The sequence below is a fragment of the Malus domestica genome, chromosome 13, assembly GCF_042453785.1.
Source record: "Malus domestica chromosome 13, GDT2T_hap1".
NCBI classification, from domain to species: domain Eukaryota; kingdom Viridiplantae; phylum Streptophyta; class Magnoliopsida; order Rosales; family Rosaceae; genus Malus; species Malus domestica.
Window position 1 is genome coordinate 41,181,350 of NC_091673.1, and position 72,089 is coordinate 41,253,438.

The 72,089-nt window shown below is 38.6% G+C and overlaps 2 protein-coding genes and 1 long non-coding RNA gene across 4 annotated transcripts; 1 reads left to right on the top strand and 2 right to left on the bottom strand.

Annotated features, from left to right (window-relative positions):
- Positions 1-4,116: 4,116 nt before the first annotated feature.
- LOC103433231 (beta-galactosidase 9) lies at positions 4,117-30,899 on the top strand. Of its 2 annotated transcripts, none has more exons than XM_029091872.2 (19): positions 4,117-4,552; positions 5,055-5,150; positions 5,262-5,434; positions 5,509-5,575; positions 6,579-6,671; positions 7,219-7,362; positions 7,613-7,701; positions 8,505-8,610; positions 9,110-9,197; positions 9,446-9,567; positions 13,558-13,761; positions 14,764-14,996; positions 15,806-15,921; positions 25,936-26,033; positions 26,788-26,898; positions 27,659-27,769; positions 29,536-29,744; positions 29,967-30,315; positions 30,441-30,899. In XM_029091872.2, the coding sequence occupies exons 1-19, from the start codon at positions 4,268-4,270 to the stop codon at positions 30,579-30,581; spliced, it is 2,835 nt and encodes a 944-aa protein (XP_028947705.2). In that variant the 5' UTR covers positions 4,117-4,267; the 3' UTR covers positions 30,582-30,899. The 2 variants fall into 2 exon arrangements, with proteins under 2 accessions (XP_028947705.2, XP_028947706.2); XM_029091873.2 differs by having other exon boundaries at positions 5,262-5,374.
- Positions 30,900-31,745: 846 nt separating this feature from the next.
- Positions 31,746-34,297, bottom strand: LOC139190738 (uncharacterized). Its single transcript, XR_011575099.1, has 5 exons — positions 34,127-34,297; positions 33,885-34,044; positions 33,711-33,779; positions 33,097-33,155; positions 31,746-32,107 (listed from the first exon to the last, which is right to left on the bottom strand). It is a non-coding gene; the product is annotated as an uncharacterized lncRNA (long non-coding RNA).
- Positions 34,298-41,422: 7,125 nt separating this feature from the next.
- LOC103408322 (uncharacterized) lies at positions 41,423-46,785 on the bottom strand. The gene is made up of 8 exons (XM_070810823.1): positions 46,306-46,785; positions 46,057-46,206; positions 45,815-45,964; positions 45,563-45,724; positions 45,171-45,254; positions 43,638-43,739; positions 42,925-43,556; positions 41,423-42,331 (listed from the first exon to the last, which is right to left on the bottom strand). Exons 1-8 carry the CDS (start codon positions 46,751-46,753, stop codon positions 41,720-41,722), a joined length of 2,340 nt encoding a protein of 779 aa, XP_070666924.1. The 5' UTR covers positions 46,754-46,785; the 3' UTR covers positions 41,423-41,719.
- Between the last annotated feature and the right edge of the window lie 25,304 nt (positions 46,786-72,089).

Genomic DNA, 72,089 nt, shown 5'->3' on the forward strand with positions numbered 1-72,089 from the left:
AAAACACCTAAAAACGCTCCAACAATCCAACTTGAATGGCAAGCACGTCCAAGGGTCCTCCTTCTTCTCTTTGTTGCGGCACAAAGTGTGGTTTGATGGATGAGTGGTAAATTATGGTGGTGGATGGATATAGGTGAGTTATGGTGAAGGGTGGATGGGTGGATTGTCTTTTCCCCTTTGTTATGGTGAAGGGTGGATGTATTTATAGGCTAGGGAGAGGACCACCATCTAATTAAGGTGGTAGTGGTGTATGTTGTGGTAATGAGTGGATGTAATGGGTGTAGTGGGTGAGTGTTTGGTAATGGTGGATGTAATGGGTGTAGTGGATGGATGTTTGGTAATGAGTGAATGTAATGGGTGTAGTGGATGAGTGTTTGGTAATGAGTGGATGTAATAGGTGTAGTGGGTGAGTGTTTGGTAATGGTGGATGTAATGGGTGTAGTGGATGGATGTTTGGTAATGAGTGGATGTAATGGGTGTAGTGGGTGGATGTTTGGTAATAAGTGGATGTAATGGGTGTAGTGCATGGATATTTGGTAATGAGTGGATGTAATGGGTGTAGTGGATGGATTTTTGGAGTTATAGGTCAACACACTTGCACACACACATGCTGATTTCTAACCTTCAAATCTTCAAAAACGTCCATCCTCATGTCTCCATGCTTCCACTATCCAATCTTGGCCCAACAATGCTCCAAAATGCTCCAAATAGGACTTTGTTGCTAACTTTGTTATTTGAACCTACAAACACACGAAAATAGCTTAAAATACATAATTGACTAAGAAATAACAACATAAATGCACAAGAACAAGCTAACTAAGTCGCATAAATATGCTCTTATCACTGCAAGTCTACAACACATGCGTGTTGTACTCGTTTTACTTCAACTAGGATTTTTCCCATTGGGTTTTTCATAGCAAGGTTTTAACGAGGCAACAAAAGCGCACTCAACACTACAGTAATAATCCAAACAAAGTTGAATTCTTTTTCTTTCGACGAGGATTTTTCCTACTGGGTTTTTTTCTAGCAATGTTTTAATTAAGCAACTAATCAATAATGCATGGGCATCCAAGAAGGAGTGTTGTAAGAATTGATGTCATGTGAGTCTTTACGATTCATTGAAGACTTTTGCATAGGATGAGATGCTGCTTTGTAATTTTTCTAAATTTATAATTGCTCTTATTTGTTCTTGTTCACTTCTGTCATCTAACCTATTATGATCTAAAAATTCTTGTTTAACTAAAGTAAAAAAGGAATTACAAATAAACAAAAACCATGTGCACAATGCCGAAGCAATAGAGATAAAAGGAATTACGAATAAACAAAAACCAAATCAACTAGAGTACTAGCTAAGATAGAGTGCTAGTGCAAGATTAAGTGTGAAATACACAACCAGAGCATAAATATCCTCAAACAGGACAAGTACTGATTATACAATACCTAAAGGTGATCCTACATTAATGATGTTCTGCCAGAACCCCCGTTGAAATCCTCGTGATCCACCAAGCACTTCTACCTAAAACCTGGAGGGACGCAAAATAGAAAGTGTGAGTGGGCAAAAACAAAACCTTTCAAAATCATTTCATTTCTCAAAAGTTCTAACCCCTCGCCGTAAAACCTGTATAATTTTCCAGAAAATAATAGTAATAATAAGCTGTATCAGAAATCATACTCAAGATGAAAATCCATAGAAGTATACCATGCCAAAGTATCTCAATGCAATACCATAAGTAATCCAGACAAAATATATCAATGTCAGATATCACATCAGCCAAATCCCTCTAATTCAATCTGTACGGCTGAGTCTATAACTCATAATCAATCTCAATCATATCAAATCAAATCCTACACACGAGTCGGGACCACCTAAAGTGGTCTATACGACAAGACTAGGTGTAAAATAAATATGCTCTAGTGCTACGATCACGTGAAGACTGTATGAATGATCGCTGGTCACCTACAAGTCGGAACCACCTATAATGGTCTGTACGACAAGCCTGTGCATTTAACTTGGATCCAAGGTGAACATATGGTGCGGGAGGTGAACATCACGTGAAGGACTGTGCCCTAACTCTGGGCCGGAGCACTAACACCGGGGTGCAGGTTTATGAGCTCTCAATACATCACATCAAACTAAAACAATCTCATAACTTTAATTTATAAACTTACCTGTCACTTACCTGTGCATCCGCAGCACCAATCATAAATATATGCAACTACTAATGTATAATAAAATAGACAGATACAAACTTGAAACTTGCCAAACTCAACTTCCTGACATCTAATTCACTTTGTTTTTCTTCTCCAAGTTTCGTGAAGATGTCCTAAAGCTCACTAGCAGCTTAAAATCTCCTAAAAACTTCGAAATCACGAGTGCATGAACAGTAACCCAAAACTGGGTTCTTAGGAAAATGAGCTCTTCACGTTCTAAAAACGGTATAGATGTGTTTCTGAGCTCACAAAGAACACAAAGATGACTTCAAAAACCTCGATTAGTGAAGAAATTGCTTGGTTTGAGGTTTGTCTGTACATATTGTACGGAAGATGGAGAAAAACCGAGAGAGAAGAGAGAGAGAGAGGTCAAGGGGATTGGGTATGGGTGTGTGTTTGTGGTCCAGATTTTCTTACAACCAACCAAAACAATTAGAACGTTTAGTTCTAATTGGGTCCAAAAATTTAGAAACTTAACATATTCGACCACCTCTAAAAGTATGTCACACACAACACACCTCAATGTCCAAGGGCAAAATAGACATTTCACACTGACGATCAAATAATTCGGGATGAGCTGTGACAATTTGCTTGTCTCCTTTTGCATGTGATATCCCTAAAATGCTTTTTCCCTTAAAATGCTCTCTCCGTTGTCTCTTTTACATGCACATTTTGGGTATTATTGAATTGTTTTGTCCTTATGATTAAAATGAAAGTTTTTGGGGGGTTTTGGTTAGTTTTCCATTAGCTTAATGTATATTGGTAAAGTGTCTGATAAATACAATCATATGTTTAATTTAGAATTTCAAAATTTAGTTCAAACATTTGGTAGTATGATAGAAGCAAAACCCGTAGATAATAACTTTTTAGAAGAAACTTAGTGGACGTTACCTAATTTACAAGTAACAAGAAATAGACAACCAGATAAAATATAAATATATGAAACTAGTACAAGGCAAACAACAATTAGGTTTAGTAATTACAAGCAACTAGAAAAAAATAGAAGAGGATGAAAGTGAGATCGAAAATGAGAGTATACATATGACTTTTGATAATTTACATATTAATTTAGTTGATTTTTTTTATCATATTGTAGATAAGCTTATGGAAGATATTGACCATTTAAATGAAGAAGAGTACTTAGAAAAATATAGGACATATGATTTAGGACTACATAGAATTTCGGATGAAGGGATGAAAAAATTAATTTTAGAAATAGGAGTAAAAATATTTTAGGATCAAAAGAATATAATAATTTATTAGAATTGAAAGAAGAATGTAATCCAGCAGAAAAAAGTAGTACATTAGGAGTAGAAAATCCAGGACACGTAAGTAGGACTGATCAACATTTTCGTTAAAACTCCCTACTGCAGCACTCTTAGCGTATGGTTGTGCGAGTCTGTATATATTTTGTGGGTGAACTTTTTCTATGTAAAGGGGTAAGTTTGAGACCCCAAACGCAAAGCGAGAAGCCAACTCCACCTTTTCCCTTGTGAGCAGCAAAGCGCAAAGCACAGCTGAAGGAAATCACACAAGTTTTTTTCACTTATTTCCTTGTGTATTCACCTCTCCCATCCGTAACAAATAAAAAAAAGCCAATGAAAATAGTTTGAAAATTTTAAGTTTTTAGGATAAAATAAATAGTAAAGTGAATAGTACCAAGATTGACTTTTTAGTGTAAAAATATGATTTTTCGTTAAAGTGAACAATATCGAGAATTTTTTTATTAAAGTTCCCAATAAAAAATACATAACAGTTCCTAGTTTAGAGAAATTTTTAGTTATGACGGAAACTTGGTACACTACGTGTTTTTATGCAAATGGTGAAAAATTTTAATTTTTAAGTTATTAACCTTTTAACGTACATAATCAACGTTTATATAGAAATAGGTGATCTACCACCTAAGGGACGGTAACACAGACAAATCTCTCTGTAGTTGGCCCAATATTTTGGCGACTTGGTCCGAAATTTTCTGTTTCCCTTTTGTTGGAGCTGACACGTGTCAACATATTTTGCGGGCGACAAAGATGGTACAACCACTTCTTAGCTTCCTCCGATGATACAGTCAGTCTTCTTCCCCAACTCTCTCTCCTCTATCTCTTTTCCACGCACAGAGAGAAAGCACAGCGGAGGCAGTGAGTGGCAAATGGTTGCCCAAAGAGGCAGCCCATGGGGGCTCCGATGTTTCTTCCTCTGCCTGGCAGTTCAATTTGCTCTGGAGGCGGCCGCCGAGTACTTCAAGCCATTCAACGTCAGCTACGACCACCGAGCTCTGATCATCGACGGCAAGCGCCGCATGCTCGTCTCCGCCGGAATCCACTACCCCCGCGCCACTCCTGAGGTACTACGCTCTCTCGATTCCGCCATAGCTTCTCTGCTTCTGCATGCTAATGGTTTAACACCACTGACAATTTCAATGATTGTGAGGAAGTAGGGTTCTAAATGAATGATAATTCATTTTTTTAGATGATATTAGTAATGATAATTTCACTAATCTGTGATTAGTTACTAATTAATAGGAACAGAAAACTAATGATCGGCGACTTACTGCATTCAACAACCTTAAGTAAACTTCCAGAATATTCCTTACAAACACTGGAATGCTGGCGTGGTACTTTGACTAAGAGTAATTAACTGCTCTTGGGTCACTTTGAAGTGACAGAAAGAAGAAATCAACAAAAAAATTCTTATTGGTTTATTGCATCATTCGCATAACCATATGGGAATTTTGTAAAATGTGGCATCTGGCGAGCGGAAATCTTAATACGCCGCTGTAGAGCCAGACTAGAGTGCTGTGTAATTATTTGTTGTGAACAAATTTTAAGCCTGGGATTTGATGTCAGATGTGGCCTGATCTGATCGCAAAAAGCAAGGAAGGCGGGGTGGATGTGATCCAAACTTATGCATTTTGGAGCGGCCATGAGCCAGTGAGAGGACAGGTGCCATAACGTTTTCTACAGCTAGTTTGGGGTGATAGGCTTCTGGTTGGCTTAAATAAAATCATTTATTTTTTGCTGAAAACTAATATGTGTTCTGGATAAATTGCTCAGTACAACTTTGAAGGGAGATATGATATTGTCAAGTTTGCAAATTTAGTGGGAGCCAGTGGACTCTATCTCCATCTACGCATAGGGCCCTATGTCTGCGCTGAGTGGAACTTTGGGTCTCATTGTCTCAACTGTTCTTTTCTTCTGTTTTTACAAGTTCCCCTACTTTTAACATGGTGCCTTGTTTTTCTGTCTCTATTTATGCATTGCATATCATACAATAGTTATTATTCCACTGGTTACATTGCAGTGGCTTCCCCGTGTGGTTGCGTGACATCCCTGGAATAGAGTTTCGAACAAACAATGCGCTTTTTAAGGTTCAATGCCCCTAAGCTTCTACAATTGCACATATATATAAATTTTGGAATTTTGCAGGTTTTTTTTTTTACTTTATTTTTATTTTTAATTTCTGTTGTAATCATTTTATTTAAATATTTCAAACTGCCCTGTGTATCCAAAACTCCATCCAGCGACGTTATGCAACAAGGAATTAAATGTCTAGATTTCTTTTTCCGTCCCCTAATTGCTAAATCATTTGTACATATACAGGTGCATCCATATAAATACTAATCCACAGCATACTCCTGATTGTAACACAGATTTGGTTGCACCAGATAACCAATATTTTAATGTGGGCAGTTGTATGTAATGTTTCTTTAGAATTGTGGATTTTCCCATTGAATCTCTTAGAGGTAAAAGCAATCCTTCCACTTTCTCATATGCAGTCCTATTGCTCTTTTTGTAGTACATTTCCCACACTTACGATAACATGGGTGACAATGACAGTCATAAGTTTACTTCTGTAACACCATACTAGCTGCTGCCTACCCCTTTGAGGGATGCTAAACCCTTAGCACTTAAAAGTTTTTCTTTTTGTTCTTTTGATTTTCTCTTTCAGTGAAGCAAACAATTTTTGTAAACTCACTAAACTTTTTTCTTCTTGAGGAAGGTATCATATTCTTGAAGCTGATAACATAGTGCTTCGAATTTCCCGCCAGGTCTTTTTTTTTTTTTTTAACCTTTATACAAAGCAAAAATGTTCCATGATAACTTTTGAAGTCGAATTTCTATAGTGATTTTGGCGTGTAATTTTCTCTTCAGTATCTTTTGTGTGTTCTGTTTAATTTTAGTCTCTTAGATTTGGGTTTTCTACAGCTGAAGTTTCTTTGAGTTTCTCTAGTGTTGTAGGGGTTTATATAAATATAGCATTACAACTGGCCTTTCTTGACCAGTTAAATTTTCAAATTGAGTTAGCCAGTCTGTAAACTGCAGTTTAAAGTGGTGGCTTTGACATCTTTACGTTGCTTTGATTTTCGACAGGAGGAGATGCAGCGGTTTGTTAAAAAGATGGTGGATCTGATGCAAGAGGAAGAACTATTATCTTGGCAAGGTGGTCCAATTATCATGCTGCAGGTTGTAAGCAAATTTTTTAGTTGATTCGGAATATTTCATAGATTGGCCATTTGAGCTTGTTTGTAGATGAGATCTTAGGGCCCTGTTTGGATCATGAGAATTGAAAGTGAAAAGAAGCATCATAGAAATTATAGAATTGTTATAATTTGTGGGTATTGTATTCTGTCTATCATGCATTATTCTCAGAGTGTAACTGGGGTCATGCATATGTCTGGTCTGAGGGCCATTCTATAAGCATGACTTATATGCATGTACCTCTTAAAAAATTCCGGCAATATTTCCCACTTTTACACACTGCGTACACGCTTCCATTACCATTTCAGTTGTTTAATTATGTAATTTCTCGATTTCTGGTTACGCAGTATGACTGCAGGTTGAGTATTTGTTTAAGTTAGCTCATCGGTGATCAGACATTCAGCCTTAATAATGTGTTTATTTTCTTACCATTTCTGTGTCTTTACTAATATATTTTTTCAACAGGCTGTATTTTCCCTGATATATGTGCTCTTAGCCATGTATGCTGATGCTGCTATGAAATTTTTATCAGATTGAAAATGAATATGGAAATATTGAAGCGCAATTTGGTCAGAAAGGGAAAGAATATATTAAGTGGGCTGCTGAGATGGCTTTAGGTCTCGGTGCTGGGGTTCCATGGGTCATGTGCAAGCAAGTTGATGCTCCAGGAAGTATTGTAAGGCCCTTAGCTTGTCTTATGCCTCCGTTTGTCATGCATGCACATCTAAGTTTCTGAATTAGTTCTTATGAATATTATATTGCACTGGAAAATGCAAAATGGCAAGTAGTAAAAGTCAACAGGATGCAATGGCTAAGACGACATATTAAATGCAGTTCATTTCATGGGAAGGTCCTAACGTTTAAACATTTCAACATATCATTTCATTGCGGTCATGTATATATAAATAGCTTTTGGTTTTTTACAGATAGATGCATGCAACGGCTACTATTGTGATGGTTACAAGCCAAATTCCTATAACAAACCAACAATGTGGACAGAAGATTGGGATGGATGGTATGCTGAATCCCTTTGAATTTGTCGCCTTGACCCTCTGCACATCTATGTATCCTATTAACATTTTTTACGAGAGAGAGAAAAAAAATTCTATTAGTATGCTATAACTAAACTCTAAAGGTACTACAAACATAGTGGACAAGCTGTATTCAAAAACCAACCATCCATCTACTACTAAAGTCATACAATTGTCAGTATTAACCCAAGTAAAATTGCGAAACAGCTGAGGCTGAGCAAGAGAAAGCTTATGAATTTCCAGTTTACCACCTTCCAGTCCGCATGAATTACCAGTTTATCACCTTCCACCCATGCACAAGTAAGCCCTTTTCCAACTGTCCAATCCTTTAATAATTTCCTCAGCCACTAGATCCTATAAAACAGAGGTCGCACTTGGTGCGATGGCAAGTGCCTTCGCCCATGAGCGGTAGGTCTCGGGTTCGAGACTTGAGAGCAGCCTCTCCATAAATGGGGGTAAGGCTAGCCGACATTCACCTCTCCCAGACCCTGCGTAAAGCTGGAGCCTTGTGCACTGGGTACGACTAGATCCTATAAAACAGACATTCTGGGGTTCAAGAATTTTGAAAGCCTCTTCCACCCTAATTTTTTTGAGCTAGTTTTGATGTTCTAAGGGTTGAAGGAAGAATAAGTAGTTAAGAAAACCAGTAAAGTGTGAAAGAATCTTATGTAAAATTTTGTGGCTTTAGGATTTTATATTTTATTTTATTTAAAGGGCAGATTTACTTGTGGTTTTGCAAATTTTGCTTCTTGAAATTGTAGTCTAATCTTTTACACGACTTTCTGAGGTATGCATCATGGGGTGGAAGATTGCCTCACAGGCCTGTTGAAGATCTTGCATTTGCAGTAGCACGCTTTTACCAACGTGGAGGGAGCTTTCAGAATTATTATATGGTACAAAGACAACCCATATGTGCACTGCTGATTTAGTTCATAAATAGTATGGTATTGTGTGGTGTACACCAAATAAAAAAAAAATCATACATAGATTTGTTTGACATGTCTTCAGTGGTGTCATTATGTGCTAAAACGTTATTTTTCATTTCTTTGCTCTTTCTTCTAAAACAGAAATTTCTTTAATGTGACTACATTGTTCTGTTTCCCTTTGGGCCAAATTTGTTTCCATAATTCTCTTCAGTGCTTTTGATTTTGGCAAGAGAAATTCAAAATTTCGGTTTCTATAGCTTGATAAATGTGGAACAACTAATATCACCATGGGACAACAGCCAAAAGTTCCATTTTACAGTTTATTATTTTTTTGGCAATATAGGTAATATGTAAAGATAAAATATTACTCATTTCCCTGATTTGTTCACTGTCAGATAACATGTCAATGTGTTATGTCTTATTTATGTCCCTTATAAATCTTAACAAGCTTGCTGCTTGTGTGCAGTATTTTGGTGGAACAAACTTTGGGCGGACTTCTGGGGGCCCGTTTTATATTACTAGTTATGATTATGATGCTCCAATTGATGAATATGGTAGGTTAATGGGTCTAAATGATAACTTTGTTATATATATATATATATATATATATATTTTTTTTTTTTTTTTTGGTCGGAGATAACTTTATTATATGGCCGGTTCATTTTCTTGCTTTTTGTGTCCAAGTCCCTGTGATCGAGTTGTAATGAGTTAATGAGTTTCATATGGATATCTTCTATGGAAAAGTTAGCATGGGTGTTACATTACTGAATCCAATCAATAAAAGTACTGATTTATTAACTAGGTCTGCTGAGTGAGCCAAAATGGGGACATTTGAAGGATCTACATGCTGCTATAAAGCTCTGCGAACCTGCTCTTGTTGCTGCTGATTCTCCGAATTATATAAAGTTGGGACCAAAACAAGAGGTTTGAGCCAAACCTTGAGTTATGTTTGTTCACACTTTAATATGTGTGCTCACAAACAGGATTTTCTGGTCTTGATGATATTATATAATAAATGTTTTTTCTTCATTTGGGAATAACTATTAATATAACGATCCAGCTCTTAACCGCTTGTATTTGCAGTAGTGTCCCAAAACTTGCATGCACTTGTACGCAACAACAACAACAACAAAGCCTTTTCCCACTAAGTGGGGTCCGTTATGTGAATCCTAGAACGCCATTGCGCTCGATTTTGTGTCATGTCCTCCGTTAGATCCAAGTACTTCTTAGGGTCTCTTCCAAAGTTTTCCTAGGTCTTCCTCTACTCCTTCGGCCCTGAACCTCTGTCCCGTAGTCACATCTTCGAACTGGAGCATCAGTAGGCCTTTTTTGCACATGTCCAACCCACTCATTCCTAATCTTATCCTTTCTCGTGAGCCCACACCTCCAACGAAGCATCCTCATCTCCGCTACATCCATTTTGTCTACGTGTTGATGCTTCACCGCCCAACATTCTGTGCCATACAGCATCGCCGACCTTATTGCCGTCCTATAAAATTTTCCCTTGAGCTTCAGTGGCATACGACGGTCACACAATACGCCGGATGCACTCTTCCACTTCATCCATCCCGCTTGCATTCCATATATTCTGTCTTTGATCGGCTTAGGCGAAGATCTTTAGATTCCAACACTTCTCTCCAAAGGTTAAGCTTCGTATTTACTCCTTCCTGAGTTTCATTTATCAACCCTATATTGTCTTCGAAAAACATACACCAAGGAATAACATCTTGAATATGTCCTGTTAACTCATCCATTACCAATGCAATAAGGTAAGGACTTAAGGATTGTTGATGCACAAAATCAGTGAGGACTTTGGTACAACAAAAAATATTAAGTTTGTGACCTTCGCTAGATTGCTCCGGTCATTAGTGTGGATAAGTATGTAAAAGGATAGAGACAGGAGAGCAAACACAAGATGTACGTGGTTCACCTAGATTGGCTACGTCCACGGAGTAAAGGAGTTCTCATTAATTGTGAAGAGTTTACACAAGTACATAGGTTCAAGCTCTCCTTTAGTGGGTATAAGTGAATGATTTAGTACAAATAGCATTAGGAAATATTTTGGGAGAATGATCTCCTTTTATAGAAGAGAGTTTCTAGCCTTGTTCTGACATTGACACGTGTCGTGTTGTGATTGGCTTCTGATGTTGACATGTGTCGCGCTATGATTGGCTTCTGATGTCGACATGTGTCGCTTTGTGATTGGCCTCCTGGTTGGAGGGGAAGCTCCTCGGTTGGGGACTTGCAAGATCCAAGCCGCTGAGTAATCACGAAACTTCTAAGTACCGAAGTGTGGTATCGTCTTCACTTGCCTTATTTGTTTCATAGGTAGATGTGGCATCTTCTCTGAAAGTACTCTTCCTCCATCCAGGGGTGGTATCTTTAACTGTTGGAGATGCACAAGGTAATGTATCAATTTCACTTGAAGCTTACTTTTAGTTTCAGGCTTGGTCAAGCGCGATACAAATCATGTAGTGAGAGTCCCTTAAGTCGCTGAGCTAGGGGATCTGTTGAAAGAGGTGACAGACAAGGTAAGCAATCAGAGCTCCAAGCAATCAGTCCCAAATCAGAAGTTTGATTCCGAGTTCCGGTTGATTGTTTTCATCCTCCTTATCTTGCAGGCAGCATGAAGGATAAAGAGAAGAAGAGGAGAAGAGATGATATGAGATACTTTTGCTTTTGAAGAAGTAACTTTCCACAGGCTTATTCTTGAACTGGGCTGGAGGGTTTTCTGGTTACCTCCAGAGTATAAGGCCGACTGAAGAATTTGAGGGTCAAAACAAGTCCATCAAATCTAGAGTACGTTCGACCCTGCTAATAAGGGATACTTTTGCTGTTGACAAAGTAGTAGAAGTATCGGCACATGTTCTGTTACGCTTGTCTCCACATGCTTCCTTGTATCCTTCTCACTTGCCCTATCTGTTCCTCAGACAGATGTGGTATCTTCTCTGGAAGCATAAGATGTTGAAGATGAGTATTCGAGAGCAATACCAGGTAAGTAATCAGGTAAGGGGTTCCAGGCACTCAGTTCCTGACTGGAAGCTTGATTCCAAGTGCTGATTGATTGCTCTCTTTCTCCCAGCTTTTGAGAAAGCAAGCGCCTCTTCGATTTTTAAGATCGGCCCTCGTGGTCTTTGAGCAGCCCAGCTTTTGAGAAAACAAACGCCTCTTCGATCTCTAAGATCGCCCTCGTGGTCTCTGAGCAGCCTAGCTTTTGAGAAAGCAAACGCCTCTTCGATTTCTGAGCAGGCGCCTATTCGATTTCTGAAGCTCCGTCGAGTTCAGATTTTTATAGAGGCTGTCATTAAGTTCCAAAGCACACTTGAATCTCCACCAGTAGAAGCTCCCTTCTTGCACTTCTAAGATCTTGATTTGTCCGACCTCTTCTCTCTTCAACACCTTTGAAAATGTCAAGCCCTTCTGACCGTCGTTTTGACTTGAACCTTGGTGAAGAGGCAGCCGCGCCTTCTCCAAACAACATATGGCGCCCATCCTTCTTATCCCCTACTGGTCCTCTTACCGTTGGGGATTCCGTGATGAAGAATGATATGACCGCTGCGGTGGTGGCCAGGAACATTCTTACTCCTAAAAATAATAGACTTCTTTCCAAACGGTCTGATGACTTGGCTGTTAAGGATTATCTGGCTCTCAGTGACTATTCTACAAACATGAAGAGGAAGCTTGACCAAATGAAGGAATCTGATGGTCAGATTTTACTTGATCATCAGAGGTTTGTGGGTTTGTTCCAAGGGCATTTATTACCTTCGTCTTCTGGGGCTGTACCGCGTAATGAAGCTCCAAATGATCAGCCTCCAATGCCTCTTCCTTCTAGGGTTCTGTCCAGTACTGAGGCTTCGAGTGATCACCTTCCGGTGCCTTGTCTTTCTGGGGGCTCTACCGACTGCTGAGACTTCTCCTAAGCAACCTTTGTGAAGGCCCCCTCTTGTTTGTTTATTTTGACTCATGTACATGTACATATTTGTAACTTATCGGAGATATCAATAAATAAGTTTTGCTTCATTTCAACGTATTGTGTTAAATACACCAAAGCCTTCTTCACTAAGTTCTTTGAATTTTTCTTTTGTTGAAGCTTGTATGTTGAAGCTTTGTAAGTGAAGCATGTAGGTTGAGGTAGTGTTCCCTTAATTTCTCGAGTGAGGAAAACTTCTCGGTTGGAGACTTGAAAAATCCAAGTCACTGAGTGGGGTCGGCTATATGAATCTTAGAACGCCATTGTGCTCGGTCCTGTGTCATGTCCTCCGTTAGATCCAAGTACTCTAAGTCTTTTCTTAGAGTCTCTGCCAAAGTTTTCTTAGGTCTTCCTCTACCCCTTCGGCCCTGAACCTCTATCCCGTAGTCGCATCTTCTAACCGGAGCGTCAGTAGGCCTTCTTTGCACATGTCCAAACCACCGTAACCAATTTTCTCTCAGCTTTCCTACAATTTCGGCTACTCCTACTATACCTCGGATATCCTCATTCCTAATCTTATCCTTTCTCGTGTGACCACACATCCAACGAAGCATCCTCATCTCCGCTATGTCTATGATTTTAATAGTTTACGTTTTCATTGAAGTCTCAGTTTATTGTGTCTTTCATAGGTTGGATCTTCTTCGAGCACTTGTGTTCCTGAATCCTATTTGAAATGAAATAAGTAATTGGAGATTATATTGTCTGTTAAAACTGTCCTCTACTTTTTAATGTTTTATCCCTTTTGGACAATTGCCCATCTAGAGTGACATAAGTCCATAAGTCCCTATAGAAGTTACCAAATAATTTACTATTCCATCCTCAGTTGAATATCTCTTACATGTGACTAGTGTTAGAAACAATTATGTATATTGGAATCATTTTTCTATTGCTCTTTTTGGAGTTTATTAGTTCTACCTGCAAACTAATTTCTGTTATGTATTCAGGCACACGTGTACCGCATGAATTCTCACACCAAAGGCCTGAACATTACTTCGTATGGAAGTCAAATCAGTTGCTCCGCATTCCTTGCAAACATTGATGAACATAAAGCAGCTTCTGTAACATTCCTTGGTCAAAAGTATAATCTACCACCATGGTCAGTCAGTATTTTGCCAGACTGCCGGAACGTGGTGTACAACACTGCCAAGGTATGATTGCATCATTTGACATTGCACATGTTGATGACTGCAACATTAAGAACTTTCTGGCAACATATATCACAGAATATGAGCTGGATCAATTGTGTATATGTCTCAACTTGCTATTATTCTGTTCGCATATGTGAAAGCCAAATTTAATTTGTATATTATTTTTCAGACTCGGTAAGCTTACTCTTTACTTGTTAGCTGGTAGTTTATGACCAATCTTAAATAATCTGTTTTTTAATGTTATTCTCTTTGGTTTTTACATATAAACACTTGAACCAAAATCTTACATTATGAATTGTAACTCTCTGTGGTTCTTACATAGAAACACTCGTACCAAATACTTAAATTATAGGTTTACCTCTCTATGGTTCATTACAAAGACTTGAATTATAAATTTTAATTCTCTGGGGTTCGTACTTCTTTCTTATATAAATCATACCAAAAAATTATTTTGTAAATTATATCTTGTGCTATCTATGTTGTAACTGAATACTCTATATAACCATTGCCACTGTGAAATCTTACTGGAGCTGCCATAATTGATGGTGAACGTAAATAACAATAGAATTCTTAGGAAAATGTATTGTTCCCTCCTCAAATTCCTGAAACTAATTATTAATGAGAGAGATTTAATAATTTTGTTGATGCTTGAAATTGAGCTCAACAGCCAGGCAGTCATGACGAGCCGAAGTGAAACCATAAACAACTTTAGCCTAATGGTTCCAGATCTGTACTGGAAATATGATAACATGCAATTATTCAGTTTGTGGTCAGTTTCATGTCTCCTTTTATCAGTCAGATACTTCAATGAAGTTTAGTTCTGTGTATCTCTAAATAATTCTGCATATCTCTAAAATGAGGATGTTATCACAGTTGTCCTCATCTCAAACTTTAATGAGCTTTTACGTGGTTCTTCGTCGGAATCTGAACTTGTGAAAATGTGAAACAATTTTCCAATCTGAAGTGTTTGTCTGAGTCTTCTGTTTTCCAATGCTTGGGCAGGTTGGTGCACAAACTTCCATCAAAACAGTAGAGTTTGATTTGCCCCTTTATTCAGGTATTTCTTCACAGCAACAATTCATTACCAAGAATGATGATTTGTTTATCACCGAATCATGGATGACTGTAAACGAGCCAGTTGGTGTTTGGAGTGAAAACAATTTTACGGTCCAAGGAATATTGGAGCATTTGAATGTAACAAAAGACCAGTCTGATTACTTATGGCATATAACCAGGTATATTTATTTTATTGAATAGAGCTACTGCTGGATGAGATTGTTTGGATAAGAGTTATATGTGGCACACAACATAACTTTCGTATTTCTAGTCAGTTGACTATTATCTTCAAAAAGTTCAATTTTTACTTAGTAGAGGTCCTTTTAATATACAAAAAATGAGACAACAACAACAACAACAACAAAGCCTTTTCCCACTAAGTGGGGTCGGCTATATGAATCCTAGAATGCCATTGCGCTCGGTTTTGTGTCATGTCCTCCGTTAGATCCAAGCACTCTAAGTCTTTTCTTAAGGTCTCTTCCAAAGTTTTCCTAGGTCTTCCTCTACCCCTTCGACCCTGAACCTCTATCCCATAGTCACATCTTCAAACCGGAGCGTCAGTAGGCCTTCTTTGCACATGTCCAAATCCATTTTGTGTACGTGTTGATGCTTCACCGCCCAACATTTTGTGCCATACAGCATCGCCGGCCTTATTGCCGTCCTATAAAATTTTCCCTTGAGCTTTAGTGGCCTACGACGGTCACACAACACGCCGGATGCACTCTTTCATACAAAAGATGAGACTTTGGAAAAAAAGATTAATAAAAAAAAGACCTGTCATTGGTTTTTATTACTATCTTTGAAAAGTTCATTTTTTTACTCCGGAGTTGTATGTGGCATAACAAACAATCATTATGTTGAATTTCGTGTCTCTGATGGGATGACTATTAGGGTTTAATGTACTAACTGTTTTAAATCAATGCATGTCAATTTTTAAAACTATATTTGATATCATTCAATACCTATTTGATGCCTTTTTGGAATATAGGATTTTTGTTTCAGAGGATGACATATCTTTTTGGGAGAAAAACAATATTAGCCCAGCAGTCTCAATTGATAGCATGCGCGACGTGTTGCGTGTATTTGTTAATGGCCAGCTTACAGGTGATTGAAGTTAATAATTTGACTATTATGCATCCCATATAAATATAGGTATATCTATTGGTGAGCGAGATAAATATGTTCTTTATGGAATGGATGGAATGAACTAAGAAAGATATGTAATAGAATTACTGAAAAGTCCATAGCTTTGTGGAATCATTTTTAAGGGCTTTTCTGGTGATGCTTAGTTCTCATCATGACTTAACCACCATTTTTATGAACATCCAGGAAAGAGGATATTAGTAGACAATGTAAAGCAATAGAATTATGAAACAAAGGGAATGTATGCGCAATATTTTTTATCTTTCTCAAAAAAGGGAATCTAAGTACCACTTCATTTCTGTTGAGTATGAACCACATTTGTTGTGAAGTCCTACTTTCTGTGCTGAGTTGATTGGGGTTATTTGAGCGGTTATGGTTAGACCTATTAGTGACTAATCTTTTGGGGGTATTTGCGTTTATGCGGTGAGCGAGAACTTCTGTCATAACAATATACTTGTTAAAGTTACACCTAATAATAGGTAGTTGGAGTTGTTTGTTGAGGTTGTTTTCTTGGCACCACGAAGATGTAGTTGACCTACATTAATCTACTATCTGCTTGGAGTTTCATGCTTCCAAACTACTGCAGATATTTCTTCTTCAATGTTTTAGAGCCAGAGGGTTTGTAATGATTGATTTCAATATACAACCAGTGCATACTTTTCCTTCATATTCTCTATAACATATTTGTTTGCATCATACTTGACCAATCCCGAAATTACTGAGCACCGGTCAACGTTATACCGTCAAGGACCCAAAAGAGTTTCCCTACAACCAGTAAGCCAATCACAGCGCGACACGTGTCGATATCAGAAGCCAATCATAGTGCGACATGTGTCAACATCAGAAGCCAATCACAACACGACACGTGTCAATGTCAAAATGAAACTAGAAACTCTCTTCTATAAATAGAGATCATTCTCTCACAGTATTTCCTAATGTCATTTGTACTAAATCATTCACTAGTACTCACTAAAGAAGAGCTTGAACCTATGTACTTCTTGTGTTTGCTTCACTGTCCCTATCCGTTTACTTACTTATCCACACTAGTGACCGGAGCAATCTAGCGAAGGTCACAAACTTAACACTTTCTGTTGTACCAAAGTCCTCGCTGATTTTATGCATCAACATTTGGCGCCGTTCGGGGAACGACACTTATTCCCACTCTCTTCAGCTTTGTCAAGCTGGTTTCCACCATTCGTAAACATGGGGAGCGAAGGAAGCCACAACACATAGAATGACACCCCTTTTACACCTAGTGCGAAGCAACGAAAGAAGGAAGGAAAGAGGGTTGCTCTTCAAGCTAAAGTCGATGAGCTAGAAGCCCAAAACAACAAGATAGCAATGAAGAATGAGGTCCTCTAGGAACAGTATAAGAAGCTCTTTGAGACGCTCCACGAAACTATGCGTACTCAAACACGCGAGCTTGTTGCCCCTGTGGATATCAACCATCATCTGGGTGCCTCCCAACACGGAGGGTCACCTTCCTTCGACACAGGTATCCCTGATGAGGGGCGAGCTAATCATCAAAACATTGATCAACATAAGACTTCTCTCAACCCAGCTGCTTCGACCCGAAGCAGGAGAAGTGGAGGAAGACAACTCCTTGCAGAAGGGTTGGAAGGATCGAAAGTCGTCTATCGTGACTGCCGAGACTTCGTAAAGCAACGTCGAGAGAATCCCTTCCACATATGCTCGAAGATCAATGACTCAAGGGTTTCTGAAAGACTCAGTCCCCTCCAACGACCCATGCCAGCTGCCAATCTAGGGAAGGAACGACATGTCCTAGAGGAACATGAAGGTACAGGGGACTCTGAGGTATTCCGACAGACTCGCCCTAGAAGTCAGTACGGCGAGTCCAAGGGAAAATCACACGCCCTTGCTCAAACTTTCCTACTTCAAAGAGGCGATGGAGACTTACGAAAGAGAATCCCAGTGGTACATGACTCCACTCAAGACCCCCTTGTCCTACAGCTCCTTGAGGAAGTAAACAAGTTGAAGGCCGAACTTCAGGCTGAGATATCTGATTAGAACCAACCCAGGCCTAGCACTCTCACAAGGAGGATCCTTGACACCCCCTTCAAGCGAAGACAAAACAAAAGCTTGGTTTACAACTCTATACTGGAAGGGAGGACCCAATTGACCACCTTAACCTCTTTGAGTCCAACATAGCATATCGGATGCACACCGACGAAGAGCGATGCCTTCTTTTCCCCTCCACCCTCTCTGGCGGAGCTCTAAATTGGTATTGCCGTCTTCCACCTGAGATAGTAGACTCATTTGATGAACTGAGGAAACTGTTTGTCTCTCAACACATCTTCCAGACCGATCGCTTGCATTCTGCAGATGACTTGTACACTATTCGCCAGAAGCCGGACGAGTCATTATGAGAGTATGCTGGTCGTTTCAGCCATGTGTATTCTCGTTGTTCTGACGCAGATAACAAGACCGCCCTCAAGGCCTTCACGGCAGGCCTACGCGATTGTTTCTTCAAGTACATGATCAATGCCAACTCTTGGAAGACTTACTATGAGGTGAAGGCACAGGCTTACAACCATGCCTCTGCCGAGGCAAGGACATATCAAGGGAAACCCCTTACAACCACCCCTTATCAGCAAGTAGGGAGTGGAAGCCAGATCCAACCAAATGAGAAGACCTCGACCTTCCAAACGGCAATGGTGCCTGCCCCTGCCTTACTTAATACTTTGCCAAGTCAACAGACATATCAATCTCAGGGCAAAAGGAAAGATTTCCATCCTCACCAGTCTCATTTTAGTAAAAGGAGTAAGGGACATTACCGCGATAACCAAGGGTATCGCCATGATAATCCCCGACCCCAGGCAGTCAACACAGTGGGTCAAGCACGTGTTAGGACAGCCCCTACCCCGAGGAGTGAGGCATACACACCTTTGAACGCCACATGCATGGCCATTTACCCCAGCATAACACACTTGATCCCGAAGCGAAAGCTGAGGCACCCGAATTACAAGCCCACGAAGAACACGGGCACGTTTTGCTGATCGTGAAAGCTCACATAACCAACTTTGAAGTACGACGAATCCTGGTAGACACGGGGGCTTAGGTCAATATCATGTTTGCTGAAGCTTTCAGGGCACTTAATGTAGCTGAACACTTGTTCGACCGCTCGATTTCCCCTCTGATAAGCTTCTCCGGTGATATCGTGCAACCTTTGGGGAGCATACACTTACCTTTCACCATTGGTACAGGCCCTTACACAACTACCATTACCTCTAACTTCTTGGTGGTTGATTGCCCAACAGCATACAATGTCATCTTCGGACGCACATGCATCAATGATCTCAAGGCCATGATATCCACACATATGTTGTTGATGAAATTTCCAACCTCCTATGGCAATGGTTACATCAGAGGAGATCAACTTAGTGCACGATCATGTTACAACACTTCGGTCAAGCAACACCTGCATGTGCCCAAGGTAACCCTTTCTATACATGACCAAGTCATAAAGACCAGCCCAGACGAAGCCAACTTGGATCTTCACGGTGGCAACAGTCAACCCGACAATCCTCAAGATGATTCTTTCACCCAGCAAGCACAACCCGTTGAAGAGTTGGAGAAGGTCTCTATCTCAAAAGATTATCCGGATCTCATGGTGAAGATTGGTACCACCTTGTCACCATCCATTCGGTTGGCATTGATCTCTTTTTTGCAAGAAAACACTGAGGTCTTCGCCTGGTCATATGAGGTCTTCGGTTGGCATTGAATGTCAAACAGTCATGCAGATGCTTTGGCTCACCTCGCCTCAGCGGTGGAAGATAAGATTGGAAGAAAAATTCAAGTCGAATTGTTGGCAGCACCAAGCACCATGGCTGCGGAAGTGTGCAACTTACAACAAGGAGATAGTTGGATTACCCCGATTTATAGATTCGTTGCTCATGGCACCCTTCCAAATGACAAAGTTCAAGCTAAGCAGATTCGATATAGATGCTTTGGCTCACCTCGCCTCAGCGGTGGAAGATAAGATTGGAAGAAAAATTCAAGTCGAATTGTTGGCAGCACCAAGCACCATGGCTGCGGAAGTGTGCAACTTACAACAAGGAGATAGTTGGATTACCCCGATTTATAGATTCGTTGCTCATGGCACCCTTCCAAATGACAAAGTTCAAGCTAAGCAGATTCGATATAGATGCTTTGGCTCACCTCGCCTCAGCGGTGGAAGATAAGATTGGAAGAAAAATTCAAGTCGAATTGTTGGCAGCACCAAGCACCATGGCTGCGGAAGTGTGCAACTTACAACAAGGAGATAGTTGGATTACCCCGATTTATAGATTCGTTGCTCATGGCACCCTTCCAAATGACAAAGTTCAAGCTAAGCAGATTCGATATAGATGCTTTGGCTCACCTCGCCTCAGCGGTGGAAGATAAGATTGGAAGAAAAATTCAAGTCGAATTGTTGGCAGCACCAAGCACCATGGCTGCGGAAGTGTGCAACTTACAACAAGGAGATAGTTGGATTACCCCGATTTATAGATTCGTTGCTCATGGCACCCTTCCAAATGACAAAGTTCAAGCTAAGCAGATTCGATATAAGGCTACCCGTTACTTGATCATTAAAGACCAATTCTACAAGCGGGGTTTTAACCTACCATACCTGAGATGCCTTACTCCTGCAGAGACGGAAACTGTCCTTCGAGAAATACATGAAGGAGTCTGCGGAGATCATGCTGGATCTCGATCCCTAGCACACAAGGCATTTCGCCAAGGATATTACTGGCCAACACTCCACCAAGATGCCATCAGAATATCCCACTCGTGATAAGTGTCAACGCTACGCAACTATTCCTCACTCCCCTCCCGAGCCGCTCACTCCTATGATCAGCTGTTGGCCCTTCGCCAAATGGGGACTTGATTTGATGAGTCCAATGCTTGCAGGGAAGGGCAAGGTTCGCTATGCAATCGTTGCAGTTGACTATTTCACAAAGTGGGCCGAAGTAGAACCCTTGGCAACCATTACTGAGGCAAAAATAGAAGACTTTGTATGGAAGAACATCCTTTGCAGATTCGGCATTATCAAGATAGTGTGAAGCAAAATCAATTCATAGTACCCAACAAAAGCTTCAACTCCAAGGCTTCACCTACAAAACTTCAACTCTAAAGCTTCACCTGCAAAAGCTTCAACACAAAAGCTTCACCCATAAAAGCATCATCAACAAAAGCTTCAACTCCAAAGCTTCACCAACAAAAGCTTCATCAATGGAGGACAAATATAAATTCTCAAAAGCTTCACATTATCTTCATCAAGATAGTGTGAAGCAAATCAATTCATGGTACCCAACGAAAGCTTCAACTCCAAAGCTTCACCTACAAAGCTTCAACTCCAAAGCTTCAGCTACAAAAGCTTCAGCACAAAAGCTTCACCTCAAAAGCTTCACCTACAAAAGCTTGACCCACAAAAGCTTCACCTACAAAAACTTGACCCACAAAAACTTCACCTACAAAAGCTTGACCCACAAAAGATTTACCTACAAAAGCTTCACATTATCTTGATCAAGATATTGTGAAGCAAAATCAATTCATGGTGCCCAATAAAGCTTCAACCTCAAAGCTTCACCTACAAAGCTTCACACTATCTTGTTCAAGATAGTGTGAAGCAAAATCAATTCATGGTGCCCAACAAAGCTTCAACCTCAAAGCTTCGCCTACAAAGCTTTAAAAAATATATAAACATATATATATTTTCAGAAATTCAAAAATTCAAAAATTCAGAAATTCGAAAATTCGAAAATTCGAAAATTCGGAAATTCAAAAATTCGAAAATTCGAAAAAAAAAAAAAATTGCCTAGGCCTCTTCTTCTTTGGGCCTAACAACTTTCATAACAAATATATATTAAGGAGTTTTGGGCTGCCACTTAGAAATGAAATGCCTCATTCGTCAACTCCCTCGACCGAAGACTTGGGGGACTCCTACCATATCCTACTGCACCTTGATACTCGAAAGTCGCACGACCACTCAGTGACTTGGATTTTTCTAGTCTCCAAATGAGAAGTTTTCCTCACTCGGGAAATTAAGGTAGCACTACCTCAACTTACATGCTTCACTCACAAACCTTCAACATACAAGCTTCAACAAAAGGAAAAATTCAAAGAACTTAGTGAAGAAGGCCTTGGTGTATTTAACACAATATGTTGAAATGAAGCAAAACTTGTTTATTGACATCTCTGATAAGTTACAAATATGTACATATACATGAATCAAAATAAACAAACAAGAGGGAGCCTTCACAAAAGTTGCTCAAGAGAAGTCTCAGCAGTCGGCAGAGCCCCAGAAAGAGGAGGCACCAGAGGGTGATTATTCGGAGCCTCAGTACTAGGTAGAACCCCAGAAGGAGGCACTGAAGGTTGATCATTTGGAGCTTGATTACGCGGTACAACCCTAGAAGACGAAGGCAATAAATGCCTTTGGAACAAACCCACAAACCTCTGATGATCAAGTAAAATTGACCATCAGATTTTTCCAGCTGGTCGAGCTTCCTCTTCATGTTTGTAGCATAGTCATGTGCGAGCCTGTGCAACTGTTTATTCTCATGCTTGAGCCCTTTGATCTTCTGTTTGAGACTTATCACTTCAGCCGCCAATGATTCAACTTGGCGGGTTCGAGCAAATAGGCGTTAGGCCATATTAGACACATAACCTGCACACTGAACACTGAGAGCCAGAGAATCCTTAACAGCCAACTCATTAGACCGTTTGGAAAATAGTCTGTTATCTTTGGGAGTGAGAAGGTTCCTGGTCACCAGCATAGCGGTCATATCATTCTTCATCACAGAGCCCCCAACGGTAAGAGGACCAGTAGGGGATAAGAAGGATGGGCGCCATATGTTGTCTTAAGAAGGCATGGCTGCCTCTTCACCAAAGTTCAAGTCAAAACGACGGTTGGATGGGTCAGACATTCTCAGAAATGATGAAGGAGAAATGAGGTGCAATAAATCTCTGAAGTAAGGGGAAAATTCCTACAAGCAATAACTCTTTGAATGTAATTGCACACAATTGGTGCCCTTATAAAAGAAAGGGCAACAGGGCCGTTGGTTCAAAAATCGAAGAGGCACCACTCTCCGGATTCCGAAGAGGCACCACTCTCCGGATTCCGAAGAGGCACCACTCTCCGGATTCCGAAGAGGCACCACTCTTCGGATTTCGAAGAATCACCACTTTCTACACGCAACATCAGCTCCTCGGGTACCAAAGATCTCTGACAAAGTTTAGACACATAAATTTTGAAGGTCCAACTACCCTACTTATACCCACAAGGGTAAAGGAACAGCACCATTGTTTGATAACTAGAAAGTCCCAATGTGTGTCAACCTTCGTGCTCCATGTCAAGGCAGATTGGCAAAAATGCTCAACCTTTACTCACATTCGAGAAAACACTTCCAACAAGATTACTTGCTCAAAAATCGAAGAGGAACCACTCTCAGAATCTCGAGAGCCAGACTCCCAACAGGTTTACTTTCTCAAAAATCGAAAAGACATTGCTCTCCGAATCTCAATAGTCAGACTCCCAACAGAATTACTTTCTCAAAAATCGAAGAGACACTGCTCTCCGAATCTCAAGAGTCAGACTCCCAACAAGATTGCTTTCTCAAAAATCAAAAAGGCACCGTTCTCTGAATCTCGAGAGCCAGATCCCCGACAGAATTGCTTGTTCGAAAATCGAAGAGGCACCGCTCTCACCGCTCTCCGAACTTCGAGAGCCAGATTTCCTTAGATAAAGCTTGTCTGCAATCTTCATACGCAACATCAGCTTTCCAGATACCACATACCACTTTCTCAAAGCGCTCTGACAAAGTTAAAACATGTGAAGCTTGCAGCTCCCACTACATTGCTATGACCAAGAAGGGTAAAGGAATAGCATTATTACTTGCTCAAAAATTGAAGAGGCACCGTCCTCCGAATCTCAAGAGCCAGACTCCCAACATGATTGCTTTCTCAAAAATCGAAGAGGCACCGCTTTCCGAATCTCAAGAGCCAGATCCCCGACAGGATTGCTTGTTCGAAAACCGAAGAAGCATCGCTCTCCGAACTTCGAGAGCCAGATTTTCTTGGATAAAGCTTGTCTGCAATCTTCACACGCAACATCAGCTTTCCAGATACCACATACCACTTTTTCAAAGTGCTCTGACAAAGTTAAAACACGTGAAGCTTGCAGCTCCCACTGCATTGCTACGACCAAGAAGGGTAAAGGAATAGCATTACTACTTGTTAGGGAAACTCCTATATATGTCGACCTCCATCCTCCACGGACAGGCAGACCTGCAAAAATGCTCGACCCTTTCTCATATCTGAGAGGGCACTCCCAACGAAGCCTCTCGAAACACTCAGCTTTCTTCCCCCCAATAATACCTATGCAAACCAGCCACAGTAGAGCAAGAGTATCTCATATCATCAGGTTCAAAAGCAAGAGTATCCCATATCATGCTTTTTCCCTGTCTTTTCCTTTGCCCTTGTTCTTACCTGCAAGACAAGGAGAAAGAGAGCAATCAGTCAGCACTTGGAATCAAGCTTTCAGTCAGGAACTGACTGCCTGGAACCCCTTGCCTGATTACTTACCTGGCATTGTTCTCGAGTCCTCATCTTCAACATCTTATGCTTCCAGAAAAGATACCACATCTGCCTGAGGAACACATAGGGCAAGTGAGAAGGATACAAGGAAGCATGTGGAGACAAGCACAATAGAACACATGCTGATTCATCTATTACTTTGTCAACAGCAAAAGTATACCATATCATCAAGGTCGAATGCACTCTTGTTTTGACCCTCAAATTCTTGAGTCGGCCTTATACTCTGAAGGAAACCAGAAAACCGTCCAGCCCAGTTCAAGAATAAACCTGTGGAAAGTTACTTCTTCAAAAGCAAAAGTATCTCATATCATCTCTTCTCCATTTGCTTCTCCTTATCCTTGTTGCTGTTTATGACACAAGGAGAAGGAGAACAATCAACCGGAAGCCGAAGTCGAATCTCCGATCCAGGTTGCTTGCTTGGAAGTCTGATTGCTTACCTTATCTATTACCTCTTTCGGCAAATCTCCTAGCTCGGCGACTTGGGGACTCCTTCTATAGGGTTTTGTATCGCACTTGACCAAGCCCGAAACTACAAGTAAGCTTCAAGTGAAATTGATACATTACCTTGTGCATCTTCATCGGTTAAAGATACCACCCATGGATGGAGGAAAAATACTTCCAGAGAAGATGCCATATCTACGTATGAGACAGATAAGACAAGTAAAAATGATACCACACTTCGGTACTTAGAAGTTTCGTGATTACTCAATGGCTTGGATCTTGCAAGTCCCCAACCGAGGAGCTTCCCTCACTCGGGAACTTACGGGAGCACTATTTGTACCATACTTGACCAATCCCGAAACTACTGAGCACTGGTCAACGTTATACCGTTAAGGACCCAGAAGAGTTTCCCTACAACCAGGAGGCCAATTACAGCGCGACACGTGTCGACATCAGAAGCCAATCATAACGCGACACCTGTCAACATCAGAAGCCAATCACAACACGACACGTGTCAATGTCAGAATGAAACTAGAAACTCTCTTCTATAAATAGAGATCATTCTCTCACAATATTTCCTAATGTCTTGTACTAAATCATTCAGTAGTACTCAGTAAAGGAGAGCTTGAATCTATGTACTTGTGTAAACCCTTCACAATTAATGAGAACTCCTCTACTCTGTGGACGTAGCCAATCTGGGTGAACCATGTACATCTTGTGTTTGCTTCTCTGTCCCTATCCGTTTACTTACTTATCCACACTAGTGACAGAGCAATCTAGCGAAGGTCACAAACTTAACACTTTCTGTTATACCAAAGTCCTCGCTGATTTTGTGCATCAACATACAACCAGTGCATACTTTTGCTTCATATTCTCTATAACATATTCTTTTGTGTTCTCTAATCTACGTGTTATTGCCTCCATTTTTTATTGAAGGCAGTGTCATTGGTCACTGGGTCAAGGTGGAGCAGCCTGTTAAGTTTCTGAAGGGATACAATGATTTGGTGTTGTTAACTCAGACAGTGGGCTTGCAGGTAAAATGTTAAGCTTTTCGTCTAAAGCTCTCTCTCTGCATGCGGGCTTTGCATTGATTTCAAAACAGTTCTTACATTTGCCCTCTCCCCCCCCTTTTTTCTATCTGTTTTTGTAGTCGATCTTTTCCCCCTCTCGGGTCATTCGATGGAGGTGACCTTTTTTTTTTGTTGTGTATTTCTTCATTCATGCACTGTGTATAAGGGGGCTTCAGAGGGCTTTCATATCTCTTCTTTATTGTCCTGTGGTTTGACAATGTGGTATAATTTTTTTCATTTAACTATATTGAGTTGGGTTCTTCTTGCCACTCTTGAAGGGAAGAAAAATGTTTTGCGGAGGTGCAGTAAGTCAGCAACTTTTTAGGCTGTTTGGTCGGTAAAAATAGCTTAGTTTTCGAAAAAAAAGCTGGGGAAGAGAGTTGTTAGATGGATAAGCCCATATTCTAGGCCTTGGTTTAGGCCTCATTTTTTTATGGTTTTGTTACTGCGTTAGTTTCCTTCTGAATTCTTTATTTTGGTAACACGTTCCATTGAAGTGTATTATTCTGTTTTCTTTGTTTTTGTTTTTTGGGTTTAGAAGTAGTGTATAAAACTCTGCAAGTTTTATCTTAAATTTTTTTGCTTGCTTATCGTTGATAGCAGTGCCTTCTATTCAAACAATTTTGATCACACTTTCTACCATCAGGCTTATATACTCCTAGGGGGATGGTGTTACTGATTCCATTCAATGTTCTGTGATTTGAAAATTATTATACAGAACTATGGTGCTTTCCTGGAGAAAGATGGGGCAGGATTTAGAGGACAGATTAAGCTTACTGGCTTTAAAAATGGTGATATTAACTTGTCAAATTTGCTATGGACTTACCAGGTATACATTTATAATTTTGAAGTTTCTGCCCTCTCCATTTCGAGTGTAATAGTAAATCCATTGTCCAAGTTATTCTTGTATGTTGAAGTATTTGGTTAATTTTCTACTGTTCATATGCTGCAAAATTATAACATTTATCCGAGCTTTTGCTCAAATATAAATTCCTGTGTAGGTAGCAAATTTCTATATATTCAGGCATTTCAGTATCAGCACTTCCTTTTAATTCTTTAAATGTATTGTAAACATTTATCAGGCAGAATATGAATCTGAATGGACAGAGTGTCCATGATCTAATCCTTCAATACTTCATATATTAGTATAGTGAAGTTACATTCTTAAGTTTAATAAAGTTGAGGGAAAGTTCAGCTTCGGGTTTTGTAATTGCAATGGTAAGAATTACATTTGTATGGAATAAATTCGATGTCAAATAGCTCTTTCAAATTCGGGATTGGCTACAGTACACGCATTTACTTAATACATTCACCCCCTTGACCGTCAAATACATCCAATGGTTGGGAAAAAAGGTTTTGAGAGGAGCAAGAGAACCAAAGGTGAATGTATCAAGTAAATGCATGTACCCTAGACAAGTCTGTTTTACAAAGTTGGAAATGGTTTGACGCTTATTCGCATACACATTTATCTTCTCTTGTTTAAAATAGCATGGCTAACACCATTTGTAAATTATAAATTTTCTCCTAGTCTGTTGCCTATCAAAAGTGTTAAAATCATCAGGTCGATATTTGATTTGTTTTGATTATAGGTTGGGCTTAAGGGCGAGTTTTTGAAAATATACACCATAGAAGAAAATGAAAAGGCAAGTTGGGCTGAGATATCGCCAGATGATGATCCATCCACGTTTATATGGTACAAGGTAAATAATCTCATTCGCATGTGTGAGGCATATATTACCATCTATTTTGCTGTAAATTTTCATTGCTTATGTAACGATTGCAAATTACCCATGCTTTCCACCGATCTTGTCGTATCTCTGAGTCTCCATTTTATAATCTTATTTTGGATGTAGTATACAAGTCCTTTTATTCTTGTTAAAGAAAATGATAACAATTCTACTACCTCATTCGTAGATAACAATCAATATGTGGTTCACTAGAGTAATGTGAAAAACGTATGAGTGCATGTATGAAGAATTTACAGACTTGCCACCTCGTAAGGAGGTGAAAGAGGAATATTTGGATGGGATGGGATTTTCCAATCCCAATCTCTATAGTCTAGGGTTAATTTGTTCTAGGTCACGAAATAATTTCTATTTTAGGATGGGGTAAATCGACTTTTTTGTGCTTTTCAGGAGAGGTCAATAAAGGGAAATTTTATAAAGTGGTATTAAGTTTATTGACCATAGTTGAAGGGGACAATTATTTTTGTTGACCTATGCTATAAAATGAAATGACCTATGCCGAAATATATATTATTTATTGACCTAAACCAAATTTCATATTTTGGGTAGAGGACTTAATTCCTTGGGTTTAAAGATAGGAATGTAAATCTCCATTCCTTGTTCAAACGGACCCTAGGAAAGGTAGGAAAAACATATGGCTTTATTTCACATGAGCACCAAGTGGTGTAGCTACTTTTCGAGTGGAAATAAAAGGTTCAAGTTGTAGTTGGTGGTTTAATAAACCCGAGGCGGCTTTGGAGGTGGTGCAGTGGTGGAAACGCCTCTGCCCAATGGTAGAAGGCTTAAACTCGCCTAGACGTGGTTATGGCATGCTTAGGTGGTTGAGGCATGCCTGAGGCAGCTGATTGGGCGTTCCCAAGACCCTTCATCGCTCCAAATCCTTGCTTGAAGTCGAACGGTTGAAGTCGAACACCGGGCTGTCTGTGTATGATGCAGCAGCATCTTCACGAAGAAGACGACTGCGCTTTTTTTTTAACACTTCGCCCCAAAACAGCATCATTTTGGCCAACTCTTTTAATATTTTTTAAATGACTTGGCCCAAAGCGACGTTGTGTTGGCCATGCCTAATTTTTTTTGTTTTTCTATAAACCTTAGCAGCTCCCCCGATTCTCCCATTCACATTCAGCCAATCCCCAATCCCCAATTCCCAAATTACCAATTCCCCAATTCCCCAATTTCCCAATTCCTCAAACCCTAAGGGTGTGTTTGTTTCACCTTCTTAAGTGGGACTGGACTAGCTAGGATTATTGTCCCATGTTTGGTATACTTTTTAGTCCGACATTGCACCAAATGCTTCACTAAGCCAGTCCAGTTTAGTCCTTGAAGCTAGTCCAGTCCGAGACAGTCCGATGCAACAAATGCACCCTAAATTCTCCCCAATCCCATATTTCAATTTTATCCCAATCTCATACCTCACCACAATTTGTTTTAAAATTCAAGTAAGTTTTTTATTCCAATTTTAATTTGGTCACTAGTAATTTGATTGCTTGTTTGATTGTTGGTTAATTTGTTTTACAAAGTATTATATATATATAATATAACAAAATATATTATTTAAAAATTTTAGACGGCCTCAAGGCTTTTGCCTAGGCAGTGCTATCCATGAAACGCCTCACCTATGCCTTCACCTTTTAAAACATTGGTAGTAGTGCATAATATGTCACTCTTTTATTTCTTAAAGTATAATTTATTTACAGATATTTGTCGTTTCTATTGAGCAGACATACTTTGATAGCCCTGCTGGCACAGATCCAGTTGCTCTTGATTTAGGAAGCATGGGTAAGGGCCAGGCTTGGGTCAATGGCCACCATATAGGACGATATTGGACACTTGTTGCTCCAGAAGATGGATGTCCAGAAATCTGTGATTACCGTGGGGCATACAACTCCGATAAGTGCTCATTTAATTGTGGGAAGCCTACTCAAACCTTGTAAGTTTCTATCCCAGTATCATGAGATAAGTGAAGTGAACTAGCTGCATCTGTTGTTTTTCCCGACTAAAGAAAGTATTCCTTTTAAAATCTGATTGCAAACTTGCAAGTCATGCATTCATATGTATTTTTGTACTTTTGGTGATCTTTGTAATTTACACGTGAAATTAAATAAGAAATGAGTTTAGTTGTTTAATATAGCCAGTATTGGTTTTTCTCCAGGTACCATGTACCGAGATCATGGTTACAGTCTTCAAGTAATTTACTTGTTATTTTGGAGGAAACTGGCGGGAATCCATTTGATATTTCAATCAAGTTGCGATCAGCCAGAGTCCTCTGTGCTCAAGTGTCAGAGTCTCACTACCCGCCTGTTCAGAAGTGGTTCAATCCAGACTCTGCGGATGAAAAAATTACAGTAAACGATCTGACACCAGAAATGCACTTGCAATGTCAAGATGGGTTTACGATATCTTCCATAGAATTTGCCAGCTATGGAACACCTCAAGGTAGCTGCCAGAAGTTTTCTATGGGAAATTGCCATGCAACCAATTCATTGTCCATTGTCTCCAAGGTAAATTTGGTTTTCGATAATTCCTAGTATTCTGCTAGAAAATTATGTGATTTTTTTCGGTGGTTGTTTCATGCCTGTTTTTGAGTTTGCTAGTCCTATTTTGATAATATTCCCCTCTTCTGCAGAGTTGCCTGGGAAAGAATAGCTGTTCAGTTGAAATATCAAATATCAGTTTTGGAGGTGACCCATGCCGAGGCGTTGTTAAGACGTTGGCAGTTGAGGCAAGATGCAGGTCATCATCATTAGTTGGTTTGTCTCAGTTCTGAACCATTAACAAGAAGGTGGGGGTGAAGAATGGAGTGGTTAAGCTTTGTATTTCTGAGGTAGAACGCGTGCATTGTGATTCACATGTTGGGCGTGCTTGTTATCATGCTGAATTTGCCAGTTATTATGCTTGTATAGATGCCGCATAATGGCAAGGGTTATAAATAAGAGAAACAAGTTTGAGTATACTCCATGGACCATAACTTTGTTATGGCATTCTAAACTGCATGATACTACAGTGGACATGTGCTTATGTATGTATATATTAGAAGAAGGCAATTTTAATGAATAATTCTGCCTAAAGGCATTCAAGTGTGTAATTACGGCAGAACTTAGTTGTTTCCATTGTGCTGTCCTTCAAAGCGCGTTAGAGTTAAGGCTTGTTTGGAAGTTCTTTTAAAATGATTGAAAGCGCTTTTGGGGAGGGTTTTGAAAAACTTATAAAGTATTTTTTGAAAGAAGCATCGGACATGGGTTACTTGCAAGAAGCACTTTAAAAGTGTTTTTTAAGGATCTACTTGGATTTTTATTTAAGCTTGGTTTCAAAAACATTTTCATCAAAAGTGCTTTCAATCATTCTAAAAGTATTTTCAAACGAGTCCTTAGAGAGTTGCAAAAGATTTGGAAGTCGGATTGCGTTTGTTAGCCTTGTATAGGTAGCACGCAATAGTTTTGAGAGAAATATTCTGAGTCAGTCCTCAATCAAACTGGTTCATTCATTTACCCTAGGAACCAGGTTGCCTTGTTCAACTGGTGTTACATGGCAAGGTTATTTTGGTCATTTCGTTTCTTTTCTTGCCCTTTAGAGGGAGGGAGGGAGAGAGAGAGAGAGAGAAGAGGAGGAGGTGGCGGCGGCGGCGGCTGTATAGGAAGGAGGGACAACAATATTAGGCTGTAATTTGTTGTGATTATGAAGTTATTGAATCAATGCTGTATTAGTGAAGGCAGGAACAAAACACTCATTTGATTTAACAGCTTTAGAAATACTTATGCTGTTAAACTCTTATTTAGTTTAATGGAGGGACAATGTTTATTGTCATCCACTATTCTTTACGTATTATGTATATAATCAATAATTGAATTCCATGAATGTAATTAACCTAAGAGACAAATGATCTAAGATAGTTAGATCAATGAGATTGATGCATAACGTTACATGGGATGCATTTTCTTTTGGAAATCTTCTCAACTATTATATACATTGAAGAATTGCAATGTGCCATTATTGTGAGGTTTAACTTATTCCTTCACCTCGTTGTAGTTAATATCAAATGTATTATATAAAGGTGCCACTATTGACACTAAATATTAATATTTACATCCAGGAACATTCCACAAGTACTGACACACCCCGTCCCGAAGGAGGGTATGCTGGCCGTCACGTGAGAGTGACGTAACCATTTGCACAGTACGGAAGCTTTAAGATACAATTTAAATTGATACACCCGAAGGTGAGTCCTAATTTTGTCCAATCTGTCAGAACACCGTCGAATTCCTCGTAGTCACCACACCTTTGTGATTCCTGAACCTGGAGGGGCGCAAAACCAAAATTGAGTGGGTCAGTAAAACAATTCTTTTCCAAATCCAAACATTTCTCAAAACGTTGTAACCCCTCTCCGTAAAACCTGTATACTTTCCCAGAAATGTAAAATATAAATATACATATATATTCTCAAAACTTCATTTTTACTATCTCAACATTATCTCTTTATCAATCATGCCATGCCATGTCATCTCAACATTTCTCATATTAATTATGCCATGCCACATCATTTCAACAGTAATAAGGTATGAATGCATCAACATAATCATATCAGGTGCAAGAAAGTAATCAACCGTAGGCCCTCTAATAGCCCTATACGGTTGAACCTAGAGCTCAAAATCTATCATTATCACTCTACCGGAGTCACCTCTGTGACCCGTCCGGCCTTCTGCACACAAGTTACGCTCTAGTGCTTCTCATAAATCATCTGTGCACATAATCTAAGGTCACCCACCAGTCGGAATCTCACTAACACTCTCGCGACTGGCCTGTCGTACCCACTCCGCGTGGACTGTACGACTAGCATCTACTTGGATCCAAGGCGAGCGTGCGATGCGGTGAATACTATAAGCACTAAACCATGGTGCAGGATTTGAGCTCAATATATATCATCATCATCATAACAGTAATTAAATACTCATCTGTGCGTCCACCGCACCATTTCATACATATGCATCATAAATCAATTCTTACCTGTGCGTCCACCGCACCAATTCATACATATGCATCATAAATCAATTCTTACCTGTGCGTCCACCGCACCAATTCATACATATGCATCATATATTAATTCATGCATGGCATTTCAACTCACATTTCTATATACTTTTCATATCAATTCTATGCATGGTATTTCACTTCCCGTTTTTCCACATAACTCATATGCATTTCATTTTAAACATATTTTCATTTCAATTCAATTTCTGGGAAACGTCAAGTATATATATATACGGAAAATAAAACTGCCCACTCACCTGGAGTTCGCCCTACAACTCCCTAGCACAATACGCCAAGGCGTCATGACGATCGGCGCCTAAAACAATAATCAATTCCAACCTCAGAATTCATATCGATAGAATATATAACTTATATAAAATACGTCACTACGTAGATTGATCCGGAAGATCCACCCCTCAGATTTTAAATCCATAACTTCCAGAGGTCCACATTATACCTCTAGGACAACATCCTAAAATTTCATTACCATCCAACGGTCGGATCTCCGTCAATTCACATTTTCACCTAAATGTGAAAATTATAAAACGTTATTTGAACACCTAACCAACAATCCTCAATAACTTTCTCATACGGTGTTCAATTTAGGTATATGAATATACCACAGTGATCTACTCGACGTCACGGACGTCGACATATTTTTAAAATAATTTTTTACTGTAGAACGCGCCCCCACGCGCCAAGGAAGGCACGGACCTACGCGCCCCCACGCGCACCTTCTTCTTCCTTGGGTCGCCGGACTGGTTTTTCCGGCGGCCGTTTTTCAAATTTCCATAACTTTGTCATTTCTCAACGAAATCAAGTGATTAAAAAACGAAAGTTGTAGCCCTTGAAGAGACAAAGAGAATGGTACCTTGCACAACACCTAGTTCGCCGTGGTTTGGCCGGAAACTGCCTCGAAAGCCTCGGAGGTCGCCGGAAACTGGGTATTTTTCAAATGAGTATAACTTCTTAAATACTCAACGAAATTGAGTGAAACAAAAAGGAAAGTTGTAGTACTTGACGAGACGAAGAGATTGATACCTACCTCGACTCCTAACTCTCCGGGGATTCGCCGGAAAACGCCTCGAAAGCTCCGGCCAAACTTTGAACTTGTCGATCTCCGTGTTCTTACGTCCAAAAACTTCCAACGAAGCACTCCGAGCTTCCTTGGGACCTTACTAAACTCGCTGTGATCTTGTTTTAGCCTAAAACGTAACCAATTCAAAGCTCATGAACAGTGTCATCTCACGGCAACTTTAGAACTAGGGTTTTCGAAGTGAAACTCACCTGAAATTGGTATCCCCGTGCTCGTGAAGTCCCCAGGATCACGATGGTGGTCTTAAATGGAACGTTGGTACAAGATTGTGGTGGTTCTTGGTGGTTGCCGTGAGTTCGAGAGTAAGAGAGAGAATGAGAGAGTTTTCAGAAAAGAATAAGAGAGAGAGTCTGGAATGAAAGAAGAAGAGAGAAGAAAGGTTACGGGTTTTAGGGAGGGAATTCAGGGTAGGAGGCCCTACCTAAGTCCAAGCACAAATTAACACATACAAATATAAATCTAACCCTAGTTTAGGATCTTAAAGTAAAACAAATGTCATACATTTACACACCTTAATCCCGTTTAAGGTCACATTGGTCATCTCACGTCCTCGGAATTAATAATTCCGGGACGGGCTGTGACAATCTCCCCTCCTTATAGAATTTCGTCCCCGAAATTCCAATCACCAACCAGAACATCAAAACTCATAAAATAGTCTCGGATACATAACTCTCATCCGTTCTTCTGTCTCCCATGTAATTTTCTACTGAATGATTTCCTTCACAAAGCTTTTACTACTTACTCTGTCTTAATTCTTAGGACCTTCTTTTTCCAATCCAAAGTCGACATTAGTTCCTCACCAATCAGATCCGGCTTAATTCTCAATAGTTGCACCAAAGTCCCATGTAACGACTCTGCCACTTAGTGACAACGCATCGAACACAAAATACATTATGTGCCTTAGCCAATTCTGAAGGCATCACAAACTTGTATGCAACTTTATTGATTCCTTTAGTGAAAAAAAAAAAAAAAATGGTCTGATGTGTCTAAATCTTATCTTGTCTCTTTTCCAATTCTCGTCATTTCTGTTCGCGGTGAATTTTCCAAAAATATCAAACCATTTACCTTACACACTCGATTAGTGGCATATCCATCTGTTGATCTCTTTTGCCATTCCTGGTTACTTCAGGTTAACTTAATCACCTGAATACTTTGAGGAAACTCATCCATAGTCTCAGGGTCTACTAAAACTCTTTCTTGATCGAATCCTTCTCTACCCAGAAACATTCCATTCACAAGTCATCAAAAACCGACTCACATGACACATTTCATGATCCTTATGGCGTTACTTCGGAAACTGCACAACCAACATACTTAAGAAACTCAACAGTTCCGTAAACCAATTCTCTTTTCCATAAAACAAATAAGTAATGTTGCACTGTCTGGGAAAGGTTGTTACTCAACACTGGAGTAAATGTACTAACTTGTTACTTAACAAGTATAACTTCTTCTCGATCTTCCATTCTTAATTTTTCTTCCGTTGGTTTTCAATCCACAAGATGATACTCTTGGCAAACGTGCCAGACATTAATCTTACTGTAGTCTTCTCACCAAGTGCTTGAGCTAGAACAAACTTTACGATCACCCTGATCGTACAATCATGTTCATTAAGCAATACAATTCACTTTCGCTGCCTCATATCAAAATCCTTCCAAGTAATGGATATTGAAGACTTTTTGGATTCGTAAAAATCTTGCATTCTTACCAAATATAATGCCTTCATAACTTCACAGCAAGAATGGTAATCATGACTTCCAAGTCACCCGTAGGGTAATTCATCTTATGAGATTCCATTTATCGTGAAACGTATGCAATCACCCTAACATTTGCATCAACATGCCTCCAATACCATTCAAGAAACATCACTAAAAATTTATGATTACCACTATTCTTTGGGAATACCAAAATACGTGCATGAGTGAGGAAATACTTCAGTTGTTGAATCCTTTGCTCACAATTTCCTTCCCACTCATACATAACCTCCTTTCTCAACAGTCTCATCAATGACAAAGCAATGACTGAAAAATCTTTCACAACCATCCAAGATAGCCTGGTAAGCTAAGAAATTCCGAATCTTAATTACAGTTCGTGGTTGTTCCAATTCCTCAATTTCTGCTATCTTTTAAGGATTCACTTGAATACCTTAAGAATATATAACAAATCTCAGAATGCCACCTGATTCATCTAACTTTAGCATTTGCTACTTAGCATACAACCGACATTCTTCCAATCTTTGTTCCACCGACTTAATACATTTACATGCTCTGCTCTGGCTCAGAATATGCCAGAATATCTTCAATGAAAATGATATCTATTTATCAAGGCATTATTGGAATACTTCATCCAATAACTCATAAAACAGCATGAGTATCCATATAGCATCACCATAGTTCATAAAACAATCTTAAGAACAACGTCGCTCATAATCTTTAATTGGTAATAACCAGACCTCAATTCAATCTTTGAATCTTCGCAATTACTTCTGAGCTGGTTAAATAAACATCAGTACATCACCATGGATAACGGTTCTCAATCGTTACCCGACTCCATTGTCTATAATCAATGGATAGTCTTAAAGCCCATTTTCTTCCTTACCAACGAACTGGGGCTCCCCCAAAGCGTTGTACTAGGTTGAATAAAATTTTTATCAACCAATTCTTTCAACTGAATTTCCAATTCCCTTAACTCATCATGAACCAATCTTTAACATAAATTTATACCTGGCAACAAATCAATAGTGAACCTCATATCTCTGCCTGAAGGCAATCCAGGTATACTTTCAGGGAAGACATCAAGAAAATCTAACCCTTTCAACATTATTCACACTACTCCAAACAACATCATTTAGCACCACATGAGCTAAGTATTTTTGACAGCCTTTCGAAAACAATCTCTTTGCTCTCACAGCATAAATAACAGCCTGACTCAATCCATTTTGCATACTTACAAAAGTAATCTCTGTTCATCCAGATCGATGGAAAATACTGGTTTCCCGTAACATTCCGTCTTGTCACAATTATAACCAACCAATCTAATGGAACAAAATTAACTGATACAATATATATTCTATTATTATTAAGCATTCCAAATAAGTACAAAATAATCTACCGGTTTACTTACTTAACGAATCCACGAATGAGTTATTAATATTACGGTCTGCAGCCCGCAATACTGATAAATCATCGTTGTCTCGATAAGTAGGCAACCACTCACAAAGATATAACATTACTATTTTGTCACTCAATGCAAAATACATACACTCGTCTCAACTACATTTATTTACTACTCTCTAGGTAATAACATACATAATAAGAAATATATCAGCCGAAGTCAACTAGAATGATCAATACGGCTGATTCAACTCTTATCTCAATAATACGTCGGCCGGATCCACTCCGCGTGGTCAGTACGGCCGAACCTATAACTCACCAATTTCTCATGTGTCAGTCGAATCCATTTCTCATGGTCTGTACGGCTGAACATATAACTCATCAAATCTCTCTTTACTCACGGTCAATCCGACCAAACTACTAAGTCCATAACTCTGCTGAATCGACACTATGATATCATGGAAAATTGTTGAGTACAACTAATTCTAGGGGCAATTCACAATTCTGCGTCCCCTCTATTCACATAAACACATTCCTTGATTTCACATTTCTCAAAGTGTTAATTTTGTACCTGCTGCACAAAGTACATTTCCTTTACTCGAGACACCTTGTCTCAAATATCTGGGATTACTAGTATATCCATCACTTTTACTCTGACCAGCGACATTAAAACCTCAGCTGGAAGAATTAACTCTAGCTTCACTTCTTTCGAAGCTCTGAATCTTTCTATATCCTTGATAAGACGAATCATTAACTTTATCGTCTTCTTTTAATTCCCATTCATTTCTTATTCTTCTTTATTCTCGTTGATCATGTTCTCAGAGTCCTCAAGACTCAACAGCATCTCGTATATTCCTGGTAAGAAGTATAATGGATAGTGGTCACCCAAAATACCACTTCCCTTTTTGCCACCCAGCTTAAAACAACATAACACCTCCACCAATAACAACCATATCTGGATGGAACGAGGCAAGTCTGAAAACTTTCTATAATATCCCTCGATCATCACCTTCCTTGTCTCATATTTGTAAACTCTTGTTTACTACCATCGATAAATGCCGGAGGGATAAACTTTTCCCTTAAACAAGTCCTTAAACAATTTTAAATCGGCTGTTCCTCCGGTGACAACACATCATACTCCTGTTTCCACCAGGATACAAATTCATACCCAAAACCAGGTAGTCGTCTCGACCCCCTGTCAGAAGGAAGATTCCTTTGACTTGCATATTCCGAAACATCTTTTCCAAATGGTTAAACCGTTACTTCGCTCCCTCAGGTTCATCATTTCATAAGGTGATTCAAATTCGACTTATAATCCGTCTTAAAATGTCCCTTTTTATAATAGACTGAATCACCATAATAATAGTTTTCCCTAAACCGCTATATTAGGGAGACTAAATTCCTCCAACTAAGTGGCTTACTACGAGGCGGTGTAGTTCTGACAGAATTCACTAGAACTTCTCAAGATGTCCAAGATTGCAACCATGCTCTGATACCAACTGACACACCCCGTCCCGAAGGAGGGTATGCTGGCCGTCACGTGAGAGTGACGTAACCATTTGCACAGTACGGAAGCTTTAAGATACAATTTAAATTGATACACCCGAAGGTGAGTCCTAATTTTGTCCAATCTGTCAGAACACCGTCGAATTCCTCGTAGTCACCACACCTTTGTGATTCCTGAACCTGGAGGGGCGCAAAACCAAAATTGAGTGGGTCAGTAAAACAATTCTTTTCCAAATCCAAACATTTCTCAAAACGTTGTAACCCCTCTCCGTAAAACCTGTATACTTTCCCAGAAATGTAAAATATAAATATACATATATATTCTCAAAACTTCATTTTTACTATCTCAACATTATCTCTTTATCAATCATGCCATGCCATGTCATCTCAACATTTCTCATATTAATTATGCCATGCCACATCATTTCAACAGTAATAAGGTATGAATGCATCAACATAATCATATCAGGTGCAAGAAAGTAATCAACCGTAGGCCCTCTAATAGCCCTATACGGTTGAACCTAGAGCTCAAAATCTATCATTATCACTCTACCGGAGTCACCTCTGTGACCCGTCCGGCCTTCTGCACACAAGTTACGCTCTAGTGCTTCTCATAAATCATCTGTGCACATAATCTAAGGTCACCCACCAGTCGGAATCTCACTAACACTCTCGCGACTGGCCTGTCGTACCCACTCCGCGTGGACTGTACGACTAGCATCTACTTGGATCCAAGGCGAGCGTGCGATGCGGTGAATACTATAAGCACTAAACCATGGTGCAGGATTTGAGCTCAATATATATCATCATCATCATAACAGTAATTAAATACTCATCTGTGCGTCCACCGCACCATTTCATACATATGCATCATAAATCAATTCTTACCTGTGCGTCCACCGCACCAATTCATACATATGCATCATAAATCAATTCTTACCTGTGCGTCCACCGCACCAATTCATACATATGCATCATATATTAATTCATGCATGGCATTTCAACTCACATTTCTATATACTTTTCATATCAATTCTATGCATGGTATTTCACTTCCCGTTTTTCCACATAACTCATATGCATTTCATTTTAAACATATTTTCATTTCAATTCAATTTCTGGGAAACGTCAAGTATATATATATACGGAAAATAAAACTGCCCACTCACCTGGAGTTCGCCCTACAACTCCCTAGCACAATACGCCAAGGCGTCATGACGATCGGCGCCTAAAACAATAATCAATTCCAACCTCAGAATTCATATCGATAGAATATATAACTTATATAAAATACGTCACTACGTAGATTGATCCGGAAGATCCACCCCTCAGATTTTAAATCCATAACTTCCAGAGGTCCACATTATACCTCTAGGACAACATCCTAAAATTTCATTACCATCCAACGGTCGGATCTCCGTCAATTCACATTTTCACCTAAATGTGAAAATTATAAAACGTTATTTGAACACCTAACCAACAATCCTCAATAACTTTCTCATACGGTGTTCAATTTAGGTATATGAATATACCACAGTGATCTACTCGACGTCACGGACGTCGACATATTTTTAAAATAATTTTGTACTGTAGAACGCGCCCCCACGCGCCAAGGAAGGCACGGACCTACGCGCCCCCACGCGCACCTTCTTCTTCCTTGGGTCGCCGGACTGGTTTTTCCGGCGGCCGTTTTTCAAATTTCCATAACTTTGTCATTTCTCAACGAAATCAAGTGATTAAAAAACGAAAGTTGTAGCCCTTGAAGAGACAAAGAGAATGGTACCTTGCACAACACCTAGTTCGCCGTGGTTTGGCCGGAAACTGCCTCGAAAGCCTCGGAGGTCGCCGGAAACTGGGTATTTTTCAAATGAGTATAACTTCTTAAATACTCAACGAAATTGAGTGAAACAAAAAGGAAAGTTGTAGTACTTGACGAGACGAAGAGATTGATACCTACCTCAACTCCTAACTCTCCGGGGATTCGCCGGAAAACGCCTCGAAAGCTCCGGCCAAACTTTGAACTTGTCGATCTCCGTGTTCTTACGTCCAAAAACTTCCAACGAAGCACTCCGAGCTTCCTTGGGACCTTACTAAACTCGCTGTGATCTTGTTTTAGCCTAAAACGTAACCAATTCAAAGCTCATGAACAGTGTCATCTCACGGCAACTTTAGAACTAGGGTTTTCGAAGTGAAACTCACCTGAAATTGGTATCCCCGTGCTCGTGAAGTCCCCAGGATCACGATGGTGGTCTTAAATGGAACGTTGGTACAAGATTGTGGTGGTTCTTGGTGGTTGCCGTGAGTTCGAGAGTAAGAGAGAGAATGAGAGAGTTTTCAGAAAAGAATAAGAGAGAGAGTCTGGAATGAAAGAAGAAGAGAGAAGAAAGGTTACGGGTTTTAGGGAGGGAATTCAGGGTAGGAGGCCCTACCTAAGTCCAAGCACAAATTAACACATACAAATATAAATCTAACCCTAGTTTAGGATCTTAAAGTAAAACAAATGTCATACATTTACACACCTTAATCCCGTTTAAGGTCACATTGGTCATCTCACGTCCTCGGAATTAATAATTCCGGGACGGGCTGTGACAAGTACCATATTAAATCCTAAACTAATTTGTTAAACAATTCTGTACGTAAACCCAACTCACCACACAAATTGAGTTATTTTTTTATTTTATTTTATTTTTTATTAATTTATTATTTTATTAGGATGCAAAAGGATTCAAAGTTGTTACATTAATTTAGGCGAGGGGGAGTGTCCCGTTTGGACCAAAGTTGGTTGAAAAGTCAAAATTCAGATTGCAGCTTTGATTCATGAATTTTAATCGAATAAAAAGAAAAGTAAATGAAGAGAAATGGTTCCTAAACTTTAATTGAATTGTAACTTTAATCCATGAATTAAAATCTATTAAATTTGGTCCTCGAACTTGACAAAATGTGGAGCCTTAGTCCTTCTCCAAACCCAGCTGCCATTATAGCACTGCACTCTCCCAACAACCAAACCAAAGAACGTTTAAAATCTAAATTTGGAACACAATCTCCTTGAATGGTTCACATACAAGTAATAATTCCACATAATTAAACCTCACCCTGAAACCAAACATACTTAAGCACTCAAGATCATCGCTGCATAACACCGACCTTGGTACCGTAACTGATGAAGACCTAGTGTGTAAAGACCTCGTAGCTCCGCTGTGGTACCTTCTTGATAATGGCCCTCATGAGATCAAAGTAGAGGGGCAGCTGTGCAATTGCGAAAAAGGTGACTGGCAGGCAAGTTGCCGCATATAATGCATATGCCACAAATTTCAGTTGATGTTTGAGGACAAAGATATGCCCTGCGCAGAATGAGACTATAATGGAAGCTATAGATGCGAAGAGTGATGTTAGACCTATCAAAAGTTTCCGAGGCAAGTCCAGTGAAAAATCACTTTCTTCGTATCTAGAAGTGAGAATTGAAAGAAAGAAGACCAGGGATGTTACTGAGAAGCAGAGAGCAACGAGTGATGAGATGGTGAAGGCACTGAAGGCTGGCTTGTTCTTAAGAATTGGTTCTCCTGTAGTCTGATCAAGTCCACCTGGTACAGTCGCCGATGTTGCAAATGCAACCGTTGCAATGAGCGCTGCAACAACAGAGCATGACTCCGAGGTTTTGATAAGCCATTTGCTGCCTTCTTTCATAAGATCTCGGTGTGTATGTATGAAGATCTCCTTTGAGGTCTGGCCTTTTTTGTTGTAGCGAGCAAAGAAATGATGAGGCATTGAGCTTTTGACAAACTGTGCAATCAGTTAACATAACAGTACTCTTAGAAGATGTAGCTCAGATACTTAAAAAACTTGCTTGAAGTTTAGCATCAAAGATTAACCAAATGCCGGTAATCTCTATTAATTAATGAAACCCTCTTTGTCAACCAAAAGAGGGTGAAATTACTACTTGTTCTTCTATCACACAAAAAAAATTGATGGACAATAATGTAATTTCACAGGCTCAAATTTTACTTTTTTATATTGAAGTCTAACCTACAGGTGATGTTAAAATACCTCCAATATTTAAAAAAAAAAAAACGAAAAACGAAAACCTCCCACTCCCCCCACGTTCTCTCTCTCTCACCCTCTCTCCTTCTCATTTAAAAAAAAAAATGTGTTCATACACACAAAGTGTGTAGGCAAATGCTATATAATATAATTGAACGAAAATGTTCTGTTTCCATGTACTATTTCAACATAGACTAGTGATTAACATGATTCTTATCTGAATGTGCAGTCTACATTTACAGTTTGACAACATATACATCCATATTGCAATACTACCAAAGTGAAGAGTTGTAAAATACTGTAGTATATATGGGAGATCAATAATAGTAACCTACCTTGTACCACTTGATTTCCCATTGCATTTGCAATGCGGCGCCCGGAATAAGCCAAGGTCGGTACTGTCCACATGTAGCGGCAAGGTGTAATGCGCTGTTACCTTGGTTGTCCAACTGACGCAACAAGCTTTCTTTTAGTAGCCTTCTCTTCTGCAAGAGATTGTAAACATGGGGTTGCCTGTTCTCAACAGCTAAGAGCACAACATTCTTTTGATCGGAATCCACGTCCTGGACAGCCACTGGAAATTTGTCGAGGACTTTTTCTACTATTTCGGTCACTCCCATCTTTGCTGCAATTAATATAGGTGTCTGCCTTTTATCTGCTTCATCATAAGTTACTTTCTTCTTGTCTCTCGAGATCTTGTTGTGCTTCCTATCATTACTGTTGTTGAGCTCAGGCTCGTGATCATGTACATGATCTGGTGATGAGGATGAGGAGGGGGTTTGCTCTAGCAAGGTGGGATTAGGAACTTCAGACTCTTCTTTATGTTTGCTTGGGTGAGTTTCGTTGGGATTTTGGCCGGTATTTTGATACTTGTATAAAGAAGTGCACTGGACGAGTTCATTCATGACCTGATTAGCCCATATATGTCGCTCTTTCTTCTCTTGGATTTTCTTTATCTTCCAAATTCCTGGATTCTCCATTCAAGAAACAAACATTACGATCGACAAAACAAATATGTAATTAAAGGAAGCGTAAGTTTGACACTGACCAATTCCCAGAATGATGAGCAAGGCCTTCATCATAAGCTTCCAAAACAAAACAAACGAGGCATAATTCGGTGGAAACGCCTTCACTCCTGGTTGGTTTGCATCTGCAACAGAAAGGTTATGATCAACTCTGGAGTGCCGTACAATTCATGAAACTCTCTACAAAAGTAGAGCTAAATTCGAGGGTACATTAGTTCAAACACAAATATATCTTTGCATATATGACTGTTCTGTTTCATTCTAAATAATTTTTTGTGGTAAATGTCGGATACAGACGGAATGCTAATCATATATGAGATTCTATGGTTAATTGTAAATGAAAAGTTGCAAAAGGGATATTAGGAGAGTTCAAGAGTTTTGCTCCACATCAAAAGAAATTTTGGTGGTCGAAGGGAGGAGGTATTGTAAAAGGTTAAGGCTAAGTAGGAATGTAAAGCCTTATACAAAATACAACCAATGAAACTATGAGAGGCATAAAATTGAGAAGAAGACGAGTTGGATGTCTATAACTTGCTAGAGCAAGGGAAAGGAAGACAAGAGACTTGAACCAGGTAAGGTGTATCAATGATGAGAATGGAAATGTTTTACCTGCAGAGAATGCGGTTCAAGACATCTGGAGACCTTATTTCCATAATCTTTTTAATGAAGGACACAAAATGATTACTTCTTTGGGGGAGTTGAGTAACTCGGAAGGGTATAGAAATTACTCATTCTATAAATTGGAGTTCGTAATTGAAATTTAGGTGTATTTTTGCTCTGTTTTCAAATTCTATCATGTTTTTATTTAAATTTTCATGAATTAATTAAATTCATTTTGCTAGGGTTTAAGATGTAGCCTAGCCATGAATACTCCAAGTTTATAATTATATTAATTTCTTATTTGTTCAGTATTTGTTACTGTTTTTAATGCTTGCAATTAATTGTTCAATAATTCTTTGATTAGAAGAATTAAGTTGAGATCTGAATGAGATATCTAATATATAGCTTCTTGTAACGAATGTCATGTCTTGAATGAGTGCAAAGAATGAACTAACATTCTGTATTCGTTGAGTGGAAAAGAATTGAACTAACATTCTATTTTCTTGAGGATTTTCCATAGTACGTAATTGGTTCTTGGTCTTTCTATATTCGTTGATTGGAAAAGAATTGGTTGTTAGTCAGGAATACTTTTGAAGGAGCCTGTACAGGGATTATCAAATAAATTAGAAAAAATCAACTGTCAACATGTCTAAGTTCATATGCTATAGATTTCGAGTGGGATTGGTTAATTAGGTTAAGTCGGCGTCTTAATAATTTATATACCATGCTTTATTTTCATTCATCTTTCATATTTATTTGCATTTAGTTTCTTTGCATATCTAATTTGTCATCATAATTTTTGTCTTATTTATCATGATAGTAAATTTAAATTAATCAGACTTTTGTGGGAAGAACACTCTACTTATTATTATATTACTTGACAATGTTATGCACTTACAATTATATAATATACATTGTATATAATATATAGACCCTATCTAGGTAAAGAAGTTTACCATCAGTTGATCTTGAACTCGTTGTATCCAATATTTCTTTGGATTCTAACTTGATATCAGAAGATGATGCTCCAGAACTTGCCTCTGCAATTATTGGGATAACTAATCAGATGAAAGTAATTAACTTATTTGTATATTGGCAGAGTCGCTGACGGAAGATTCACAAGGATGGATTGTGTTTGGCAGAAAACGTTTAAAGTGTTTTGGATCGTAGAAAGAGTTTCAAGACAGATGCTTCTTCAGGAAGCACTTTAACAAAATTTGAACTTGTTTCTAATGAAAGCATTTCTAGTGAGCAAAAGTAACTCCTACATAAGTTTTTCCAAAAGAAAAAATAAAATGTAATTCCTACATAAGCAATCCCAAAACGTGCCCTCAAGTAGGATGCTTACCTATTACTGAGCTGCTCATTGGTCGAGGATTCTCTTCATCTTCAGCTGCATTGATACCATTTCTGTTTCTGTTTCCTCCATTAGCTTGAGGGAGTGAGCAGCGCAGTTTATTCCAGTATACGCGCAAAGCTTGGGTACAATTCTTTTTTCCCCGTGATTTCGCTACAATTTGAGAAACTGAATTAGACCTGTAGTGCAAACGTTCGGTGAAGAGAATTAATGCAACATAAATATTTGACAAGATTCACCCACTTAACACTTTGAACAGACTTCTCAGATGCCGGAAGAAGTTCATGCAAGTTTCGTAGTTTGCCGGATACTTCAAACTGTTTTGTTCTCCTGCCTTGTGCAGACAAGCTTCATGATTATATGCTTCAATTTTGAGATTATCAACGATCAAACCTGACAAATGAAATCGAAAAGTTCGGTTTAAATCTAAGATCATGCAACGATGAACAAAAAGATAATTTACATCTTTAGTTAGAATATCTTACAGCGGTATATAATCTCATCAGCTATTCCAAGGCGAGTACTGCTTTTGAATGCATTAGGCTTTCCGGCCAGAATATGCAGCGGAGATAAACCGTTTTCATTCATAGAGTTAGCGAGTTCCGGGTACAATCGAATTATCTGAAACGCCAAACCTATCAAAACAAAAGTACAGAATGAATGGCATTTTTATTTTTAGGATAGTTAGTTGCGGTCAGTCTGGAGCACAGATGGCTAAAGGGGAGTGTACTTACAGAAGTATTCACCAGAGATAGCAGCATGGAGAATGGTATCACCATTGTTGTCTCTAAGGGAATGGAACTTTTCTTGGCAGTGAATTTGAAGACAAAGGAAAGACTTTATGTTGCCATTATGAGCTGCCAAGAAGAGAGGGGTCTCACCGTCCAGGTTGCGTACGGAGACGAGGTTTTGATCCTTCGTAGCCATGATTTCGCAAAGTTGCACGTAATTAAGCCTGGCAGCCAGATGGAGAGCTGTGTTGCCTTTCTCATTCCCCAAGTTGAATATTTTGGATGCATTTCCTCCGAGGGAAATGATGCTGAGCAACTCGATTGCGATTTCTGTTTGGCCATCTGCAATTGCAATGTGTAGAGCAGTCTCGTTTGATTTGGTTATCTTGGCCTCTTGAGCCTTGGAACTGTTTTTGTAGGCTTCCACCACCTTTCCCCACTGCCCTTTCATGGCGCTTTCGAACAAGCTATCTACTTCCTCCTCTAAGGCCATGGCTTAATTGATGGCTTGTTTCTCTAGTTTTGTAGCTTATTTATACTGCCATGAGATGCAATATCTGATAGCATTGTTGGCGTAAGTTGGATCGATACAATAAGGATCTGAAGCGAGTGGCACATCAAAGAAGTACAATAGTAATATAATATAATATAATAAAGTTCAAATGTAGGTGGTTTACTTCTTATTGTATTCTGAAAACCTCTCAATTAAGGTCTATTGGGACTCTGGGTATTCGGGTGTAAATGGTTAAGTTAGGGACAATATCGGTGCATGTTTTCACTTAGTGCTGGACACTTGCTGAGCGGTTTGAACCATATTTACTTGCAGATCCCGTGACACAGCAATCATATATGGTTTGAAGTGCTGCCAATTGAACCATATTTACTAACATGAATATGAATGTCACGCACGGCATAATTAGTAACTGTGGCGCAAATAGTTTTGTTAGTATATGGAGACTTCATCTAGATGGAATATGATTAAAAATGAGGGATTTGGATTTGTATTTGTAGTGTAAAGTGTTTTATTACACCAAAATAAAACATGACACTATCCATTAAATCATGTCATCACGTTCAATTAATGTCAGTGACTATTGTCATAACTCTACTATTCATAGTTTTAAAAATGAGTAAAAACAACATATATAGTAAAATATGTTTAAGAATTAAGATACTTGTTTCGTCTTTAATTCTTTGCCATTTTTTAACCAAAGTGTACTAAATTTCGGTGTGCAAAAGTAAAAGGTAATTAGTCTCGAGGAAAAACAAGAAAGCTTGATATTTACTGAAAGTTTGTCGGATTACTGCTCCGTCGCCGTCCTATTTAACCTAATTTCTTCTCCTTCAAGTCGTCCTTTTGCTCTCAATCAACCCCTTTAAGTTGCGAACAACCCACACTCCCTTTACTTTTGTTAATCATAATTTAATACAGGCTTTAAACTAGATTAAGAAAATAAAAAGAAAGGTTATCAAAGGTAACTGAGCTTTGGATGTCGCAAATATCATCTAGTTTTCTGTTGGAGAAGTGCCAAATTAGTTATTCTTTGTCCGTCCAACAAGTAATTAGTCGAATTTTGTATACCTAGAGATTTGGCAACTTTGAATCAAAGAGGGGTCAAAAAACTGGACGTCAAAAGAGCGCGGTTGTGCTCAAGAGGGGGACAAGACTGTTTATATCCAAGGAAAGAGTCAATAATGTTGTTTGTATCACATTTACCGACCACAAAACTGTGTTTCTCCCAATCTGTCATATATCAACTTCGAGGTTTTAACCAAAGATAACATCATATTGAAGCTGGCAATGAAAGAAAACAATCGTAGCAACTATGGAAAAATCTCGATCTCTATCAACTGTAAAGTGTACTTAATTCCAATTTATCCTCATTAAAAAACATCCTACAACAAATTGAGTAGTTCGTGAAAAGTTTCCTTGCAACAGACTTGTCCTTGTAACCAAATTTTGTAAAATAATTTTGCTAACTTTCTGACGCAATATCCTTCAAGAAACGATAATCTAGAATCCACCAGTTTTTGACGGAAATCCCAAACAATATTTGATTAATTGATTGAAAGATTGAAAGATGATTACAATGATTAACAAACATGATTTATATAAACCATTTACAACCTCTTTGGACAACTCAAAAGGCTTGGGAAATTGTCTATTCTAAAATTGAGAAGGCATTTGACTGTAGCTTAGCTACAGTCAAATGATTAATGATGTGAGAAATAAGTTAACACACAAAATTAAACCCTCTTTTTATCAATTGTAGCAAAGTATGTAAATAGGGATCGTGCTAGACCGGGGATTAGGAGGGATTGCTAAACACTTGAAAACTGACTTAGAAATGTGAAAACAAAGTTTAAAGCACTAGATTAGACTCAAAGAATGCAAAACTCACGTTTAAAATACTAAAACAAACCAAAATTCAAAACAGCAATCAAAAGATTCAAAACTGCCTTAAAAACACTTTCTGGGCAATTTTGAACACAAAGCATCAAATTGGACGAATTTGGGTTTTAACTTGTACCAAAACACTTAAAAACATAAACCAACACACTTTCCAATTAATCTAGGAATTCAAAATAATTGGGGATTTGATTTGGACGAAAATAAACTTAAATGGCAGATTGTAAGAGAAACAGATTGTAATACAAAGTTATGAAGAATCAATGGATGATGGAATGGCTAAGGGGTTCTTCTCCACACATGAAATATATGCAACCTAAATCGATTTCCAGTTATCAATTGAATAAGTTATGAACCTCGACACTCCAAGTTAATTAGGTCCGCTTAAATTAACCTTCAGATTTCCCTAGAATCATTGAATCGGATGAATATGCATCGCAAACAAATTATTCCTAACAAGTTCTCTATATGAACAGCATGATAAAGACACAAGTTAGAATCATTACGTTCTTTGGAAATCATAAGCATTGACAAGGCATTTGTAACTATGGAAAGCATGATACTCTTGCCAGGAATCTACTTAACACGATCGTGACTAGCGACCTTCACTACTTGCGAATATAAATTCATAACGATTAGGTGAAACAAATTTATATCCTAGCACCAAATTCAAACATGCAAATCAAGCGTGCACTCTCAATCAACATGCAAGAATAAGTTCTAAATCCAACGGTTAAGCAAATTGTACTCACAACTTATGCAACGATAACTGGAAGTAATCAACTTATTTCACATATATAATCATGGTTTTGAATACACCCTTAGCCAAAACAAAATTAGCCAATCATACTTAAAGCAAAACAAAGATTACATGAATTAGACATTAAAATCCAAAGAAAGAAAGCACCTAGAATGCTCCAACTTGGCAGCAAGTGCATCCAAGAATTCTCCTTTCCCTTGCTTGCGGCAGATTGGTTTGTGGACAGGTTTTGGGTAGTTTTATGGTGTAGAATGGATGAGGAATGATATAGAAAGGTTTAGGGTGAGTGTGGAGGAGTATTTGATGGTTGGAGGGTGGTGGAAAACTCGGCAAAGAGGGTGGAATAAGGTGGAGTGGCTGTTATGCTTTCTGGGCACTAAAATGGTGTTTTTGGGGTGTTTTGCTGCCTAAGGTGAGTATGGACGAATTTTCTGCATGAATGATGAATATGGGAGGTTCAACCCTTTGCCAAGGGTTGTAAACATGTATATATAGGCCCCAAAAACCCTAGAGAATCAGATTAGGCAGTGGGGGAAATGCACAGCAAGGAGGGTGAATTTGTGGTGTGCAATGGTCCAAGGATGAAAATGGAGCAATGATGCAAAGTATGGAGGGTAAAATGGACTGGTATTTCAGCTAGGGAGCATGAATGATTGTGTTCATTGCATGAAAATGAAAAGGGGAGGTGAAATGTTTCAGAAATTAGTCAAAGGTGTAGCAACATGTGTTGCACACGGCATTGGATCCCAAATGTGGATGATGGAGCATCAATTGGTGCATGGAATGGTTGTGAAAGTTGTGTGAAACCAGATGGGTGAAGGGAACAAGAGGTATGCAGCAATTGAGTGTGATAATTGAGTGTATTGGGGCATGAAATCAGAAATATTTTAGGGGACAAGGATGATTAAGCATGCATGGGAATCCAAAGGGAATGCAATGTGGATTGCACGGCAAGGATGCTCTTGTTCTTTTGTGGCTGAATTCATGATCCTTTGTACACTAATTCTTCACATTCTTAGCCTCTTTAAGTCTTCAATTTCATCCAAACCTTGGTTCCAAATATGTGACATGCATTCCAAGCTCCATTTTGCTCCAAAATACTCCAAAATGCATCTTCTTGCCTACTTTGTCCTTAAAATCTGAAAACACATGAAAATGACTTTAAACATTAAAATAACTAAGGAAACACGACATAAATGCACAAGAACAAGCCAACTAAGTCGCATAAATATGCTCCTATCAATTAACCCTTGGTTTTGCCTTATTTACATCATAGCCACCAAATTTGTCTAGGTTGGAGGGTAATTATTAAAAGTTAAGAGGGTAATTGTGTCCATAGGTTTAGGTTTAGGGTTGCGCCATTGTTGCCTGATTTGGGCTGGTGGGTTTTGGGCTCAAAGTGGGCTGCTTAGTTGGTAGACCAAATTACCCTTTTGCCTGCTTTAATTAAGATCCAACAGATAGAATTTGGGGGCAGATTGGTCAATTTACACTAAGGATGGGGTTCTAGTGTCAGTGGGTTGTGACACGCCCCAACTCCGATATCCCCCAATATCAGGATAAGCACGTGTTGGCAGACACCCAAGGGTGATGAAGCCATTTTAAACATGCATATGAATAAAAAAAAAATGTCAATAGAATATAAAACACCAATGCCGAATCGTGTTCAGAGCATATAACTAACCAAGAAAAACACCAAAGATCTGAACAAAGGAATGAGACCTACACTGAGAAGATTCGAATGCCTCGTTTCCAACTCCTGAGGGGGGCAAAAGCAAAAGGTGAGTGGACCATAATTTATGTTAATACTAATAATATGAAAACCGATTTCTTAGGAACATACTAACCCCCTATTTTGAAAACATATATAATACTACATATAATAAGTTTTTTGAAAACTCTAGCATGCCATGAAATCATTCGTAAAACAAGTATGCGCAAAACAAAGCTCAATAATGGTCTTGTCGTTGCCCAAAGGCAAATCCATAAATCTCATCCATACTGAAATGTCTAAGGGTATCATAGTTGCCTGAAGGCAGTACATGTCCATCACCTAAAGGTGAAGCTGTACGACACTAGGTTACACTAGTGAAGAAACATGGTAGGCCCCATTACCTGAAGGTGAAATTGTACAACTCTGGGTGATGCCAGAGAAGAAACATATACATATAACATCACACACCAACACTAGCCGTGGCTAGTGAAGCTGTCCGACACTGGTTTCGCCAGTGAAGCTGGGGGTATAACATAAGTATCCTCAACTATGTCCTATGGCTATAGACGTCTACATACCCATGTTGTGTGGATGTGCTGTATGATAACCCACCAAATATTTACGAAAAATATATCTCAAAAACTCATGCCAAAACATCAGGGCTCGAAAACTCATCGAATAAATCCATGCTAATTCATATTCGTAAATCCACCGAATTTCATACGTATAAAACCAATAATTCATAACCTTTAGAAAAATGTAAATTCAATAATCATAAATATTTCGTAAACGCAATTTAAATAATCGCCAATTCTCCGTAACCATAAATGTAGAAATCCATAAGGCATAATATAAAACATGTTCAAATCCTGAAATATGAAATGCATGCTAGACTGATAGTTATAAAATATTCAATTTGAGAAGGGGTCCACTCATAGTTATTCCACTATCGGGTTGCCACTCAAACGAGGGAAGATGGGGTCACTTCCAGCCAATGCACCTAACCACAATTAGAGACAAATTAGTAAAACTCTACTAGAACGATAGAATTTGGGAAAACGGACAGCGGATTCTAATTCGGCACGTCGAAAAATCTAAGAAGGGACCTCTGGTTCCCCCACGCGTCGCCACGAGGTGGTGGCCCTGAAGGCCACACACCACCGCACATGCTGCCATACTCCGAGTTGGGTTGCCAAAAAGTTGGTCGGAAAAGTCGGTTACACCACTGTGGATAGCGATGGAGTACATTACCTCCGGCGGAGGCATGTGTGCTCCACACATCGGCCATGGCAGCGCCCACGCGCTGACTGTGTTAAATGGGTTTCAAACTTGGGTTGGGTCATATATGGGCTTGGGTGGTTAGGTTGGGCTGGGCTGGGCTTGGGTTGGATCCGGGTTAAGTTAATGGGTTTGGGCCTGACTAATGGGTTAATAGATTTGGGTTGGATAATAGGTTGCGCTCAGTTTAGGTTGCTGGTCGGGTCGACCTGATTGGACTTGCGGGTCGCCGGAGTCTCCCTGGAAACTGCAGAATTGCACCGAGACTTTGTAGGGGGTGGTCTCATTCCAAAATTCATGAGTTACAAGTCAAAACTCAAAGAAAACATCACTGCAAGGTTTGGGGACTTACTCACAGTAGATTTAAGAGAAATGAGTGTCAAATCGACCTTAGATTTGACAATTTTCCTTAGATACCATTTGCCGGATTCTGGAAACGAAGACCATAGAATACACAAAGGTTAGAAATCTCGTATTTCAACTCAAAATTCACATGCAGAGCAAGAGAACGATACCTGGGTTCCTTTTGGATTAATCTTAATTCTAATCGGACTCAAACTCAAAGAGTTTTCACTTGGAGTTCGCTGGAATAATTGCACCGAGAGAAGTAGCTTAAGTTCTCCTTCTTCCTTGGCTTGATTCTCACATGCAAGACCAACAAAAGATTCTTTAGACTATGTTGATTCCAAATATGGTGATTTCGAATTTCTGTTTGATTGTAAAAGGAGGTGGTGGTTGGCTTCGGTGGTTTTAAAGATAGTTAGAGAGGGAGGCTATTGCAGAGAAGAGAGGTGAAGGAGAGAGTTCAAGATATTGGAGGGAGAGAGCACGAGGAAGGAGGAAAGTGGGGTGTGACAGGATAGTGCTCTCGGTTACTAAAGAGAAAGTTGCAGAGTATTGTTGAGGGTTACTATCTACCCCGTTAAGAAAACAGGATGGTGTACAGGATTTTTAAAAACAGGTTGTTACTATCTACCCCTTAAGAAAACAGAATTGTGTACAAGATGGTGCTCTAACTTTAAAGATGGTGCTCTCGGTTACTAAAGAGAAAGTTGCAGGTTGTTACAATCTACCCCATTAAGAAAATTTCAACCTTGAAATTTGAAATAACTTGCTATACATAAAATACTCGAAAAAGAGGGAGAAAATATGTATATATACACATGGAAGAAATCAAGTTAGAGCGGTTGCATAAAAGAGAATGCCATTCCGTCGCGATCGGATTGTAATGATTTCTCCTTCATGCCTCCAAGCTCATACATTCTTCCATCCCCATTATAATAATACAGTGAAGTACTCATATAAAAACTATAAAGTCAAAAATATAAGTATAAGTTCAAAAATATACATGGAAAATAAGATAACGTCGAAAATAGATATATAACATAGAATTAGAATACTTGTAATAAATTTAAAACCGAAAGTAAAAATGACTACCCAAAAATTTACGATGTAAAAAATACATCTATAAATATAATAATGTAAATCAAAATATTTTCGCTAAAAAGTCAAAACCGAAATGAAAATGGGTCTCACCTTTGTATTCAAACTGTGATGTACTCTGAGAATGAGTGTGCGTGTGTGTCACGAGTCAAGTCCAAACCATAACCAATCAATAACTACTGCCGTAGACGAGCCGACTTGCCCACTTACTTAGTGAACCCAACAATTATGCAATCAATATTACAGTCTACAACCTATAACACTAATAACTCATTTTTGTCTCGGTAAGCGAGTGACTAGTTCTGAGGATGCCAAAATACCATTTTACCTCTCATGTTAGAATATGCTTAGATTGTTCGATTCACACCTCGATCGCGTTCCCACACTACCCCAACACGCACCAATCGTAACTACTGGAAGTGCCTTGACATCCAGGTACACAAGAACCATCAAGTCCCGGAACGAAGTAATTAAAAAAATCTGTAGAGACAAACACTTGCCGTAGAACATTTCTTTCGTGACTAACCACGATGATTGCTATCTTGATTGAGATGTACAAGATGAACTATCACTCTGACCACTTCCTTCGAATAACGATTACCGCTTCAAATCCTTCACAAAAATTGGCCCCACAATCACCATGCTCAAAGAATACATTTCTTCCTTCACTAATTCCATACTAAAATACTGCACAAACCTCAAGATCACTTAGAATTCTTCCCGGTAAATCTGATAAGCTTGTGAGAAGATTATGCCCCCAACATTCCGATCAAAACCGATATGAACATGAGCCTGAATTTTAGCTGAGTCGATCCATCGTGAATTCTTCACGGATTTTAAGAGAAACCATGTCGAGAAAGCTATAAGAACACTCGAAAGTTCAATGGTCAAGATAAGTCCATTAACTCTAGAGTACATGATATCTAGATTTGAATATACAACTCTGCTGCTTGAATGCATGTAACTTCTTAACTTGATTATGTGCTAGCAATGGAAATGGTCGAACGATAACTCAACTTGAATGATAGTCAAATGAAAGCTGACAGACTGAAAGTTAGATTTTTCCCAAACCAAAATCTACTAGAATTTGTTACAACGGTAGCTTCAAGAATATTAAATTACCAATGGTGAAGATTCATTCGTTAAGTTGCTAATTGGGCAATTAAAGGACTGATGATCTCAACTAAAAACTTTAATGTCTAGTGGTCCTCCTGGTCAATCTATCTACTTTAGAATGATACAAAGAACATATGAGTGACCCAAGATTGACTAAAATATCTTTTAGTACCAAGGGGGTGAATCTGGGATTACAAACAAAGCCAGTGCAGCCCAAAACGTCAAAGAGTGATAAATTCGATAATGAAGAATTATGCCAAAGGACTAAACAATTCCTTGTCATCTCAAGCCAAAGGTAGAAAGGTAGAACTTGAAAATTAGCTAACAAGGTTTCTTGATAATCAAAAAGCAGTGTCACTAAAGTATTCGAGTGTTCCGCAAAAGTTGAAAATAGAACTGATTGAAGAGCATTCGGTACCTATGTGTTTTTCTAATGCGGTCGTCAGTAACTACAATTGCATAATCAGGGTTGTACGCGATGGTGCTATCGTAGTCATTGATATATCCTATCCATCACTGTTGTCTAAGATTTTTTTCCTTCCAAGTGAAAATAAATAGGAAGTTTGTGAGGTTGATAAAGATCTAACACATTTCTCCACAGAGAGTTTTCAAGTAAGAACGATAATCGTAGACTCTAGGTCATAGATTGGATGGTTCACTTCATGCAGTTCCAATGTCAAGGCATGAGCATTACACAATCATGCTGCATCAGCTCACAGTTACCCGTTCGATAAAGCATCATTGTAGGATTTGAAATTGATCGACGTCATCGAAAGGTGTAGGAATAGTAGTCAAGTGAGACAACACTTCAGTTGTTGAAGACTTCGTTCACAACCGACATCTTAACAAAATCGACTTCTTCCTAGCCAAAGAAAATGGAAATAAAGATATGGTCAAGGAATCGTTGATAACTGTCGATAGATACAACAAGACCAATGTTATTTCAGCATTCACGACACTCGAGAGAATTTTTTATTTCCAACTATCACAACCTTGGATTTGGTAAAAATATTTTCTGCTACGCTCTTGTCTCCCAAGAAAGGTACGAAATCTAAGAGGTCGACATTTGAGAAATTTGGTATAAAGCTGGTTGTTGAGGTTTACTGAACTAACCTCATTGTTGGAGTAAGCAAGAATGTTGTCACTAAAACAATTACCGGGAAATTTTCCTAAGGGTCCACACCAATTCCCTCAGCAGAATCAACAAGCCCGAGGAAACAGATTCGGTATACCCCACATATACCTACTAACTTCGCCTATAACTAGTGCTTCCATAATTTTCTCTAACACAGACTTCGGATGTTTTGAGTAATCTCCCAATAGGTATGCCTCTACCTGCCATTCCTAAGGAACGTAAATCCCAAAGGACCATCATAGCCTCTGATCTTCAATTGATCTCAACTAGACTTATCCCACTAAGATTTTCTCTAATTCACGTTACTTCAATGTAGAACCAACTATGCCCGCCATTCCTAGGGAATGCATGATGCAGAGTATATGTCTGATGCTAAAAGTCATTCACTACTCAGTTACGTCAAACTTGAGGCATAACAACCTGTTTTTAAAAATTATGTATAAAATTACAAATATACCCTTATGTTGGGTAATGTCTTCCGGGCCACTTTCTTCTCTTTCTCTCTGTGACACATTCCACTCTCTAGAACCCTCTCTATCTCTCTCTCTCTCTCTCTCTCTCTCTCTCTCTCTTCTCAACAATACTCTACAGCTTTCTCTTTAGTAACCGAGAGCACCATCATCATTACTCTTGAACCCAAGCTTGCCACACCTCACTTTCCTCATTCCCCGTGCTCTTTCCCTCTAATATCTCAAACTCTCTCCCTCACCTCTCTTTTCTGTAACAGCCTCCCTCTCTAATTGTCTCTAAAACCACCGAAGCCAACCACCACCTCCTTTTACAATCAAACAAAAATTCGGAATCACCATATTTGGAATCAACACAGTCTGAAGAATCTTTTGTTGGTCTTGTGTGTGAGAATCAAGCCAAGGAAGAAGGAGAACTTAAGCTGCTCCTCTTAGTGCAGTTTTTCTGGTGAACTCCAAGTGAAAACTCTTTGAGTTTAAGTCCAATTAGAACTAATATTAATCCAAAAGGAAACTAGGTATCGTTCTCTTGCTCTGCATGTGAATTTTGAGTTGAAATCTAAGGTTTCTAACCTCTATGCATTTTGTGGTCTTTGTTTCCAGCAAATGGTCTTCGAGGAAAATTCGTCGAATCCAAGGTGGATTTGACCATTATTTCTCCTAAATCTACTATGAGTAAGTCCTCGAACCTTGCATTGATGTTTTCTATAAGTTTTGACTTGTAATTCATGAATTTTGGATTGCGATCACCCCCTGCAAACTCTTGGTGCAATTATGCAGTTTCCGATGAAACTCCAATGACTCACCAGTCCAATCTGGTAGATTTGACCCGTAACCCAAACTGAGCCCAACCTATTATCCAGCCCAAATTTGTTAACCCACTAGCCAGGCCCAAACCCATTAACTCAACCTGGATCCAACCCAGGCCTAACCTAATAACTGGCCCAACCCAACTACCCAAGCCCATATCCGACCCGACCCAACTCTGAAACCCATTTGCAACGATCAGCGCGTGGGCGCTGCCATGGCCGGGGCATGGAGCACACGCACCTCCACTAAAGGTACTATGTACGTCATCATCCACGACGGCACTGATGACTTTTTTGGTGACCTATCTCAGCACGTGGCCTTTCGGGCAGCTGCCCTGTGACGACGTGTGGTGGAACTCGAGGTCCCTCCTTAGGTTTTTCTACATGCCAAATCCGAATCCGTTGTCCATTTTCCCAAATTCTACCGTTCTAGTAGAATTTTATTAATTGGTCTCTAATTGTGGTTAGGTGCATCGGTAGGAAGTGACCCTGTCTTCCCTAGTTCAAGCGGCATCCGGTGGCAGAATAACTGTGAGTGGACCCCTTCTCAAATTGAATATTTTATACCTATTAGTATAGCATGCATTTCATATTTCAGGATTTGAACATGATTTATATTATGCCTTATGGATTTCTATATTTATTTTACGGAGAATTTGGGATTTATTTAAATTGCTTTTATGAAATATTTATGATTATTGAATTTACATTTTTGTAAAGGTTATGCATTATTGTTTATACGTATGAAATTCGGTGTAACAATGTTGCCTTCAGCACTATAGCGAGCAATGACTTGTTGTTTCTTACTCTTACAAGTAATAATGTTGCCTCCAGCAAATGTGCAATACCAGTGGTGGATTTTCTGTCGATTGCACTGCCTGCCCAGTCAACATCAGTGTATGCATGAATCTCAGTGGAATGGTTATTATGCATGAGGATACCCTTATCGATGGACCCTTTGAGATAGCGTAGAATCCTTTTAACAATATTTAGATGTTCTACTGTGGGTGCATGCATGAATTGATTGACTAAGCTCACAACAAAGGTAATGTCTGGACGGGTGATAGTAAGATAGATAAGCTTGCCAACCAATCTTTGATAATAGGTGACATACTTGACTGCCTCACCAACAGTGGTAAGCTTAAGTTTACCATCAATTGAGGTGACAACTGGCTTGCAAACGGTGAACTAAGCTTCCTCGAGTAGATCCATGACATACTTGTGTTGGTTGAGAAACAAACCCCGTTGAGAGGATGCCATCTCAATGCCATGAAAATACTTCAACTTTCCAAGATCCTTGATGGCAAAGGTTTGATGTAAGGAGGTTTTCAAGGCTCCAATTTCAAATAAATTGTCACATGTGATAATAAGATCATCTACATAAATAAGGACCACCAACTTCCCACGGGTTCCATTCTGTAAAAACAAGGAAGAATCGACATTACTTATGAGAAAACCTTCCCTTTCCAACACTGAACTAAGCTTGGCATACCAAGCTCTTGGTGATTGCTTCAAACCATAGATAGCCTTGTGTAATTTGCACACCATGCCATCCTTTACTGGAGAGTAACCTAGGGGAATTTTCATGTAAACTTCCTCCTGAAGCTCTCCATGAAGGAAAGCATAACATCCATCTGGTATAACAACCAACCATAAATGACGGCAACTGAAAGTAGCACACGCACTTTGTTCATTTTTGCCATTGGAGCGAAGGTTTTTTTTGTAATCAATCCCAAAGATTTGGGTGAAACCACAAGCAATAAGCCGAGCTTTGTGTCGTTCTATTGAGCCTTCAGCCTTCAGTTGAGTTTTGTAAACCCAACAACTCCCAATTGCCTTCTTTCCTGGATGTAATTGAATGATACTCCAAGTATAATTTTCCTCCAAAGCTTGAAGTTCTTCAGACATGTCTTTCCTCCAATAAGGGATGAGATTGGCCTCTTGAAAAGTGTTAGGCTCTACAAGATTTGAGACTGCAGTAAGAAATACCACATGAGATTTTGAAAAACTGTGATTACTTATTGCTTCAGAGATGGGATGTCTAGAAGCATAAGTAACGTAGTCTACAAACTTGGCAAGAGCCTTCCTTTCCCTAGGTGGATTCATTCTAACATGTTGAGAAGGTTGATGAGTGAAGGATTGAGGTGTAGCCTCAAGATCACCATTTCCTTGTGAGTTGGGTTGAGAAACTATTGAAGTTGTCGTTTTCAACATGACTTCTTGCTCTTGACTGCCATTGCCTTTTAAGGAATCATCGTGATGCAAAAACTCAGTGTATATAGGTAATGGAAACAAGTCACACAAAAGATCCCCCTTACATGAAGTAGAACCCTTTTTAAAGAATGAAGTTTCTTCCTCAAAGCAAACATCTCTAGATACAACACACTTGTTAGTGACAGGATTAAAACATTTATACCTTTTTTGGGTGGAGGAGTACCCCCATAAACACGCATTTGACTGCCCTAGCTTCCAATTTGTCACGATGTTGAGTTTGCACATGTACAAAACAAGTACAACCAAAAACTTTCAAGTGTGACAGGTTTATTGGTCTGTCTTTAAGGGTTTCATATGGTGTTCTGAAACCTAGAACACGACTAGGAAGCCTATTGATCAAATAGGTGGCTGTAAGGATTGCATATGACCAAAACGTTTTGGGTACATTCACATGCAACATGAGTGCTCGAGTCTTCTCAAGTAGATCTCTATTCTTCCTCTTGGCTATCCCATTTTGTTATGGGGTTCCCACACAACTTGTTTGGTGAATAATTCCTTGTGAACTTAAGTATTGAGTCATGATTTTGGATAAGAACTCAGTGCCATTGTCTAATCTCAAGGTTTTAACAGTTGAGTGAAATTGTGTTACAACAAACTTATGAAAACCTTTAAAAATAGTTGGAACTTTACTTTTAGATTTGATGAGATAAAGGAAAGTGATTTGAGTGTAATCATCCACAAATATAACAAAATACTTGTAACCCTCTAATGATTCAAAAGTAGGATCCCATACATCAGTGTGTACCATTTCAAATGGTGTACTAGACTTGGACATTGAAGAACCAAAAGGTAGCCTAGCAAATTTGGAAAAAAGGCATGTATCACACTTAAAATATGGGTGACAAAACATGGGAAATAGTTTTGACAAAACAACTTCGGATGGATGACCTAGTCTTTGATGCTAAAGTTATTGATCCTGGGGTTTACTTAAGTTTGCTTGAAGAGCTTTAGGAAGATGGGACTTCTTGCAAAAATAACACAGGCCATTTAGAAAGAAACCTTCACCAATCATCTTCTTGGTAATACAATCCTGAAATACCACATTAGTTGGTGAGAAAGTGGTAGTGCATTTTGAAGTAGAGGTGAGTTGCCCTATGGAGAGTAATTTAAAGGGAAACGATGGAACATATAGGGCACTAGACTCGATGTTTTTTGACATCAAATTTAATTTTCCTCTGCCCATCACCGAAACATTTGTTCCATTTGCAATGGACACTTGAGAAGGCTTTGAAAAAGGATGAAAGTCATGCAAGTTTGAAACTTTATTTGTCATGTGATCATTGGCACCTGAGTCGATTATCCAACCATCAAGTTCAACACCAGTTTGAAGTGCAGTGGAGAAAGCATTGAAGATACCTGAAGCTTTATCAGGATGAACATGGTCATGGTTAGCAAGGAACCAAGCAAACTGGCCAAGAGTGCAATGTGGTTGTCACTGTTCACCTTAGGAGTTGGTACAACCTCTCCATGCTCTTTGCTTTGAAGATATGCTGCAAACTCGTTGATAAGAGATAAGGGGTTGGTAGTGAAGTCAAATGAGCCATGGTTAATCAAGCTCGAGGCATGATTTGCAACATGTTGTGCTTTGTAGGAGCTTATCTGTGATGCTCTCGGAGTGATTGACCTAATATTCTTATTGAACTTAGGTTTCAACTCTGGATGTAATTCCCAGCACTTTTCTTCCGCATGTCCGGTAGCATTGCAGTATTTGCACTTTAAGTGTGGATTCCTCCCCTTTTACACGTTGTTGTCAGTTTACTTGTAGTTTGCAGCATACTTTCGAGCCTCAGGTAGTTTGTGGCTTGGCTCTTGGTTCATCACCCTTCTTCTTATTCTTAACGTTGCACAGTAGCACAAACATTTTGAAAAGATGGCAGCTACATGCTCATTAAAACATGACTTCTGAGATCTTCATACTCGGAGCTTAAGCTTCCTAGCAACTAATATATCTTATCTTCCTCAGCACATTTGAGAAGAATAGATGGATCAGTGATATGAGGAAGATACACATCCAGCTCATTGCACATGGTTTTATAGACACCAAGATGTTGAACAAAGGTCCTTCCTTCTTGTTGAATACATGCAATATCTTTCTTCAACTGGAACACACGAGCATAATTATTCTAGTTCCCATATATGTCCTTCACAGACTTCCATCGATCTTGTAAGGATTCAGCATAGCTAAAGATCTTAACCACATGCTTCTCCACGTTGTTGAGTAACAAAGACATGACCAGTTGGTCCTTGCATTGAAGGAAATCTTTTGGGAAAACATGTTCATTTGAGCAACATCATATAGCATGCAATTAACAATTAAAGGCGGAATCATGCTTGTATGCACTCAAAAACAAAACATTACCAAGAAATTCAAAGCCTAGTAGATTGGTGAACCAATAATCAACTCAAAAACAAAGTGAGTTGAAATTTACCTTTGTAGATTCCTCTTTGCATAAGCAAAGGCTAATCACCCAAAGAGATAGGGGCCTTCATTCCTTGCTTCTTATCACCATGGATTTGGATGGAAGAATAGGTTCTCCAAGTTCCCAAAATTGAGAACCTCTAATTCTCGACACCAAGGTTTGATTGAAGAAGAAATGAGTGACCTTGGAGTAGTAGGATTGCTAGATGTACCCTCCAAGGTGTTGGCCTATTTAGAGAGAAAATGGAGAGACAATTCTCACCCATTTTTCCCCAAAAATAAACCCTTATTTTTCCTTAATGAATTTTAGTTATAAAGTCATTTATATAGTCACTTCTATAAGTGACCTAAACAACCAAAAAACCCTAATTCATCTTCATGGCCGGCCATATAGGGATTTATGGGCTTTTGGGCTTTAATGAATCTTTATTCATTAAATTGTCATACAACTTAAGTTAATGGGCTTGACATTCGAAGCCCATTGGGCCTTAAGGTCCAAAACTATCCCGAAGTCTTTAACGAACTTATTCGTTTGATTAATTAACATATTAATTAATCCTTGCCATAAATAAATGATTAAACCATTTAATCATTCTTACTCATTTCCGTTTAATCTCCAATCTCCACCTCTTACGGTGTGCGATCCATTAGGTTCCTTTTAGCGAGGCAATGGGCGATTAAAACCATTTTACATCGATTGTGAATTGAAACTATTTTCAATTCTCCCTTCAGTGATTACACACGTTTAGGGCTTCCACAAACCATGAGTGACACCTAGCAGCATATCATGGTTACCCAAGCTAATCAGAAGATGTTAGAGAACCTATTCAGTTCGAGATTACAAATGCAATACGGTCCTTCTCTAATCTAATACTCTTGACCACATTGTTTGGTTTGATAGTTCATTTTCTCATGTCTACTATCCAATGTGTGTCTTGTGCTTATATGATTACCTTGAATGTGATTCGGAACGCATTCCCTAATCTCATTCATACTCTGGCCAGAGATTCAAATCATATCATAGAGTATTCTCCCTCAAACGGTTTGAAGGTTAGAGATCCCTTGTTGCGCATTCACTTGTCTCCATAGATAAGTGGCTTGACCCCAACGATGCCGTGGACACCCTCCTGATGGAGTGACTTTGACATAATCAAAGATCAAGGACTTAACCACAAGACAACTATGATGCCTCAGGTCAAAGGACTACTTTGCATTATCCCAACCATGAGTTCTCATGTGACATGGAATATGAGAACTCTTCGTTGATCGCGTTCAGTGAACTCATTCTCTATTGAGCACCTACCGTACTTGTCTTGATGTCACACACACCAATGATTCGAGACTAATCACTCTCCCTGAGAGAAGACATAGTACGTACTGATCTTAACGGACTGTCAATGCCCAATTGGCAATCCTATGATCAGGAACGTTTAGGATGTGTCTACGAAAGAATGGTCTCATGAATCTAACTTCATTAGATTACATTCTCCCAATCACATATTCCTTGGACTTTATCGTTTAAGCATATAACATTTATATGAGACGGCTCAAACAATAATCTATGCCCTTTATATGTTAAACTAGATTAGTTTAACATGTGAAATGTCCGTAAAGTATCATCACATGATTGGCTTTAGGGCACATTTCCAACAATCTCCCACTTGCACTAGAGCCAATCAACTTGGTCATCTTGATGATACCTCTTTTGTAGTCATTTCATAAATGGCTGAATAGTAGGCCTAGGCAGTGGATATCTATATGTGTTATCCATAGAAGCAACCTTGAGAATAACGACGTCACCATTATACATGATTCTCAATCATGTGGTTCAGTCTCTCATTTGAGTTCGGATCTTGATGAGACCTTGATTCCTAGGCTTGAGCTATCGCCCCATTAGTGTCATACACTTTCTGGTTGGAACCGAATAGAGAGTTCATAAATGAACTTTCCCATCCAAACAACATTGTTGTAAACTTCTATATGGCAATATATCTTGCATTCATAATGGAACACACTAAAGTCATTACTTTAATGTTTCCATCCAAATATCTCTTTAGTCATAATAAAGAGATATTCGTTTATCTCTTCATTCATAATGGAGAAACATCCAATGATGGATTAGATTCATAATCTAATACATTTACGCTTCCTTTTCGTTACTTTGATTCTTCCTTGTTCTTTGAGGAATTTATCCTTTAGTATTTCTTAAATACTTAAGGACTCACTTGACAGTTGCCATGGTTCTGATCCTGGGCTTGCACTGATATCGTCTTGTACCGTTCTAGGTACAACTCATATCAATGTTTTTCATACAATATGAAATACATAAATCACCTTTCTGCGTATGCATAAAGGATTCAATTTACGCATTATTTCTTTGGGAGTCAAATGGTACGTTCCCTTTGAGAAGGGCAACCTGCTAGTCTCACTAGAATCGTCCTTCTTATTGAAGTTTATCATCATATGAGAAACTTCCTAGCATCCATTGTCTATTATTAGGGATTGATATAATCCAATTATATCAAGAAATATATCATTATAGATTTCCATCCCATGTATATAGACTATATCTCCCATATACATTCTATCTTCATATAATGTATTAAAGTCATAACTTTAACGAAGAAGTATTCTTTTCATTTCCAAAATTAATATATCATATATACTTAAATTTTAGGAACATGATTAACTCCCACTAATCTTTTGTAAAACTAGTAAACAAAAGATTCATTTACATCTTTATGAGGAATCAAACGATTTAATCCTTTCTCTCATAAAATGCAAATAGCTCCCACTAACTTGCTAAGATCCATGATGGATGGATCTCTACAACTTACATGTCTTGTGATTTATAGTTTTAGACATATATTATCAAGACTATCTTAATAATGGTTTCGGAAACCCATATTATGTCCAAACATTGAATCACCATTTAGTTGTAGCTAGCAATCTTCGAATTAATTGAAACTAAGACTACGTCAAAAATGGTTCCTTTAAAGTCAACCATTCTTTTTTATTGTAGTCACCTTAAGCTACCAATTAGCTATGAAGGTTTCATTATTTCGAGTCAAATGGTCTTTACCATTTTCTTGAGTATATATCGTATATGCACTCAATGTAGTCATAAAGTTCAAAACCATTCAACTGAGACGGTTTATAAATCCTTATCGACTACCTTGGAGCTTGTGGTATAGGAACTAGGTTGTTATATTTGTTGATTACTTTCTTGTCTCTCAAAGAACCCATTCTTCGAGTTCTATCTCTCGTTCATTTGCTCTTAGGCAAATCACATTGTAGAATTACAATGAACTACCCAACAAAACAACATTTGTTAGTTGGTTTATAGAAGCGATATCCAAAAGTTATTTTAAGGATATCCTACAAGATTGTTATCTAACAAATATTGCTTATTAGCACACAACCCCAAATCTTTAACATGCTTAAGATTTGTCTTTCTTTCCAACTACATCTTATGGAGTCATGAAAATATTGGAAGATCTTCTCATTGACAATCATATTGTTTTAGAAGTATATATCCTATATATGGGTAATAGATAATATCTAACGAACTAAATCTTATTCGAGTTCGTTCTTCTCCTTATGGAGAAATATATTATCTTATGATGCTATTTTCCTTGATATCTTTCAAGGAAACTCATCTAAAGTTTTACCTCTCCTTGGATCAAATCTAAGGAGGTAATTACTTTAGATGTCTTACTCATCAACTTACATTTCTTGAATTCTTTGAAACATTTTGCAAAGTATTCGGACTTGTGTTTATTCAAAATAAACTATAGTCCAACCGAGAGTGTTCTTCGGTGAATGTCATACAACATGAGTAGTATTATGTTTGTGGACAAATGCCACTAACATTTAAGTGAATTAACATCAACAACTTTGTGATTCTTTCTTCTTTCCAAAAGAATAAAGATTCGAACATTTCGCCTCCATACAATTTTAACAAGAAGGTATTGGATCTGGATCTAACGATCCAAAGCGTCCATTTTTCACCAACTCATAATTTATGTTTTAGAGGTATCACAACTTTAGTTGGGATTAGTCACTACCTTGCAACCTTTTGGGTTTTAAGCATCATTATTTTCTAAACAGTTAACACTACCATATTATCTCTACTATAGAGATAATTAATTAGATTACCATAATCCAATTATTGATTAATAAAGAACATTGTTTTGTCAAACAAAACATTTATCCATTTCACATAGTGACGGAATTTAGTTCCTTAAAATTGGAATATAAAGACAATCTATGTTTTTCCAATTTCTTTGGTAGTTCATATGAGGAAGTAAGTACCATCTGCTTTCGCAGAGATCTATATTTGATTCACGTTTCCGAATGTGAAGCACCTTTTCTTCACTCATATATCTTCTACTTCTTATTAGTCACACTTTTACAACGATTTGTAAAACATAGTTACTAATACGGAATCAAGCATTCAAGTAGAAGAACCAACTGTTTTGAACTATTCAAGAACAATTTACAACACCTTCGAAAGGTGTGTTCTTGACACTTGCAAGACATTTCTTGCAAATACCCTTTCCAATGTCCATCATTTCATAAAGAAAGTTTGTTCCCTTGGAGTTATTTATCTTCTTTATCTGACTTATCCTTTTGACTACAATAGTCATGGTCCCTAAACTCCCACTATCTCTCTTGAAACCTTTTTCAATTGTGTTATACACATCAAACATTTTGGAGAGCATGTGGTTATTTTTCACTACATAGTTTATAATAAACTTAGTGAACGATTAGGATAGGGAAACAAAGGTGAAGTCCTTGCCTAGTTTCCGTCTCGTTAAGTGGTTTATTACTTCAACACTCAATGATTCAAAATCATCATAAGTCCATGTTAATGGACTATTTTTGTCAACCAACCATTATGTTCTAAACATAATTACAAACTTTAAAGAGTTGTACAAGGCAACTCTTATTTCTTCACACAACAAATTGTAAGTGAAGAATCATGGCACATAAAGTGTCCATGCCTTTGTGCTTTCTTCTCAAGTTCCTTGTTCATGTAACAAAGAAACAAGCACTAAGTGTTTGCATTGACTAAGGGTTGTTCAAAGCAACTCCTATTTCTTCATACAACAATTTGTAATTGAAGAATTATGACATTAAAAGTGTTGTCCTCTTTATGATAGACCTTTTCTAACATATTCTTCTAATGATACATTATCAATAGGAAGATTGTGAGGATGAGACTACTTTGGTACTTTTACAAGCCATTAAAGACAATCTATGGTTTTGTAGTACCAAGTCCGTAAACTAAACGTTCGGTTTTTATTTGTCAAGTGATGGATAGCGTTTGCAAATATATTGGTAAGCAAATACATAACGAATATAAATTGATTGATTTTAGGCCATTTGATTCAGGGTCTTTAAATCAAATAGCACCACCCACTATTTTTGGCAAATTCCATATCCCTCATTGGAATTCGAGAGTTTTGGATGAAACTCCTAGTAGGTTATGGGAGGCTCACTATTACCAAGCCCACCTCAGAAGAACTCCATATTGGCTAGCAACAATAATAATGAGAGAGTACACTTACTCATTTGCAACTAATGCAAGTACCCATCTCATTTGGCCTCTAGAGAATGATGCCTCAGAAGAACTCCATATTGGCACCATTGCACTTAGTTAAGTCATTCCCACCATGCTAGTTCAAGTAGGGGTTCAAGAATGGCCTCAGAAGAACTCCATATTGGCCACACTTGTTGCCTACCTTTCACTTCATCATATGTGTATAGGCTTCTCCTGAATGTAAGCACATACTTTGCAACCCCAGAATTGGACGAATACGGTGTATGAGTCACACACGATTGAAGCCTACCACGGTGGAAGGCCATGAAAGAGTGTTCAAAGCACTCTCACGCTTATCAACTTAATAATGATTTGGTTGAGGGTTTTAGGTCTCATCACATATAAATATTCATTTTAATCTCTATTAAAACAATTTTGGTCCTCTTACAACTATTGGTCCATCTCATTGTTTTAGTTGTACATAATACTCCCACTATGCTTTTAAAACGATTTTTAAAGCAAGAGTATATGATACTACTAACATAAACTTTGCATTCATTTGATGGACTATATAGTTGCCTTAGGGCCTTATGATGATTATGAACCTTTGTTTAGATTCAACACGAGCCTTGTGTTGAATCTCGGTCTAGGGATGGTGATTAATTTTAGTTACGCGTTTAATCACATTAAGGCGTGTTGTCTTAGGGGCGTTGGACCCAACTACTTCATTTTCATGCATATCATATAAAGCAAGAAAGAAGTACTTCAAAGTAAAGGTGAGCTTATGCTCATTACAACATTTGCATATAACAAATTACTTTAAAGTAAAGAAGAGCTTAAGCCCTTTTACAACATTTGATCAAATCAAATTACAACCAAAATCTAATCTACACATTCCCATGGTTCAAACAAATTTGAAACGCCTTTCACATAGCTCAATTATATTAGGCTTAGGTTCATAATCACCCTTTAATTAATTAACACTTTAACTAATTAATTGAATGCAACATTTTCATTTGGTTTTTGTATCCATAAAATTGATTTAAATGGAGCTAAACAAAATGAAAATCCAATTCTCATTTAAAGAGACAAAACAATTTTGTTCTCATCCTATTTGGGCCATCATGCAATTAACCTCAACTTTTGGGCCATATTGCAATAAGAAAAACTTTTGGGGTCACTTTGTACAATACACAAAAGTCACTACTTCATGTAAATACAACTAGAACCCAAACTTTTAATAATGCAAAAACTTCATTAAAGGAACAAAACAATTTGTCCTTTAGCGTTTTTGGACCTAAACGTAAAAACGTAAACTTTTGGGCCAAAGTGCAAATACACAAAAGTATCAAAACTTTATGTAATTGCATAAAAGCCCCAAAAGTACTCCCTTTGAGGGAGTGGCTGATTTTGGGGAGGGATAAGGTTGGTGTGTGTGTTGATTTGTGAGTTTTGTCAAAAGCATGCAAGTGTATGTAAGATAAGTTTTGAAATAATTCAATCACAATTATTTCAATCATCATTTATACAAATATTTAACACTTTAAATACATGATAAATCATTTAAAAACAAATCACATAAACTTTATGAAATAAATCAAAACTTTGAATCAAAACACCAAACCTTTTTGTTCTTGGCAAGAACATCAAGAACAATGAAGAACATCCATGAAAAACCCAAATTTTTCCATGAACTTTTTTCACCCAAAAACATTCCAAAACCATTCTTACTTAAGGGAAATAACATCTAACCAAACTAGGGTACTTAGGGGTTCCAAAGAACACATTAAAACACTTTTAACAAGTCAAACAAGAACCCAAAAATCCACCCTTTGGATTTGGCCGAATTTTCCCAAAAGCATGGCACCAAATTTTAGCTCCAATATTCATGCTCATATGAACAACATCTACAACATTTGAGATAGCAAATTTTCCAACAAAATTTACTTTCAAAGAAGCAAGAATAAAGCTTGTAACAATTACAACTTTTAAATCACAAACTTATGAACTACAAAACACAAAAGGATTCACCAACTACTAGACCTAGGCTCTGATACCACTTGAAGGAAATCTTTTGGGAAAACATGTTCATTTGAGCAACATCATATAGCATGCAATTAACAATTAAAGGCGGAATCATGCTTGTATGCACTCAAAAACAAAACATTACCAAGAAATTCAAAGCCTAGTAGATTGGTGAACCAATAATCAACTCAAAAACAAAGTGAGTTGAAATTTACCTTTGTAGATTCCTCTTTGCATAAGCAAAGGCTAATCACCCAAAGAGATAGGGGCCTCATTCCTTGCTTCTTATCACCATGGATTTGGATGGAAGAATAGGTTCTCCAAGTTCCCAAAATTGAGAACCTCTAATTCTCGACACCAAGGTTTGATTGAAGAATAAATGAGTGACCTTGGAGTAGTAGGATTGCTAGATGTACCCTCCAAGGTGTTGGCCTATTTAGAGAGAAAATGGAGAGACAATTCTCACCCATTTTTCCCCAAAAATAAACCCTTATTTTTCCTTAATGAATTTTAGTTACAAAGTCATTTATATAGTCACTTCTATAAGTGACCTAAACAACCAAAAAATCCTAATTCATCTTCATGGCCGGCCATATAGGGATTTATGGGCTTTTGGGCTTTAATGAATCTTTATTCATTAAATTGTCATACAACTTAAGTTAATGGGCTTGACATTCGAAGCCCATTGGGCCTTAAGGTCCAAAACTATCCCGAAGTCTTTAACGAACTTATTCGTTTGATTAATTAACATATTAATTAATCCTTGCCATAAATAAATGATTAAACCATTTAATCATTCTTACTCATTTCCGTTTAATCTCCAATCTCCACCTCTTACGGTGTGCGATCCATTAGGTTCCTTTTAGCGAGGCAGTGGGCGATTAAAACCATTTTACATCGATTGTGAATTGAAACTATTTTCAATTCTCCCTTCAGTGATTACACACGTTTAGGGCTTCCACAAACCATGAGTGACACCTAGCAGCATATCATGGTTACCCAAGCTAATCAGAAGATGTTAGGGAACCTATTCAGTTCGAGATTACAAATGCAATACGGTCCTTCTCTAATCTAATACTCTTGACCACATTGTTTGGTTTGATAGTTCATTTTCTCATGTCTACTATCCAATGTGTGTCTTGTGCTTATATGATTACCTTGAATGTGATTCGGAACGCATTCCCTAATCTCATTCATACTCTGGCCAGAGATTCAAATCATATCATAGAGTATTCTCCCTCAAACGGTTTGAAGGTTAGAGATCCCTTGTTGCGCATTCACTTGTCTCCATAGATAAGTGGCTTGACCCCAACGATGCCGTGGACACCCTCCTGATGGAGTGACTTTGACATAATCAAAGATCAAGGACTTAACCACAAGACAACTATGATGCCTCAGGTCAAAGGACTACTTTGCATTATCCCAACCATGAGTTCTCATGTGACATGGAATATGAGAACTCTTCGTTGATCGCGTTCAGTGAACTCATTCTCTATTGAGCACCTACCGTACTTGTCTTGATGTCACACACACCAATGATTCGAGACTAATCACTCTCCCTGAGAGAAGACATAGTACGTACTGATCTTAACGGACTGTCAATGCCCAATTGGCAATCCTATGATCAGGAACGTTTAGGATGTGTCTACGAAAGAATGGTCTCATGAATCTAACTTCATTAGATTACATTCTCCCAATCACATATTCCTTGGACTTTATCGTTTAAGCATATAACATTTATATGAGACGGCTCAAACAATAATCTATGCCCTTTATATGTTAAACTAGATTAGTTTAACATGTGAAATGTCCGTAAAGTATCATCACATGATTGGCTTTAGGGCACATTTCCAACATGCATAACCATGCTTCATGTGCTTGAGTGGAAGGCTCAGGTGCTTCAACTCTAACATTGATAAACCCTAGGTTTGAATTCATTCAACAAAACTAAGCATAAATGCTGATTTGTATTTATCTTAGTGTCTGGAACAAAAGCAGGAGAAACTTGAAAGTTTTCTCCTCCAAGATTCAGTGAGCCTTCTTCAGCCATTACTGGAGCTTGAAGATGAACAACAGTAGAAAAAAATTGGGTAGAGACAGGTCAAGGATGACACTGTTTTGATACCATGTTGAAGTTTTGGTTTAAGTTTTCTTGTATTTCTAATAATGTGAATGTACAAGGATACACCTATATAAAAGAAAAGAGAAGAAGAGAAGAACCAGTTACATCCAATGGTCCTTAGGCTAAACCCTAGAGACCAGCTATACTCCTTAATTGAAGGAGATTACACCAAACACTAGATATTAACCATACTCTTTAATTGAAGGAAACCAACTACAAGGCTAAGAAGAGATTTACACATAATCTGTTAGGAAACACAGAAGGTGCCGT

Excerpts from the sequence above, each read along its gene's own strand:
- LOC103433231 (XM_029091872.2), top strand. The coding sequence starts at position 4,268 with ATGATACAGTCAGTCTTCTTCCCCAACTCTCTCTCCTCTATCTCTTTT. Across the intron at positions 8,611-9,109 it reads GCTTTCAGAATTATTATATG|TATTTTGGTGGAACAAACTT; the intron begins GTACAAAGACAA and ends GCTTGTGTGCAG. Across the intron at positions 26,899-27,658 it reads ATTTGCTATGGACTTACCAG|GTTGGGCTTAAGGGCGAGTT; the intron begins GTATACATTTAT and ends TTTTGATTATAG.
- LOC103408322 (XM_070810823.1), bottom strand. The coding sequence starts at position 46,753 with ATGAAAGGGCAGTGGGGAAAGGTGGTGGAAGCCTACAAAAACAGTTCC. Across the intron at positions 45,255-45,562 it reads AATGAGCAGCTCAGTAATAG|AGGCAAGTTCTGGAGCATCA; the intron begins GTAAGCATCCTA and ends CAATAATTGCAG. Across the intron at positions 43,740-45,170 it reads GAGTTCAAGATCAACTGATG|ATGCAAACCAACCAGGAGTG; the intron begins GTAAACTTCTTT and ends TTTCTGTTGCAG.